The sequence below is a fragment of the Rhododendron vialii genome, chromosome 7a, assembly GCF_030253575.1.
Source record: "Rhododendron vialii isolate Sample 1 chromosome 7a, ASM3025357v1".
Taxonomy (NCBI): Eukaryota; Viridiplantae; Streptophyta; class Magnoliopsida; order Ericales; family Ericaceae; genus Rhododendron; species Rhododendron vialii.
Genome location: NC_080563.1, coordinates 41,355,631 through 41,427,164, shown reverse-complemented (window position 1 = coordinate 41,427,164; position 71,534 = coordinate 41,355,631). Strand labels below are relative to the sequence as shown.

The 71,534-nt window shown below is 38.6% G+C and overlaps 4 protein-coding genes and 2 non-coding genes across 6 annotated transcripts; 2 read left to right on the top strand and 4 right to left on the bottom strand.

The window, feature by feature from the left end:
* Positions 1-6,534: 6,534 nt before the first annotated feature.
* LOC131334511 (GDSL esterase/lipase At3g50400-like) lies at positions 6,535-7,777 on the top strand. The gene is made up of 5 exons (XM_058369552.1): positions 6,535-6,662; positions 6,776-6,892; positions 6,975-7,037; positions 7,128-7,362; positions 7,461-7,777. The coding sequence occupies exons 1-5, from the start codon at positions 6,630-6,632 to the stop codon at positions 7,655-7,657; spliced, it is 645 nt and encodes a 214-aa protein (XP_058225535.1). The 5' UTR covers positions 6,535-6,629; the 3' UTR covers positions 7,658-7,777.
* Positions 7,778-10,314: 2,537 nt separating this feature from the next.
* Positions 10,315-19,781, bottom strand: LOC131333022 (PI-PLC X domain-containing protein At5g67130-like). The gene is made up of 8 exons (XM_058367323.1): positions 19,662-19,781; positions 19,330-19,506; positions 19,080-19,148; positions 17,892-18,038; positions 16,447-16,647; positions 15,334-15,631; positions 14,564-14,763; positions 10,315-10,422 (listed from the first exon to the last, which is right to left on the bottom strand). The coding sequence occupies exons 2-8, from the start codon at positions 19,480-19,482 to the stop codon at positions 10,315-10,317; spliced, it is 1,176 nt and encodes a 391-aa protein (XP_058223306.1). The 5' UTR covers positions 19,483-19,506; positions 19,662-19,781.
* Positions 19,545-24,367, top strand: LOC131333021 (PI-PLC X domain-containing protein At5g67130-like). Its single transcript, XM_058367322.1, has 4 exons — positions 19,545-19,562; positions 20,972-21,043; positions 23,083-23,199; positions 24,035-24,367. Exons 1-4 carry the CDS (start codon positions 19,545-19,547, stop codon positions 24,365-24,367), a joined length of 540 nt encoding a protein of 179 aa, XP_058223305.1.
* Positions 24,368-30,905: 6,538 nt separating this feature from the next.
* LOC131333020 (GDSL esterase/lipase At2g23540-like) lies at positions 30,906-32,219 on the bottom strand. Its single transcript, XM_058367321.1, has 3 exons — positions 32,154-32,219; positions 31,947-32,000; positions 30,906-31,220 (listed from the first exon to the last, which is right to left on the bottom strand). The coding sequence occupies exons 1-3, from the start codon at positions 32,217-32,219 to the stop codon at positions 30,906-30,908; spliced, it is 435 nt and encodes a 144-aa protein (XP_058223304.1).
* Positions 32,220-45,428: 13,209 nt separating this feature from the next.
* On the bottom strand, positions 45,429-45,537 carry LOC131335000 (small nucleolar RNA R71). The gene has a single exon (XR_009202394.1). It is a non-coding gene; the product is annotated as a small nucleolar RNA R71 (small nucleolar RNA).
* A 13,532-nt stretch (positions 45,538-59,069) lies between these two features.
* LOC131335001 (small nucleolar RNA R71) lies at positions 59,070-59,178 on the bottom strand. Its single transcript, XR_009202395.1, has one exon. It is a non-coding gene; the product is annotated as a small nucleolar RNA R71 (small nucleolar RNA).
* Between the last annotated feature and the right edge of the window lie 12,356 nt (positions 59,179-71,534).

Here is a 71,534-nt window from a genome sequence, read left to right as displayed (position 1 = left end):
ACTTACCCCCAAAATAAAAAAACATAGGGCCATTAGAGGATTTGTCTTGTTGTTAATTTTAGAATCTAGAACTTGTTGAGATGTGCGCTAATTGACTCAGGCATCCAATTATTGGAAAAGAAACAGAGTATTGTGAAATGGATTATGCTGGTTAACACATGAAATACAAAGGGTTTTGATTTTAACTCTTCACTTTTGTACCCATGCTCTCCACTTTTACACAAAAAGTCTTGAAGGGTTTTTCACATTTAATGTGATATGTTTATTTAAAACGATTATGATTCTATGAGAATTTTTTAGTGCTGGGTGGGTATATCCCACGTGCTTCCCGCTCGGCACATCCGAGCCGTCCAATACACTTTTGGAGATTCGAATAGAAACCCTCGATCTCTCTCCTTTCACCCCAACAATTTCTTTTTTCTTTTTATCTCTCAAAATTTGAATAGTCAAAAAATACAATGGACGACTGAGATGCGCTGAGCGGACACTACATTGTACCCACTCCGCACTGAAAAATTTTCCTGATTAGATAAGGTTGACGGGAATGCATGCCTAGTTAAAACGTACACTTTTCCCACCTACATTGACATTTGCAAAAGAAACATTTAAAATTGGATTATTTGAGAGTAAACTTACTAGGCGTAGTAGTAATTAATTAAGAAAATTAATTTTAGCACTCTAATTTTAGTCACTTACATCTCACTTTGTGTCATGATTATATGAGATTATAAAATAATAAAAAAAAATAGAGTGCCACACTAAACATAGAGTTCCAAAATTACATTCCATTAATTAACTCTAATATCTATGTACTAATTTGGGCTATGGCTATGGCTCTTTTTTCGCATTTATGAGCGAGGCAGACAAGCAAAAGGAAAAAGCAGCTATATATAATGCGTGTTAGCACCCCCACAGGGTCCCCACACACTCTGTCTCGCGGCTAGGTCATAGCTGGGTAGTGCAAAGATATTTTTTCCCTCAAGCAATTCAAATTGCATTGGAATTCTCTCTCTCTCTACCCCTGCATTCTCACTCAAATTTCTTGTAGTGAAGGTGGCCGACTTACTTGGAGAATATTCTACCGTCGAGGGCGTTTTTGTGTTTGGGGATTTTTTTGTTTGGAGACTCCATGGTGTCTGCCGATGACTTTGCTGCTACCCTATATCTATACGGCTTGGATTGGAAGAATGGCCCTGGTAGTCGATTCTCTAATCGGTACACTGTCACTGACTATTTTGGTATCTCTCTCTCTCCATTTCTAGTTTTCTTTTGTAGTTTCGTTTTCTCTTCCGCTTTGATTTGTTTTTTTTCTTCATTTCCACTGGTTTATTGTTTGTAGTCTTTGTTGAGAACTTGAGATCTGCATGTCTCTAGTGTTTGTTGAGGATTTCGTTTTCCAACTGTGTGTTCTTGTGAGTCCTACGAACAAAGAGTGAGTTAGAGAGTAAATGTGAGGTAGGCGCTTCGTGAAAGCTCTTTAGAGGAGGTGGAGCACTGTTTGAGCTTGAGATCTGCTTTTCCGTTTGCTATTTTCAGCAAGGGCAGAACTAGAAATTGATTCTACCCCGGGCTAACCCAAAACCAGTGTTTGTTTTCAATTATATAGATCGTATCGGGATACGTATGACATATCTTAAGATACATTTGTCGGAAGAGTAGGAATTTCTATTGATCAGTTGAACAATATTTTTCGAAAAGAAAGAATACTAAAGACAAGAGTGGGAAATTAGACACTTGAACTCAACCTCTTTTTTTTTGGTTGATACAAAATAGCTAGAACTCATCACTATTTATACTACTCTATGGAAGACTCTAGTACAAAGATATTTTCATACAAGATACACTTTGAGATAATTCTAGAATTACACATGTGACTAATTCTCACAAAAAATTCCAGATATTTCACAAGGATATTCTAAAGTTTCTAAAGCTAGATATTTTAGAATTTCTAAAAACTGGATACTACTATTTAGATCTTCTTCAATAATATCTTCTATATTTGGATCTTGTTTTGATTGAACTTGTTTGGACTTAACTTTCTTGTATCAAATACTAAATTTAGTTTATGGTTCAACAATGTTAATTATAATTAATAAACAATTAAAAAGTAGATACGTCTAATACCACCAACAAATTATGCTTATATTTAAAAAAAAATTAAGATGCAAAATTTTAAGTCTCTCAATTGGGACCTATTACATTACCCTTTGTTAGGGAAAGAAAAGTCAAGCAAAATACAATCAAGGTATATTCTTTCTTTTATATACAAGCCATATATTGAGGTTGAATGTCTATCAAATGGTTTGAGAGATTCCATAATTAGATCAAAAGGCTTAGATTAATGCATTAGGGATTTCGCTTCTTGAAATAAGGTCCAACTTTTTTTCAACAAAAAAAATCAGACGATACTTACTGAATTAGGTACGTGAAAAGGTCGAATAATTTTAGCGGAATTCTGAGGTGGGTCCCAAACAGTCCAATGTACACTTTTAGTACACATATTGGTGTACATATAATCGGGGTGTTTTGTTATATCTAAATATTCATACAAATTATTTTTCGTCAACTTCTCAAATAACGAATTGTATTTATTTGTTTTGCGTTATTTTTTTGAAATATTGGTTTGTCTTGCAGAAAAAAAATCAAAAAAGCGAAAAATTATATTCACGACTAATTGTTTTTTTGAATAAAAAAAAATAATTTAAAAATCAGTCTATTTTGAATTATTTGACTATACTTGAAAAAAAATTAATCTTGAACATAACTTTTGCCTTTTAGATTCATTTTATCGAGACGAATTAATGATTCACAAAATATTAACTCGAAACTAGCAAATGCAAAAAAATAATAAAGACAAAAATGATTCCAGAAAATTATTTATCAAAAATAGACCGTTATCTGGTATTTAATCAATTGAAGGCTATGATTAGAAATTATAAAATACTCCATCCGTCCCAATTTGTTTGTCCAATTTTTGAAATACGTGTCTTTCAAAAATATACTTATATCTTACATTTTATAATGTTTTTTATTATTTTGAAGATTTTGTATAATAAAACTAATTGAGATCTATCAAACAAGATCCATATTGCATATTAAAAACTTTACGAATTAAAAATTATAGCCAATTCTTTGAGAGGTCAAACGCTCTTAAAAAGTCAAAAAGAGGACAAATAAACCGGAACGGAGGGAGTAATTGAAAAAAGAGAGCAAAACAAAGTTCCCGAATTCGATGTGGCAGTGAGTTCAGGAGTAAAAGAAAATCATTAACAAATGAAAATAAAAAAAGACAAACAAGTACGCATAAAAGAAGAGGGTACATTTCACATTTGGCAAATACATGCAGCTCTCAAATAGGAGTATGTCTGGTGCATCATTTACGAGATGGCAGAAAAGAGCCAAGGTTAATTAACACATGGCAAGATGATAGGGAATAAAGTACATAATGCTACACAACTTAGAGTGTTAAACGGTGCTATAGTGCACCCATTAACGGGACGGTTTAAAAAAATAGTACTAATTGATAGTGGAATTCCACTTTTTGATAATCTCATTTTAATATTTATCTTTTGTAGTTCTTAAATTAAACGATAAATATTGGGGTGTTGTTAAAAAAAAAGTGGAGTTTCAAAATTATTGTCCCTTAAAATGTACAAGAAATTTTAGGTTCATTTTTATGGATTTTTTCAAGATGACTTAAAATTATTTTGCTGTTTAAAAATTGTCAAGTTGTTTCTACTAATAAATAATTTGTTTAACAATGTTAAGTTGTTTTTACTATCCAATAAGTTCAAAATTTTAAGTTTGTTGAGGGAGAATTATTGAAAAGTGTCAAATTATTTTCCCTAACTAATAGTAAAATGTAGATGAGATGCAAAACTTCACAAATAAATGCCAAAAAGCCATAACTTGCTACCCAAATTTTTAGTGAAAACATGGCCTCAATCAAGGTTTAATTTAGGAAAATAAATTCTTTATACCGTCGGTGTAAACATTTGTTTCCTCTAAATCAATTGCATTACGACACGTGTCAAAATAGCGGTCATAATTAATAAAATATGACATTGTAACGCAATACAATTGATTTAAAAGAAACAAATGTTTACACCGGGTGTAAAGAATTTATTCCCTTAATTCAGTTGCTCATTTTTAATTGAATGGAATGAAATACTAATCCACTAGTAAGCTTGGTGAACAATATGTATGGATATATACCGACGTAAGAGCATGTGCACAAGAATAGGTAAAAAGGCATTTGAGCTATTATAGCTCACCAAAATGAGAGAAGTTGTCCTACGCCAGACTCTGCAAAACACTTCGGTAGAAAAGCTCAAGCCACTGTAGCTCTCTTCTTTTGCCGAGGTACTGTTCACGAGCAAACGAGTAATTTATTAATTTCTCTCTCTCTCCCTCTCCCTCTCTCTCTCTATCTTTGTGTGTGTGCAAATGAGAAAGTCGGCAAAGATCTGATCTACCGTTGTTTGGGTTTTCGTCGAGTACGATCTTCTATTGTCTTCATTGTTTCTCGCCAATCTCTCGTTTTTCTTCAACCTTCTTTGTCCTTTCCGATTGATTGACAATCTGGTTTTGGGCGTGTGGATTTTAAAGCATCGATCGACGTCGATCTCTAGTGGCGAGGTCCGGCGTTGTTCAACGATCGATGTGGGTTTTAAGAAACAGAAGAAGAAAACATATATATCTACAGGGGTGTGGGTGTATAGGTGTATATGAGTATATGCATATATTGGTGCCTATATATGTAATTATATATACTCTTTTTTGTATTATTTTATGACAGTTTATAGATATGGAGAAAATAGTAGAGACCGGTGGAGAGAGGGAGAAAAAGTGAATAGGTAAAATAGAAATTGTGCCTTTTTATTAGAGCATGTACATCAAGCATAGGTAAAATACCTACTAAAAAAGCTACAATTTCTACTTTACCTATCCATTTTTTCTTCCACACCACAACAGCCTCTTCATAATTTTCTCTCTATCCATTAAATTACATTAAATTATAGAAAAAAATAAAATTGCAGTATATATACATATATATACATATGTATGTGTGTGTGTATATATAAATACGTTCATATGTACTGTATAGAACATGTATATTACACACCTCCATGGTCGCCGGTTGAGATCGAGGTCGAGGTTGCCGTTAAGATCGAGGTCTCTTGGCGAGGTTGAGTTCGCCGTCAAGATCGAGGTCACCTAGTGAGGTCGAGAGAGGTTGAGATCGCCTTCAAGATCTTCGTCGCAGTCAAGATCGAGATCTTCGTCGTCGCCGGACGCTAGCTTTACTTCGTTGCAGACCTCCGCCGTCGCCGACCTCCTCCGTCGCCGCAGACCCAAATCTTCACCGTCAAGATCCTTTTGTGCAGAGGTGTTCTTCGTTGAAGAGAGAAAGAGAGAGAGAGAGGAGAAAAAGGAATAAAAAATTGGGTACCGATGAACAGTGCCTCGGTGGATTTGGAGAGGTTTTCCGAAAAATGTAAAATACATATGGGTTTACCTAGTCTGGTGCAAGCCCACTTTTGTGTCTTTCGTAGCCAAAATTGCTAAAGGAGCGTGTATACCTAGGCTAGTGTACATGCTTTTAGGTATTTTTGCTAACATTGGTGTACAAGCTTTAAGTGGAGTCTACTGGTACGACTAATGTTTTGTAGCCGTTCGATGGGATCGCATCCCCATGACGCTGAATAAAGCTGCCCTACTGAGTGGAGACCTGAAAACACTTAAGTGGTTTTTCCGCATCAATACATATTTTCTCTCTCTCTCAAGTGGTTTTTCCCCTTCAATACGTGTATTCTCTCTCTCTCTATCTCTCTATCTCTCTCTCTCTCCATCCCATCCATACTCATCAGATGTCCCACACATACTCTCTCTCTCTCTCTCTCTCTCTCTCTCTATATATATATATATATATATCTCCATTCCATCCATACTCATCAGACGTCCCACACATACTCTCTCTCTCTCTCTTTGCCATGTCCGGGCGGTCTAAGAGAAACAAAGGCGGGGCGTCCAGGAAAATCGACCCTGTCGGAGCTTCCAAGAAGGATGATGATGCGCTGGCGCATCAAACGACCACGCCTTCGAGAGGCCAGGAGGTTGCCCGGCATCTCATCATCTCTTTGGTGCTTCTCGGAGTCCTCGCTGGATTCTTTGCCGGCTGCTTGTTTGGTCTGTATGTGGTCCGGCCGGCTTGGACGGAGATGGTGCCCAAGTGGCGTTTGGACTTCAAATGCAGCGTTATCCACATTCTCGGGGACTCAACGGTTGCTGCGGGCAACTTCGAGATGACTTCGTTGCCCTACGGAGTAGACTTCAATGGCTCAAAACCCACCGGTAGATTTTCCAATGGTTATACCATTGGAGACTACAGTGGTGTGTAATCTCTCTCTTGAATACTAGATCTGTTTTTTGTTTTGTTTTTTGATCCGCTAGATCTGTTTTTTCATTTAAAAAAAAAATAGCTGTTCAAATGAATTTTCGAAAAATTTTAATCTATATTTTTTACAGCCATTGAAAACCACTCTCCTATCCCCCAAGCATACAGAAGCTTGGGGGAAGAGAGGAAGAGTGATTTTGGAATAAACTTTGCATCCGCTGGGTGTGGGATAATGGATGCTACTCGGCCTCCTCGCTCCTTCACGGTAAGAACACAATACGAACATTTACGTTCCGTTCTTATTTTGCTCTAGTCCGGAAAAATATTTGAGATATTTGCTGCTACGTAGTATTTTATCTGTGTAACTTCTCTATCCAGTGTGCGAGTATGTCTGAACAAATGAAACAGTTGTTGTCTCTTGATTTGGATTTGTCTGAGTCTGTTGTCTTCATATCTCTGGGAGGCAACGACTACTTGTTCTCTTTCAATGGAAAGGTAACGTGGATGGTTTTTCTCTATAGTAGTATTTACTACTACTATTTAATCAGATTTATGATATTCAATTTTCTTTTTCCAGGCTGCTGAAGATCCTAAAGGGTTTGCAAAGGAGCTTGTTAGACAACTCATGCGCAATCTAATGGTATTAAACTTCTTTTTGGACTTCGTAGTTTGCATTGGGTTGTGGTTGTAGTGGTTAAGTCTTATGTCTTTATACTTTCTATCATTGTAGTCTCTCTACACAAGGGGAGTCAGAAAATTCTTGATCAACAACATAGGTCCAGTTGGGTGCATCCCCAACAAAAGAAACCGCACGAGTACATGTGACGAAGATTTGAACAAGGCAATTACAGTGTATAATGCTCTCCTCCATATAGAACTTAAGGAACTTCCCAAGGAGGCATCTATTGTGATGGCTAATAGCCATGAGCTGATCACTGGAATTTTTAAAGACCCTGCCAAATATGGTTTGAAACTAATCCCTATCCATTTCTTTAATCTAATCAAACCCAATTTAGTTTAGATTTAAATTTATTTCGTGTGGTTTCTCTCTATGTCTTTATAGGTTTCAATGTCACTGAAGATCACTGTTGCGGAACTTGGGATGCTGATAATAACATGTACAGCTGTAATGAGAAGTCTGGCTATTGTGACGACCGGGAACATATTCTATTCTTTGACGGGGCACATACCACGGACAAGGCGAACAAGGTTTTTGCCCACAAGTGCTTTGCTGGAAGCATTTGCCACCAAATCTTGTAGGGAGGTCTTAATTGCTTGAAACCTTGCTCATTTCTGTTTTAAGTACTAGTACTATGTTTTGTTATGCTACATATTAAACTGTTGTGATGAGGTTTTTCAGATTCTAACTAGGATGCTTAATTACTCGTTTTGGTAATGTTGGTTTTGGTTTGATGCTGTTTTCAACTTATATGCTGCAATTAATGACTCGATTTTGCTGCAATTTTTGCTACCGGAATAAACTGTATGATGTGTTTCGGGTCAGGTGTTGGTGTGTGGTGGTTGAGGCAGTTGCTTTTCTGTAGATGCTGCAGGGGTTTATGGGACCTAGATTTTGACACCTGCTATGGAAGTTTGAAATGATACAGTGCTTGCTGAATAACTAGCTGTAGTATAGCAGTAGCTAGTAGTAGTAGTAGGGTTAGTGAATTTTTTTTGGCTTTATTCAGTTAACCGTTTAGTTTTAATTTTGATTTCAATTAGTATTTTATTTTTTTCTTTAATTAGTGCTTTATTTTTTCAATTATTACTTTCTCATCTCTTTCCAATCATTACCTATATCTTCGATCATTATTCTATTTCTCTCTCCATCTACTACCAAAATTAAACTAAATTAAATTTTCAACCAAATACAACCTTTGTGTCCTTAGCTCTGAAAAGATTGCGTCTGCAGTTATAGATATATATCACACTTGTACGACGAACTAACACTTTGTTTGGTTCAATTCTTATCTCATCTCATTTTTCTCCCTATACATTTTTCAATACATTTTTTTTTCTATCTCTCTCCACTCATTACCATTCATTACATCAAAAATAACTTTCAAAATGTTGAACTAAACAAAAGGATTGTCTCTCTATATAGAAAGTGTTCATTCAGTTTTCGGGTAATTCATAGTTTGGGTATTTAGTTTGGTGTCTCTTTTTCCTTGGGTTGAAATTGGCCGTCTACAAAATAAACCTGACTATAGGGCACATCATCCATGGTGTAGACTTGCTCCTGGTATGGGTGGGCTTGTTTTTTTCTTTTGTGCCCGTAGAAGATTTGGATACAGCTATTTGCGCCTTTACATTTGTTGTTTGTCGTGGTGATGGTCGAATTTTTCATTAACCCTTATGAGTTTGAAATCCCGGACTCTTCATTCTTGCCATTATAACTTTTAAATCGCATAAACTTTTTAACAATTGCCACAACAAATCTGTGTAATCAACACTGTACTACCTTTTCTAATCTGCCGAAGAATCCAGATTACTATGGGTCCAGATTATTGAGACTTCGTAAAGAATTTAGAATCTACAGAATGTCTTGATAATGCATTCGACACAGTGATAGCTACCGGTTGAGAAAACGAGTTACAATTTTACATCCATCCATAAACATATATGCCCACGTGGATTTTTATTAACGATTAGCAAATATAGAATGTGAATGATGAGGAAATAGGGGTAATCGGATTATTCTGCTAAATTTTAAAGTCATCGTTTAGTATGGCTGTATCTATTTGAACATTGTTATTCCTGATTGATTGATTTGAGTAAACGATGGAAACGAAGAACTCTTGTGCAAATTACATCCTAGAATTTTGGCCATTATCTGTTAGGGTTTGTTCGTTTGGGGTACTCAATTTTCTCCACTCATTAAAAACTTAATAAAAAAAAACCTTCTTCAAAACCCAAATCGTATTTTAAAACCTTCCTCAAAATCCAAATCGAATAGGGTCTCAGTATTTGACTTTTTTCTTAGTTTGGCAATAGAAAACTGGCCAGTAATTTTTTCTTAGTATCTGCTACAAAAAGTATGCTCACATGGTTTATTCGCTAATCCCTGTCTCAATATATAGGCAGTAATTTTCCTTTACCTTTACTACCTATATTCAACATTACCACATGCTTTTGTAGTCATATTCACTTGGTTTCCTACTGCATGTGCGTCTTGTATTCTGTGTTTTCTACATCATATATGTCGATTTATTTCCGCAATGCTATGGATTGTCGTATTCTAAAAGGTGATTAATTGATTATGAGGAGTTTTTTCTAATCTAAATGTACTTTACGGCAAACCACAAGGGCACGTAGTTGAAATCTGGAAATGTCAATTTTAATGATGTTGCATTTTTCACTCATTAGTGCACTAGAAAACCTTGAAAACATCTACTACACATTTTCCCTCATTCAGATCTTATGATTTTGATCAATCGAAAGTGTATACATTTTTGACGTAGATCGATAAAAAAAAGAAACACATTTTTTAGTAGAGACAAATACAATAGAATATTACTCCGATGTAGTTCAAATCCATTTTTCATTCTTCTACGGCTATGAAGATATATGCATGCAATAAGGGAAATCCTCCTCAAGAATGATTCAGTAACGGCAGTTTCCACAAGAAAATCTCTATTAAACCTCTGGTCAATCCTCCGACTTGGGTTCATAGTCTCGATCGATGAGATGTCCATGGTCTTGATCGATGAGATTTAAAATGTGAAGGATTTAGATCAATCGTGTTTTGTTCTAGAAAAGACCCAAAAATTGCCCCAAACCAGAGAGTGCAGTCCCAACTGCTAACAATCTTGCTCCATGCATGTTCTTTTTTTCTACTAAAAATTCATCAAATTTTTTTGATGGGCAGATACATCTTCTTCGTTGTAGAAATCAAATGCTTTTGAAGTGTACTACCATTAATTACAGTGTGCAAGACTCGTGACTAGTTGAATGCGTATCGGATAGGGAGGTGTGACACCTTGTCTCAAACTCATAGTAGTGACGATTTCCATCCCATTTTTCCACTAGCAAAGAGATACAAATTTGGATTAGTACTATACTAATATTTTTGATAACTGCGTACTGCAGTGGGTATATCATCTATTGCTCCCTGGACGAAAATAAAATTGGGAAAATTTCACGGGGCAAAAACAGTATGTACAATGGTATCTTAGTTGGGTTTGCCAGGTTTGGTGTTTCCTAGTTGGGTTTTGCTTTGGATTTTAGGTGTTAAGTGTCTCTTTTGGAGTAGTACCTTTGTTGGTTTCTTGCCAATCTTGGATTGTTATTCTCTCCCCTTGGGTCCGTATTGGTTTATGATTGCTGGAGTTGTTTCCCATTGTAGGTTTTTTCGTCTCTAGTTTGAAGTTGTCTTGGATCTTTTTAATCTTTGTAATTTGTTTCTAAAGATTAATAAATTTTTTTCCTTTCAAAAAAAAATTATGTACAATCCTAGGTCTTGAATAAAATGTCCAGAGATTTTTTTTGCCCCTCCGGTCTAAATTCCGACTCTGTTAAGCCTGGGCTTGTAGTTCTTATTTGAGTGTGCAACACAATCCCCAATTCATGTTCAGTCCTAGGTCTTGAATAAAAAGTTAGTGTTACGGGTGTAGACAACCTTCGGCAGTGGTTTAGCCCGATGTAATTAGGGTAATCAGTTTTTAGAGAAAAACAGAGAGAGGCAAGAGAAAACGCAGGTCTCAAAAAGATTGCGAGAAGACTTATACTCTTGATTCGATTTCATAGTGGACTGGTATGGCTCCTGTAGTTTTTCCTCGCATTAAGGTTTTCTACGTATATTTTGTGTTCTTTTTTTTTTTGTTCGTTATGCACTATTTTTCTGTTTGCTTGCGATTTTTGTGATTCTAGTTTTCAAGATCCGTAGGGCGTTGTGAGTTGAACAAGTAGTTCGATGAGATCGAGTGGGTGAGCCGGTGTGGCTCACCGTAGCAGTGGAGAGCCAGTTGTAGCTCTCCCGGAGAGATTTTTTCATCTTGTATTACTTTGTAAATAATATTAATGGGATTTTTCCTCGTATCTTTGTGTTAAGTGACACCAAATCCTAACAGTTGGATCCTCAGGCTTTTTATTTTGCCCCTCCAGTCTAAATTCTGACTCTTGATTTTTGCCGGGCTTGTAGTTAAGGTCAATGTACCTAGGGACCAAAAAGTGCAATGCCCTTTTTGAGTTTTTGACTCATTTGTTTCCAGGACAGGGCGCTTGACAATACGGATGCTGAAGGTGAATTGAAAAGAATTAGGGTCCTTTTTGTATTTCCCGGGCAAAAAGATACTCCCTCCGTCCCAAAAAGAATGACAATTTTTAAAATTCGTGTCATTTTTCATCGCTTATATCTTTCAATCTATAATGTTTTTCATGAATTTGAAAACTTTGTATAATAGAATTAATCGAAAACTATCGAATAAGATTCATATTGCATATTTTTTGAGATCCATATTGAAAGATATAAGGAGTTGAAATTGGCACGGATATCAAAAATTGACATCCAATTTGGGACGGAGGGAATACTAAAATGAAAAGTCTATATCCAAAAGAATGAAGGTCCACCAATATCATTCCGAGCTCCATCGTGCATTTATCAGTGATCTCAATTGTTCATCTTTTAGGATCTGTAGAATAGTATATTAAAATATTTAGCGTGATCGAACTGATAGATGTGCCAAAATTTAATTTTGATTTATAAAATGGATTCATGTAAGCAACCCCAAGTGATTGGAACTTGAGACTTAATTTGGTTTGGTTTATAAAATAGATAGTCATGGTAGCTTAACTATAAAATTATTGACAGAATTAGACCATCCATCTACTTTGTAAACTCTAATTCAACTTTTGATACATCTATCAACCTTAGATTAAGCTTGCATGGATATATTACATTATAGACCTTACAGGATGAATGATTCAAATTATAACAATAAATGCACATTGAGACCCGTACCGACGGTGGTGAAAAACCCATTACTTTCACTGCCCATGGAAATAATTTAATTAGTATTCATCGAGATAAAAACCAAAATAATGCATGATTACAGAAATATTGAAGCGATCACACTATTGATTACATTTTTCTTGTAGGATTATATATTAAGCAGCAAGAGCATTAATCTTATCGACCCATAATTTTATGGAAGTACTACACAACATTTTTTGGGGCCCTCATTTTATCAAATTTTCCGAGGCACGCGCGAAAGTCTTGCTTACACATTTGTTCAGGGCCGATAATGTTTTTTGTGTGTGTGTGGGGTAATGTAGGGTGTCTCGGGTCAACTTGCGCGCACCTCGGATTAATTTTTACAACATCTTCTACAACTGTTTTACACACTTACACGTGAGGATGAGAAGGCCTCCAAGAGTTGTTAGTAAAAAAAATCGAACTTGAGACCTTAGAAAGAAACAAACACGTAAGTCTCAGCCCAAGATCATTCGGCCAACACCTTAGGATTAGGGCCGGTAATGTTGGTTTCCTTCTTTTTACGTTACGCAAATATCATCAATGAGACTTAATGTTTGCATTTTATTAGCTTCTATTCAGACATACATATATATATACACACACGCACACACACCATTGACATTGAGACTTAATGACTAGGCTGAAGGGTGTTTTAGCTAGGCATAGTTTTGAATGAGTTATCCCTAAAGTGATTCAAGCAATATTCATCGCCTCATGCAAAAGTAGCGTACAAAAAGCCAAATAAAAATAGAAATGTTTAGCGCACGGAAAACTTGTACTATGAGACTTGCTTTTCGACCCCAACATAAATTGTCGAGCCCTGCCTTTAAAGGACACAACATGCTAACCTGCAATATACAGTAGCATATATCAAATGATCAGTGCTCCCTCCGTTCCAAAAAAGATGACAATTTTTAAAATTCGTGTCATTTTTTATCGTTTATATCTTTTAATTCATACTCCCTCCATCCCTAAATAAGTGTCCGACGCGCAAACCTAGGCCTTCAAAAAGATGCATTTATTTTGTTAAAAAAATCAATTTTTTTTTTTACAAATCAATAGATAGCAATGGGTTCTATTAGATTGTGAAAAAAAATTAAAATTTTTAATGAAAAACATGCATATTTTGTAAGGTCTAGTTTTGCGCGCTGAACACTTATTTAGGGACGAAGGGAGTAATATTTTTCATGAGTTTGAAAACTTTGTATAATAGAACTAATCGAGAACTATCAAATAAGATCCATATTGCAGATTTTTTGAAATCCATATTGAAAGATATAAGGAATTTAAATGAGAATGGATATAAAAATTGACATTCAATTTAGGACGGAGGAAGTATTTCATCCGCATTACTAGCCTAGAGCATCTCATGTGTCTTGCTTCTTCCCACTTGAAGCTGATGTAACGAGCCAAAGGAGAAAAAAATTGCCTCACATCAGCCTCGTTAGTGGTGGGGATCACTTGCCAAAAAAATTTGGTTTGGCTATAGTTCATCGTTCGATTTTTCAAGCAATTGTTCACTTGTTACTTGTTATTTTAATATTTTCATTCGCCTGTTCAGGCTACAGTGACTCTTCTTAATATTTTTTTTTATACTTTCTTTGGTTTTATGACTCTCTTAAGATTCTTATATGAAAGCCGTAAGGACAAGTATTAATTATGACTATTTAAGATAAAATAATCAGAAAAATAAAATCTCCATACCGGTTCAAACAGATTGAAAATTGGAGCACTTAATTTTTTTAGACTTTTTATATATTAAAAAATACTCCCTCTGTCCTATAATGTTTGTCCGGTCTGCAAAACGAGAACGTAAAAATAATATAATTTTTTGCACGAAAGAATTAAATTTTTTTCAACAATTCATTAGATATCAATGAGTTATTTTAATTTATGAAAAAAGTTTGATATTTTTTCTTGAAAGAAATGCATTATTTTTTAGTCCTCGTTCTATGAAAAAAATAAATGAAGGAACCTACTTGGCAAGAATTTACATCATCACATCCGCACAACAGCTTCCCATTCAGAAAATCTAGAAAATAGTTTGCTTGTCTCGCCCCAAGGTCCTGCAATAACGATCGATCGAGATCCGTTGTTTTCTTGATCTACTCGTAATTAAGATGGTTTGCATATACTTAGTAGTAATAGCTAGACTCTGCAGGCTGTGTTTAAAGTAATCCATACATATATACCTCGTCGTTATCAACAGCAATGAAATTTGGCCAGCGGTTCGAAGCTGCAACGTAACACCTGTTTATTGCGTTCATAAGATCTTTACCGTACCTTGGAGATGAATAGAAGCTGAGTAGCACTAGAGATTTTTTTGTATCATCTGTTGCTGATGGTAACTTGTTTTTGGTACAAGGCGTCTCAATCCTTTTCTGACTTCCATCTACAAGAGGGGAGTCAATGACACAAGTACCAAAAAGTAAAAATAATTATTAAAAAAAGAAGAAGCAAAAACAACAAAGTGCTAATTGTATATTCAACTGTGCTACCGACGGGCACGTGAGGCTCACTCTGAGTCTTGCATGGATGATTCGAGCCGTTTAATATAATTTTTAATAAAATCTGAGTAGGCCCTTAAAAAATCAGCTCAACCTATTATGTGTATGTGCTCAATCCAAATTTTTAATTTTTCATTAAGAATATTCCAGGATCTTGAAATCTAAATGAAAATTGAATCGAGCACCTACACATATCGAATTGAATTGATTTTTCACGAAACCCACTCGATTTTGTTCAAAATTATTGAACAGCTCGAATCATCCATGAAATATCCGAAACGGGCCCCACGTGCCCGTCAATCAATACCCCATTGGTAGGGGCTGTTTGTTTGGTCCGCTTGGCATTAAGGTTTTATATTGGTTTGTATGTAGGTGTGCCTTCATCTACATATATACCAATAGGTCTTAGACAAAGGGACTTTAAGGGCATTTGTTATTATTTCTCTTACATTTACATTCAACCATGAAATTCCAGGTGTAAGCCATTCCTTCAGTTTCCTCCTTGGACATATTTGAAGTGAAGACAATGAGCCTTTGATTGGCAGCAATCATGTCCTTGACTAATGGCCAATCTCCACCATTTCGAGGCATTTTCTTTAATGGCAACAAAAATTTCGATAAACTTGCATCTTCTAAAACCTTCGCTAGGCCATTAGAAGCATTTACACAATCTTGGAAGATTAGAGTTAGTATCTCTAATGGATTTGAAGATAAGAATTCTTCAATCTCCTTCAAAATTCCTAGAGCTGGAGTCTACGAAAAAAACACTCAACATAAGCATTTTTAACAAGACTAGAACAAAGTTTATTACGTGGTATCTATGAAGCCATACAAATAAGCAGAAAATGTTAGTTGGTATTAGTTGTAATCTGTTTTAGTTAGTTGTAAGTGTGTTTAGCTTAAGCAAAACACACGCTGAGCTGTACTCAGTTAGTTGAGGTCTTTTGTTTTTTTTGCTAGGCAAAAATTTTATTAAAGAAACCCGAGAGATGTCGAACCCCACAAGAGGCCGTCGAGAAACTGCCAAATCAGCAGCCCTCACAAACCGCTGACTATAATGTTAATCGCTATTAGGGGTGGCAAATTAAACTCTACCCAAATACAAACCTTGACCCATCCACTAATAAAGTGAACCAATCGAACTCATTTATTGATGGGGTCTGAATGAGTCAAAACCCATGTAACACATTTGTGACTCTTAATGGGGTCATAGTAATGACCCAACAAGGTATAGAATTTACACATAGTACCCACTACGTACGTACAAAGGAGGGAAAAAACATCGAGTAATTATTCAGTGGTCTTGGCACCGTTAGTACCGCCAAGTGATGCCCTAACATCCCTCAACACCACACTTATCGGTGGATTCCATAAAAATAAGTGTTGTTTAGGGGTTTTTGAGCACCACGTGGCACAGTGCCCAAGACTCCCAAAGAAATTTTCATTTAGAGCACAACCTTATGCATGTTTATGCAAGAATACAGGATCCTCGATCTATACAAAAACTATTATGTTTTTGTGTCGAGAAAATTTTCGACCGTTGAATTTAAAACATAAAACCAAAACACACAGCCAAAAAACCCCACGACGTAGAGGTACAAGAATTTTTGAGACATCAAAGAGATCAGAGCCCTTCTGCAAAATGTACTTACACAGTGGTCATACCAAAGGTTCCCACTGTCAATAAATGTTTCGCCCTTTATGCCAACAAATACACCATCATTATTAGGGCCGTCAATTATCTTCAATATGAAGGCTCGAACACCGCTCTGCAAACAGACAATTTCAAATTCAACAGTTAAACTCCTCCACATGATTAAAAAGGAAATTCAACAGTTTTATAATGGCTTTTTGACCTTTTTGGTCTCCAAAGTATTTTTGATGTGCCACTTTGGTCCTCAATATTTCAATTGCTAACATTGCATCCCCAAAGTATCAATTTTGTATTTAAATGGTCCCTACGGCTCACGCCGTTCATTCCCTCCGTTAAAACCAAGAGCAAAGTTGGTATTTCACCTCAAAATTGTGTCGTTTGGTTGGAAACGACTTTTTAGTCCCCAAAGTATTTCCGCCATGCCAATTTGGTCCCCAAAGTATTTCCGTCATGCCAATTTGGTCCCCAATATTTCAATTGCCAACATTGCATCTCTAAAGTATCAATTTTGTATTTAAATGCTCCCTGTGCCTCATGCCGTTCTTTCCCTCCGTCAAAACCAAGGGCAAGGTTGGTATTTTACCTCAAAACGGTGTTGTTTTGTTGGAAACATAGATTTTTCTTATTCATAATTCTCTTAGGGTTCTCATTGAAAACTTTAAAGTCAAAAAAATAATTATGACTCTTTAGGATAAAATGATCAAAAAATTAAGATCTTCGCACAAGTTCAAACAGATTGAAAATTTTAACACTTAATTTTTTTTACCATATTTTTTAATATATAAACAACCTCAAAAAATCAAGTGTTTCAATTTTCAACCCATTTGAACTGGTGCGAAATTTTAATTTTCTGATCATTTTATTCTAGAGGGTCATAAAAAGTTTAAAAACCAAAACCTCGGAACCCAGAGGACTAAATTGACGGAGGGAAAGAACGGCGTGAGCCGCCGGGAGCATTTAAACAAAAAATTGATACTTTGGAGATGAAATGTTGGCAATTTGAATATTGGGGACCAAATTGGCATGACGAAAATATTTTGGGGACCAAATTGGCATAGCGGAAATACTTTGGGGACCAAAAAAGTCAAAAAGCCGTTTCCAACCAAACGACACCGTTTTGAGGTGAAATACCAACTTTGCCCTTGGTTTTGACGGAGGGAATGAACGGCGTGAGCCGTAGGGACCATTTAAATACAAAATTAATACTTTGAGGATGCAATGTTAGCAATTGAAATATTGGGGACTAAAGTGGCACAGCGAAAATACTTTGGGGACCAAAAAAGTCAAAAAGCCGTTTTATAATTAACGCAAAGAAAAAGGGTAACTAGCTAGCTAATAGTGTTGGTACATCTTACGTACATTTAGCTGTTCTGTCACACTGCTGCTTGTTTTACCGACCATATTCCTTCCTCCTTTCCAGGTAGCAGTATCATAGATATATTCATGTGTTGGGAGCGATTCACGAGCCGTCAAAAAAGCATAGTTGTTCAACGACAATGAATTACTCTGCATATGTGCGTATGTCACACACAGAGAGAGAGAGAGAGAGAGAGAGAGAGAGAGAGAGAGAGAGAGGAATTTCAAAAAGTAACAACAAATAAGAGATAGCTAGACACTTCCACCTGAATTTTGGAGGATTCTTAAATCCAGGAAATATCTTTAATGGGGCACATCACATAATTTTATCTATAAACTTGAAAAATTTCACCGTCACCTACAAAATACGTACCATGCATTGTGAAAAGTGATTTATACTTCCAAAAGTTTTTTTAAACATATTGACACATATTTAGCATTTACCACTGATTTTTTTTCATAAGGTACATCAAAAGTCCTAATTTAACTAACAAAGAAAATAATTTAACTAACAAAGAAAAATAAAAATAAAAACTTATTTTTATTTAAGACAGAAGGTTCAAAGAAATTGGCGATCTAATTAAACACGTCTTTTGTAAAATTAGTTTTACTGTTGTGTTCTTCTTGGGGCACTCTGTTTTTTCTTGATTTCTAACTTAGTAAAGGAATTTGATTCCCATGCAAGTGCTATTTGTCCACACCCATATAATAGGACTTATTAAATAAAATGTCTGGCAAAAATCTATGTTGATCAGATGCTCTGACCTACTCCTCATTGAAATACTTTTATTTAGAAAAAAATACACAGTCTGACTATAATATGTTTTTTGCTCAGCAAAAGAAATTTTATTAATTTCTGAAAAAGGAACAAAGATTAAAGGAAATAAGGGCAAACAAAAGCTACCTGAGACCCAAAAGAGACGTTGGCGCGCAATACTTTTATTCGTACCAAACGTTGATTTAACTTACTGATTTTGCTTTTAGGACTCTCTAGATAGCATTAGGATGTCTTGAATTGGAAAATTTGATTAAGATGTGCAAGTACAACTCTATCGATCTGTAAGTAGGATCGAGATTTGAGAAGTCCATCTCAATTCTCTTTCTCCCATCTGGACCCAAAGTCAAATTTTCTCTTTATAGCTAGCTAATATATGTATGCAAGGACTAAAGGAGTGAGGGAGAGAGATATACCACAATCTTGAATGGGTTCGAGAATGTGGATCTTATATATTGATGATTATAAATGCTTTTATATTTGACCTGCAAAATACAAGTTGAAGAAATAGTTAAAAGTGAGAGCTGTGTTGTTAGGAAACTAATAACAACAAAATATACAAACAATTCCTCATCCATATTCAAACGAGATATCTAATATATATATATATTCTTAGAACAATCACTCATGCATGCATGCATGCATCTAGAGAGGAGGTCAGGGTACCAAGTGTTCTTCATGGCACAAGAAGCTGACGAGTATATTGAAACAAAGACAGAAAACAGATGCTAGGATCAAAATCCTGTTCGTTAAACGACTCATTGCTGGAGCAACTGGAAGTATTTGAGAATAAGGCACGACGCGCACATCAGAGCACATGCGGCACGAGAATTTTATTGAAGGCTGCAGGTTTCAAAAATGGAGACAATTAAATTTATCAAATGACCGATAAGCGCAAGGTACTATTCATCCAATCCATTAAAACTCTCTCTCTCTCTCTCTCTCTCTCTCTCTCTCTCTCTCTCTCTCTCTCTGTGCGTGTGTGGGCTTCGTATCACCTGTCCAGTTCTTTTCGTTCAGTCCTCATATCCGCCAATTAACGTAACATCTCAGCGTAATTGCATAAATGCAATAAAACTCCAAAATATGTCGACGGTGGACCCTATGCAGACATTTATATATACTTGTTGGCCAATGGATATTTTGAAGCCATTAGAAGAACATTAATCCCAAAACCTTAAATCCGCACTTGACTTTTAAAGAAACGCCATCCGTTATGGTACAATAATGAACTACGTACCTATAGTAAAGCATGGTAGAATTATAGTTATCTGAATTGCATATATTTAGGATACTGGTTGTTTAACTGTTTTGCGAATTGCGTGTATTTTGGTAGGAGTATTAGTAATATTTATGACTGACCACATGCTCCCAAACTCCTAAAGTCGCCCCTAGGTCCTAGGATTTCGTTACACCACGCGGAAAATGAGCTATAGATTTAAAAGCAAGAAGGCGTGCATGTTTTCAAGAATGTAATCTACATAGAAATTAGATTTTTTATCAACAAAAATATACTCGAAAAGGGTATATCGAGAGAACAAGATCAAGCACCAGTTACATGATATTGACACATGCAGCAAAGAGAGAGTTTTTGACCGTTTAGATTACTCCTGATCAATTAGGTTATCTCTAAAAATGTTAATCAAGATTCCTTGGGAGTAAATAATTTATTACTTTATTTGTGATTGAGCCCACAACAATGGTGACAGAGGGCTTTGAAGCACCATGCACGTGTGTCCCGGAGCATTTTTTAATTTTTCCAATTTTTGGGTCTCTCTCTCTATCTCTCTCTCACACACACACACGGGGACACAAACATACATACACCCACAGTGTTAATGCCTTGAATTTAGGTCTCACCTTTAATCAGGGGAAAAATTAACAACGTGCTGCATTGATTACTTAATTAATAAACTGAAGTACCGTCTTTATTTCCCTCAACCAGCTTTGAATAATACTCTTAAATGTTGAAGTTTTTTTATTTATTTAAAGTGAGAAAACTTATTCCTGCGTTCGCGCTAGCTCTTTGACGTATGTTAATCTTGAAAGTCTTGTACTTCCTCTAGCTTCCAATGAGGCATCGTCGAAGGAACATAATAATTTTGGTCCTATCATCAATTGTACTCTGTTTTTGTTTCCATGTACTCCACTACTTACGAGTTCCTTCTGTTAATATATATAGTGAACACTTCGTACCCCCTTCTCTCTTTCTAAATGCATGTCTAAATGATTTTTAGAGTATTGCCCGGCGTTTTACACACTTATGTTTGCATCGATATTAACAGATTCTTCAACTTGTATTATGTAGGTGAAAAAGAAAAGCTTTCATGATGATGAGCTAAATGCCGGATCAACCTTCTCAAATCCCTTCAAAATTGTGGTATATCGGTCTCCCTCACTCACTCACTCACTCCCTCCCTCCATACATAAATATAAAATCATTATTTAAAAGCGATGCTATTTGTTGCTATTCCTGCTTCTGTAATACCATCCTGTATCTATTCCTTTTAATTTCTGTAATCTTCTTTGAAATTAATAAATTATCTCTTTTCATTGGTTGAAAAAAACATTTTTTTAGGAATCGAAACACACATATTTTAAAAAGTACAAAGAGACTGACCGGTCCTGGAAACAAAGAACAAAGTACGAATGTGGGTGGTGCACAACACTTATCCGAGCCATCCGTTCGGCGATCCAATGGTCCAAATTTATTTTCGATAATGAATGGCTCGGATACTACACTATGCAAGATGAGATCAAAATCGTTAGATCGTCAAATGAATGGTTCAGATGGCGCACAGAGCCACCGCGCAGCTCCCCCGGTCACAACCCCTAAATTAAGTTTGATCGAACCCCAATAGCGAATCCAATTAGTGACCATCTCAGAACCCAACGAACGCTATAATTTTGCCAAAGTGTTCCACATGCCTGCTGTCAATTTTCCATGCATTTATGGTCCCAGCTCCCAAGAAATGTGATAACCTGTTCTTTTTATTTTAAATGTGATAACCCGTTCTAACTAGGGCTGTAAACGAACCGAATCGAGCCGAACCCTGTTAAGTTCGGCTCGCGTTCGTTAAGGTATGAGTTCGGCTCGGGTTCAGCTCGAGTTCGATTCGAGCCTGAACAACTTGGCTCAAGTTCGGCTCGTTAAAATTTTTCAAGGCTCAGGTTCGGCTCGATTGGGTTCGTTAAGATACTAGTCTGGCTCGTGTTCGGCTTGGATTCGGCTCGGGTTCGATTCGAACTTAAACATCTTGGCTCAAGTTTGGCTCGTTAAACTCAAATGAATCGAGCCGAACAGAATCTAAGCTCCAATTGAGCTCGTCAAGACTCAGGTTTGATTCGATTTAGCTCATTAAACTAAAGCGAACCCAAACTCTCTCATTGATCGTATAGAATTTGGGAGAAAAATAAGTATTGAATTATATATACAATCTTAAAATTTTTTACATTTACAAATAGATCCCTATTGAATTATTAATTAAATTTAAGTATAGGTTCGCGAATCAATCGAGCCGAATACCGTTAGGCTCAGGTTCGGCTCATTTACGGAACGAGCCTAGAATTGAGGTTCAGGTTCAGTTCGTTTAGCAAACGAATCGAACTCGAACGAGCTCTTACCGAACCGAGCCTCGAACAGTTCACGAATAACTCAGTTCATTTACAGCCCTAGTTCTAACCATCTGGGTTGGGTGATAACACTAAGGCTCCGTTCCGGAACAAAAAATAAGTCATTATTTTTTAAGAAGGTAATTTTAAGCTAAAAAATTATGGTCTTATTGAAATCTAAAAATATGCAATATGGATCTTGTTTAGAAGATCTCGATGAAATCTTTTATACAATGAAAAAAAAATTGAAAAATTATTTTTCATTTATTTTATTTTGAATTTGAAAATGTAAAATAAGCTGCTTATTTTTTAAGAAGATTTTTGAAACGGGGCCTAAATAGTTTCGAACAATTTTTTTTAATCTGGTGAAAAAGAGGATAAGGAGATTTTAAAAATTATAAGTACAAGTCATTAAAAAAAGAAAACATGATACAAAATTAAGCTAGCGGTATGCAAATCAGACTCAACCTACACTTTTATTATGTCTATGATTGTAACAAGCAAACAAAAACATTCACGTGGACGTGTCAGAATTAACTAACAAATCTCTCTGTCTCTCTCTCTCTTTCTCTCTCACACTCTTACAGAGTAATTCATCACCCTACAACAAATATGCTTATTTGACGGTTCGCGATTTGTACGCAAAGCATCGATATATTCATCGGGGAGTGGACAGTATTAGAAGGGATATAGGCGATAAAAGCAGAGTGACAGAGCAACTTAACGTAAGACCAACACGTACAACACAACTAGCTAACCTTTTTCTTCTCATGTATATCAAATTTTGAATTAATTATTGATTCGTAGAGCGGAGTTCGAGCTCTAATATTAAAAATACAATCTGTTGGGAATGGCGCCCGCGATGTATGGATTTGCCAACAATCCACTGATTGGGATAATAATAGAAGTTGGTGGGACAGCTATGTAAGTACCTTTTAATTATAACTTGCTGCAGCATAAGCTTTTGCTTGAAATGCCATTTCGAATAAGTAGTATTCACAAGCATTTCATTTTACGAAAATTTGTGGCTCGCTTTATAACTTTTATGGCTCGTTTTATGTTTGGGTATATGATACACATTTCACAAACATTTTGGCTCATTTTATGAATATGGTGGTGTTATTTTAGAATTTTGTGGTGTTATTCTTGAATTTTGTAGTAAAAAGAGATGCGCAATTTCAAAGAAGATGGCTCAAAATTATGAATATTCGTGACATTGTTACGATTTTTGTAGTGTTATTTGTGAACTTTGTGGTGTTATTTAAGAATTTTTGTAGTCAAATAAACAAATTTTCTTCTGTTCAAATATTGTGAAGATTTATGAATTTTGGTGGCTCAAAATATAAAAGTATATACAGTAATATGAAAGTATAGTTTTTGCTGCTCATAACATACGGTTTTTTTTTTTTTTTTGGAAAAGTAAGAATATTCACCTCTCAGAAATATTCTCTCTAAAAATTTGGACTGTTTTGTCATTTGTTTTTTTTATTAAAAAATTTAATTTATATAACGTACCTCTATTCAAAAAGTAAAAGAGTTTGTTAAAATATTTAAAATAATGACCAAAGAGCCTATAAACCTTTTTTGTCTCAATTTTTTGGTCAAATTTGACAACCAAACAAAGTAGTTTGTGTTGCATTTTCGACTAGCTGCATGGCTTCACGTCTATTTGATGTTTTGACTACCATCTTTATAGGGTACTGGGTAATTAGTGAACTTCTGTTATGGTGCTAATTACATCGATCGTTTGTTTTTGTAGACTCCTGCCCTTGAACTTTTGGAAGAAATTGAAAGATTCTTATCTTCAAATCCATTTGAGATCTTAACACTAATCTTAGAAGATTGTGTTGGTGCTTCTAATGGCCTAGTAAAGGTTTTTGAAGCTGCAAGGTTAACAAAATATTTATTTCCATTGAAAAAAATGCCTCGAAATGGTGGAGATTGGCCATCAGTCAAGGACATGGCTGCTGCTAATCAAAGGCTAATTGTCTTCACTTCAAACATATCTAAGGAGGAAAGTGAAGGAATTGCTTACACCTGGAATTTTATGGTTGAATGCAAATGTGAGAAGATTGACAAACAATACATTTAATGCTTTGGTGACTATGTCTGAGTATCGCATTTTAGATATTATATGATGTGTCCCCACTGTATTGATAGATTGTACCCCATTTGTGATGTAGTGGAGCACATTTTGCTAATGCAACAATGACATCTCATGTGGTACCCAAAATTTGATACTTAGACATAGTCACTGTAACGTTGCTCCAAACAATATTGCCCTTCTATACTCTTGACTACAACTGTTGATACATATGTTTTATTCCGTCTTTGTTTGTTTGTTTTTTTTGATAAGTTTGATATACTTGTGCAATGAATTCTTGTAGATAGTAATGGAAATTATAAAAGGGCTCAACCCAGATGTATCAGGAGGGAGTATAAACCAGCAACAGATGACACAAGTAAATCTTTAGTGCTACTAAACTACTATTCATCTCCAAGGTTGAATGAAGACCTAATGAACGCAATACACGCGTGTTATGGTGCTGCTTCTAACCGATGGGCGAATTTCATAGCTATTCATTACGACAAGGTATGGATTAATTACTTTTGACAACGCGAGCTGGCCGGTTAATTACCATGTCTATCATTATTAATTGTACAACTATACAGTATAACAACGGAGCACAACATTACAGGACTTTGGGACGAGACAAGCAATCGATCATGTGAACTATTTAAATGGGAAGTTATTGTGTGGAAGCGATGATGTGAAATCTTGCAAAGTAAGTTTTTATTTGTATTTTTCATCTAGCTTGATCGAATTCAAGCCCTCGTATATTTCGGTTCCTTTCTTAAAAAAAAAAAAAATCCACACCTTTTCTAAGATTAATCATCCTTGACAATTAATCGATCGAAAAAGTAGTTCAAGCATCGGTTAACTTAAAAAACAAAGTTTTGATGAAATAAATGAAGTTGTAATAAAGTTGTTTGATATCCAGTGTAATTTGCATGCAGGGTGGTATGTTAGGGTCGTCTATGAAGGCGGTATTCACATTTTTATGTTGGGTTTGGATTTTTGTACTCCTAATTTGCTGCATTTGCCGGTGGAGAATGCGCGCTGCAATCACATCAATCTAATATTCGACCACTTCATCTTGTGGGGATTATTAAACCTGATTGAATTTGAAGGTTTGACACGTGGGCAGGGACAAGATAGGGTTTGAGAGTTGGATTATCATTGTTTTTTTTTTTTTGGTAAGCCTATTTGTCTGATCTTGGGCCGTGTGAGTAAGATCGAGGTGCATGCGTGTGCACACGTACGTGTTGATTCACGTTCGGAGAAATGAGGTTGTTGTCTGATTATTCCGTGCTTCTGAAGCAATGCTCCTAACTCATTCGTGAGTGGCTCAGTGTTTGGCTCATTTTGGACTCGTTCGAACTCTATTTTGTCAAGTTTTTCCTGAGCTCAAGCTTTTTGCTCAACTCGATAAGGCTCCTTTTTTTAACGGAAGGAGATTACATTATCTCTTATTAGCTCAAAAGTAATACTTATGTTGATATACAATACTAATATACTAGTAATAAATTGTATCACTATTTCGAAATAGATTTTTTTTTTTTTTTTAGCTTATACAGATATTCGACACATGCACATCATGCCCGATCCAATTACTTCCTTTAATGTAGAGGTATAGATATATATATATATATATGTATCTTGTAAAAACGGAAGGAGGAAAATCTCTTAAAGACAGTCAACTTTTCTCTTTAACTTACCTGCGTTTTTTTAAAAGTCAATGTCTTATTTGACAAATTCAATCCAAAAAGCAGAACCAGTTAAAAAGCCAGCTTTGTCCAGACCCATTATGGTGAAAACTCCTGCAATGGTTTCTAATAAGCATTCTAATTTTCTTGCTATTTTGACGAAATCTATCAGACCCCATTTCAAAAAAAGGAAGCTTTTGGCCACCATTATAACAATTTTCTCCTTCCTCCTCAACTCTCTTGTTTTATTTACCACCATCTGGGAACACTCTTCGTCCTGCCATTTCAGAGAACTCAGTGTCCCTCTGTTGCTTTATTGCCAAAGAAATTGACTGTAGTAAAATAGGAGCCAAATCTTTCCTCTCGCTCGCTTCTTTTGCTATCTTGCTCCTGTTAGAAAAATATGTAAACCCAATTTGGGTATTTTCCTTGTCTTACTTTTTGGGGGCTCTTTTGTATTTATGTATCTTTTGTGTCTTCGTTTGTAATATGTTAAAAGTTGGTTCTAGAAGTACTAGAAATATCTAGTGTTGTGTCTGTCTTTGTAAGGAAAAAGAAAGAAAAAAAACGTGAGAGACAGAGAGTGAGAAACAGAGAAGAGAAAAGGAAAAAGTGGGTTTTATGTGCTCGTCTGGGCTGTGTTTGAAAGTGAAGGAAGAAGGCTTTGTAAAGCTTGAATCAAGTGAAGGAAAATCAGAATTTTTTGGTGCCCAGATAAGTTATTCACTGCTGTATTTTCTGCTCTGTTTTGTGGCTGAAAACTGCATGTTTGTAGCTTGATAGAGTGCTGAAAATCTGATCTGTTACTGCTGTGTTTCTGCTGCGTTTCTGCTCAGTTTGCGACTGTTTTTTTGGTGATATTTGTGTGTGCATTTGGGTCCTTATTTCCCCCAACAGCTCCTTGAAATGGTTTTGAAAACGACTAACAATCTCAGAAAGAATATTTTTCTGTCTTCCCTCTGGACGACTTTTGCATTGTTGGCTGTTATCTACCTTGATTTGGCTCTTCTTTGGGGCATTGTACTTGATCTAATAACAAGGGCTGATGATCGATCCTAATTTCGTCTTAAAACCCATACCATCATACTAGTAGGTATTTCAGGACCATTAGTGTTTTCTTCAATACACTTCTATATACGTAGGGCAAGGACGGATCCAGAAATTCTCTGTTGTGGGAGCATCAATATCTATTGACCATAAACAAAAAATGACAATCAAGGAAAATAATACAAAACTAGACTTCATCATATGCAATAAGTTTTCTAATTTGCATCAACAGGTCCGGTCTTGAGATTTTCGAAGCCCTAAGAGTGATTTGAAATGGGCCTCTCACTTTTTGTACTCCCTCCGTCCCAATTCTTTAGTCTCTTTTGGGAGTCCATGTTACTTTTCAATTAATTATATCTTGTAATCTATAATCTTTTAGGTGAGTTTGAAAACATTGTTTAAAAGAGCTCATTGAGATCTATCAAACAAGATTTATATTGCATAGAAAAAGTATTACAAATTAAAATTTAAATCCGGTTGGAATAGGAGGAGTGACAAAAGAATGGGGACATAATGAGTGTATAATTTTGATGTTCGATAAAATTTACTTAACATTATCATGGTTGAGTGGCCGATTGATTCTGTCTCAGTACTCGGGGTCACGAGTTCAATACACTGCGCCTTTTTTTTAAGGCTCAACAAATTCCCGTTAAAAAGAAACAGGCCAGAAATCAAACACGAGACCTCTTGCATAGAATATTTAACACAATCACATGTAATTTTCTATTTTCTTCACACAAAAATCCTGGAATTGAGTGGGGGCACGTGCCCCTGCATGCCCCCACCTAAATCCATCTCTGCTTGTATGTTAATGTTTGGGTTTTGGCCATCGTGATTTGGGTGAATGAAGAAGGATGCGGTTGCGAAATTGAGACGGTGCAAAAGGCTGTAAGATTTATGGAGGGAAAGAGGCTAACAATGCCAGGGTGAATTTCCCCTGGCACTGTCGCGTTTGATTGTTCATTGCCTGACGGCCCTGAACAATTCAAAAGAGTTAAACAAACCAAGCTAGATCTTTTTGGGGGTTGTTTTGACAGTTACCAGTTGTGGGAGCATATCGTTTGATCACTTTAGCTGCATTTTGGTATATTACTACGTAATATACGCACCACTTCTCAGTCAAGATTTTCCATAAGAAGAGCAACATCTCTCTATCTGTCTCTCTAGCTGATCGAAAAAAATATCTCGGCCGATCTCTGTATGTGAGTGTGTGTTTTTACATATGGACCCCCTCTTTTTACATATTTTTGAGAGCCGAAGGCGCTCGCCGTTGCTTAGAACCAGCACTGAGGATTATGCTAATCTTGAGTTCAACTAGACGCCCCAGTACCGAGAAGTGGTGAAAATAAAAACATGAACAATGAGTTTTGAAAAAGATGGGAGTTAATTGTTAACCGTATTCCAGTTGCATGTTTAGATTAGTTTATAGGATTATTCTAACATTCGCCCAAATGATTTAGGATAATAGGTAAAAAGTGCATTAATATTTGAGAAAGGTATATTAATGAGTACTGCTATGGGTACCGACGGTACCCATAGGGAAAATGCACCGACGGCCACCGGACGGCCGTCTCCGGTCACCGGACGGCCGATCCGAGCCGTCCAAAAATTTTAAAAAATAAAACCGAGTGGCCTTACGCGAGAATCAATGGCATCCGAGGTGTGTAGGGTACTTGATCCGAGCACCCATTTTTCGTGTATATTTGTATATACGTGTATATACACGAAAAAGGGGTACTCGGATCAAGTACCCTACACACCTCGGATGCCATTGATTCTCGCGTAAGGCCACTCGGTTTTATTTTTTAAAATTTTTGGACGGCTCGGATCGGCCGTCCGGTGACCGGAGACGGCCGTCCGGTGGCCGTCGGTGCATTTTCCCTATGGGTACCGTCGGTACCAATAGGATTTCTGTATATTAATATTTGTGAAAGTGTATTGATATCCTTAAAATATACATTGATATCCAAACTTATTTGAAATTATTGGCATATTATCTCCCATCTAGCGGGCGGAAATTAGCAAGACCGTAATTCCTATTATCCTCTGTCTAGTGGGCTGTCTGATTAGCTTGCCAGTAAATATGTGAAAAGGTGGAATTGGTCCAAATCGCTAGCCTTCTTGCTTCCTCCAAAATGTGTCTTTGGGGGTGATCAGGTGGAGGTCCGTCTTTGAGATACTGAACTACAACATGACACTTGAATCATATTCAATCTTAACATTTGTATTGAAGCTGAAATATGGGTGATTTACAGAGGAGTTACCATTATCCTCAAAAAACATGACTTTCCAAAAAACAAATGAAGGATGTGTTGGGATTTTTAGTCCCACCACAAAATTAGACATATCCAAAAAAATAAATAGAGAACACAGAATTTAAAATGGTTGAGTATCGATCAATACGCTATGATATTGTTACGACTTGATAACTCAAAGTGTTGGGCTAGTCATCCGCACATAAATCCCCCCAAAGACCAGTTCTACCGTTAGTAACATCGACGACCAATGAGATAATGCATTTCGACATTGATACAATGACCAATGACACGTGGGTAGCCTAATCTTTTGGGATAACAAAAGTTTAAAATAAAAGAAGAACGTCGAAATTGCAGGACACTAAATTTAGTGGAAAGCATGGGTTTCCTCACCTTACCCTTTGTTTCGTCATCTCTTATAGCGGAAAGGGATCGAATTGGGGTACAGCTTGAAGTATAAGGTTCAGTTGTACAAATTAGAATTTTAGGTTCACTTTTGAAAAGCCATCTGTCGCAAAACATGATTTTTTTTGCAGATGACAAATTATTTAGCTGAGTACTAAAATGAATTAGGTACTTAAAGGTACTCCCTCTCCGTAAATTTTAGGTACATTAGGTGCTTCGATAAAAAAATTAATTTTTCTTCACAAACAAATAGATAGCAATGAGTTCTATTAGATTGAGGAAAAACATGCATATTTTGTAAGACCTATGTTTACGCGACGGACACTTATTTAGGGACGGAGAGAGTACAAAACATGAATTTAGGTACTAAAATGTACCTAAAAGGTGTACAAATTATTTTAGGGCCTTCATCTTGAAACTTCCTCTGATCAGTTGGAGTATTTCTTATCTTATAGCTACAACAGAAAGAATTTGCAAATATGCGGGTCATCAAGGCACTAAAAGATGACTAAAATGTACAGTAGTACCTAATATATGCATTTACCAGCTGTAAGAAAACATAGATAAACACGGCGGCCCAAAAACCTCTTCATCAAATCTATTCGCAAAACAGTACTACTGGTCCAATTAGCAAGAACATAGATCGATATTACTAAATAGCAAAATTAGCCACCAAGGCTGATCGATCAGTGCTCCAAAAACAAGTAGTACTCCACTACTAGTATGTCCTTCAAATAAACACCAATAAAGTCGTTGTACCAAGTACTTAATTTTTACCTTTACTCCTATACATATATAAGCCAGTACTACTAATTTAATTAAAACCCCAACTCCCAAGATAAAATGGCTGCATCGTCAGTGGTATATATGGGCGCCATGCTTCAAGATTCAAATGCTCCCAGTGAAGCATCTCTCGACAAAGATCCTGTTTACCTCGTCCGTGGTGTTCGTGCCTTCGAGAAAGAGTGTGTGTTTCTTATCCTTGCAAAAGCCATCTTTCCCAAAACATAGGAACATCTGCCTTTTAGGGTTGTTCTACTCAACTTGTGCCTGGCTTATTGCAATGATGAGAAGAACCATGGCGCTGAAGTGTATAATGGAAAGCTTGAGCTAGCACTGAGGGAGCTAGCCAAGGAGTTTGAGGCAACATTTGTTCTAGCCAATAGCCAGGAGATATTCTAAGAGTTTCTTAAAAACCCTTCCAAATTTTGATGAGTATTTCAGACGAAATTTGAAAGGGTTTTTAAGAAACTCTTTGAATATCTCCTGGCTATTGGCTAGAACAAATGTTGCCTCAAACTCCTTGGCCAGCTCCCTCAGTGCTAGCTCAAGCTTTCCATTATACACTTCAGCGCCATGGCTCTTCTCTTCGTTGCAATCATTGGTAACACGGTTTCTTTTGTTTGGAATGCAACCAATTGGGCCGACATTGTTTATCAAGAACTTTCTTGCACCCCTTGCATAGAGAGACTACAAGTATAGAGAAAGAAACAAACCAAAAAGAACAGAAAATGAAGAACAAAAAGATAGAAACACAAAATCAGACAAGGGTACGTGTAAGTAGGAGTATTGTCTAAACCCCCACTGACGTCAATTGGATTAATAGACAGAGACAAACATGCATCTCCAAATAGTTTCTTCAAGTACCTAAACTTGGATGTGACTTCAAGGCTAGAACGTATAATGTATCAAAATAATTCAGCACAATAGAACTCTAGAAACTATTAGAAACTCTAGAAACAATTTAGAAATCCATGCAATACAGATATACGAATTCACCGAACTTCATTAGCAAATTGTACTTTAATAAATGATTGAAGTCCCCTTCTCATGTCAGAGAGGCTTCAATAGAGCAAAATACACTTAATGAATTAATCTATTCCAAATGCGATAGATCTAATTCTGATATCTACATATGACACGTCTTCATGTCATCAAACAAGATGAAGACCAAATGAGATGTTCATTGCTTTTATCTTCAAATCAAAGACCGAATGCATACCAATCATATTTCACTGTGGAGGATTAGAAGTGTGCAAAATCAAATTTAACTCATGTTCCATAAATCATGGTACGCCAGATTACTACTTCATAAATTATAAATGCAAACTAATTAACTAGTTTTAAATCTAATAATAATAAATAATAAATCGAAATGAACATTCAAAGAGCATACAACCACTCCATATTACTTACCTTTAGAGTGCTCTTGAAATGGGTAACAAGCTCATGTGCAAATCCTTCAGGATCCTGCAAAAAAAGATTTTGGAGAGTATAAAGCTTTTTTCTTTTTTCTGTTGATCGTCAAAAGAGAATATTTATCAAGAAGGCAAATAGAGTACAAATGGAAAGCAAGGAATGGTGAGGAATCAAACCCAAGCTTGAGCCCCAGCCCCAAGGAACCAAGTAGTAAGTAGTAACATATGACCACAAGTAACCAGCACCAGAAAAGTAAAACTCCCCTAACATGTGGACTTACAGACTAAAGACAAGAACCATCACAGTACGTAGGAGCCATTGCGTACTAAAATCTACCCAAAACAGAACCATTATCGCAAGTGGAGCTAGCTTCAAAAAGAAGAAAACCAGGAAAGTTAAATTTCAATATCGCAAGCAACAAATAATCTTTGACATCATAGAGGAATACTGCACAAGGCAGTACCAGCATCCGAGGCAAGTTAGAGCATCTCCAGCAGTCACACCAAAACAAAATTTTCGTTTAACTGGCTAGAAAAAGGGGAATTAACCAGACCCAGCAGTCTCTCTTCACATGTCGCTAGTTTAACCCTCGCTCCTGTCCCTCGCTGGCTGTGGCGAGGTTTTGGAGGCTCGCTTGCCTCTCTCTCTCTCTCTCTCTCTCTCTCTCTCTCTCTCTCTCTCCCCGCTGCAACCTCATCGTTGGAAGACAGATCGGGGTGCTGGGTTGCGGGATTTTCAGTTCTGGGTTTTCCGATCGCCGACAGTGCAGATCAATCGCCGGAGTGGCGGAGTCTAAAGGAATGAAATCTGGAAAAGGGAGAGAAGGGATGTGTGTGTGTGAGAGAGGGAGAGGTTTCAGTGGGTTTGAGTGTGTGTGTGTGGGAGAGAGAGTACGCATTGGCAGTGGAGGAGAAATTTTTTGCAACGGACTAACGGAGGCTGGGGGGGTGAAGAGAGAGGAAAGTGGTTTTTGTTTGAGGTTAGAGGAGGGACCCACTAAGGTGATTTATTATTTCTTTTTCAAATGGCTAGGCTGTTAAGAAGGCTGCTGGGTAGTTCACCAATTTAATAGCTAGCTAACACATTTTTTCTCACCAAAATGGCTAAAAAAATGGTTAGTCTGGTGGAGATGCTCTTACAGAGCCTCAAAGTGAGAAAATGTGCTTTATATGAGCACATCACAGTTGGATGTGTTGAATCCCGCCGGTTGGTATTGCTTAGGCCGACTAGTTTTGTGCTTAACAACCAGGGATTCTCGCGATGCCGACGATCACGATCTGCTGTCCGCGTGCTCCAGTTCTCTGTGGTCCGCCCTCTACCTTAGTATGTTCGGTTGGTTAGGAGTGCGTGTGCGTTACCAGCCGGCGACGGTGGCGGCATTTTGGGGGCGGTTTGTTTTGTTAGATCTATGGTGGCGTTTGGGTGGGGCAGCTGTGGTTTGTTGGCTGACGCGGCAGCGGCGGGAGGTGATTCTGTCCTCCAGGGTTAGGGTTTGGATCGGGTTGATTTAGGTTTTGGGCTATGCCCTTTTGGTTATGGACTGTTTTGGTTTGGGTTGGTTTCTTACCAACCTTTGGAGCTGTATTGGGGTTTTTTCCTTCTAGTTTGAGCTCAGTCTGTTGGGCTTATGTCAATTTTCTCCTTGTGGTTAGGAGATGAGAGGCTTGGATGGTCATACCGATGTATCCAAATTCCTATTAGCTATGTACTTCGTGTTATGAGTTAATACTTAATATATTTTGCTGATAAAAAAAACTACACAATGGTTCTATAGTGCTTGATTTATTTTCGAGATTTTTTATCCATCTGTAATTTTTCGCGTATATCCTGAGCTTATCATATTGTTTCAATTTCTTACTTTTTCTTGTTGATTGATTGGGCTAGCAAAACAGAAATTTCAATTTGTACGGATACACTTGGGCACATTCATGGAGGTAATCTTTTTTTCCCCGGAACATGCATTATTCATGGTACTAATATTGTGAAATTGTCACTTTAAAACTTGTGTAGCCAATGGCATGATTTAACGAAAAGCGTATGATGTCACGGCGCCCACAAGATTAAGAACCCGTTCCGCTTTCTTCCAAATCTTTTGCCTTGTTTTTTATCCTTTTCAAAAAGAATTTTTCAAAAAATTTCTTCTAGATTTCTCTTACTTTCAACATTTCTCTATTTATCTTTCTCTACTGATTACCCCTACTATTTTTCAAAAAAAATTTCAAAACACAAACTAAACAAAGCATTTGTTTTTCATAAAAAATGTAATTTCAAACTCAAATATAACCCCATTTCTCTCTTTACTCCTGTGCCAAGCTACTTTGCGTCTGTTTATGGGGAGAAAATTCTAAGATAGGAATATTATCCAGAGCTCCCACTCGCATTTGCGTGATATTGATTGATCTATATATGATATGTGATCGATCATTCGTAGCTGGGGGTGGGGGTGTGAAGAGTCGTGGGACACGAAAAAGAATTGGAGTAGTACTACCTAATGTGCCTAGTAGGCTTGATATCTGAAAAAGCACTTAAGTGCTTTCGCTTTCCAGGCAGAAAATGTTTACCCACGACCCACGTTCACGAGAACTTACACCAACAAATACCACTAGAGTACTACCCACGCATCCCGTATCTCTCTCTCTCTCTCTCTCTCTCTCTCTCATAGGAGTACTACAGGATAGGTGTGCAAACAAAAGTGCACTCGAGTGCTTTCTTCCCCTCGACAATTGCCGTTGTTCAGCAGCTCCTGTCCAATGTCCCGTACGCGGATTAGGATTAAAACTCTGCAAACGGCATTAAACTCTCCTTAACTGAACAAACAAAACAATAGTAGTAAATTAGAGCTCGTTCCAGAACCGAAATAAGAACTTATTTTTTGTCTAATAATAAGGTGTGTTTCACAAAATGGTGAATAAGTATTTATTTTTTAAAAAGATAATTTCAAGCTCAAAAATCATGTGCTTACGCAAATAATTTTCCTATCACTATGAATCTTGTTTGATAGATCTCATTGAGATCTTTAATACAGTGGAAAAAAAATTGAAAAATTATTTTTTATTTACATTATTTTTAAGTTTGAAAATGTAAAAAATAAGCTGCTTATTTGAATTTTGTGAAATAAAACATCAAAATAAATATTTATAAAATAAGAAGGTTTCTGGAACGGGCTCTTACAACCACAAACAAAATTACCGTAAAACTGACCTTTTGTAACTAGAAAATTAATATGTAGTACTCTAGTTGCCTTTAGTAGGAGTAAATTAAAATACTCTGTCCCTATATAATAATTCATTGTTCTATTTCAATTTGATGAAAAATTAGTTATATTTTTAAATTTTTAATGAACTTAATATCTAATATAAATTTTATTATTTGATATATTTCGATTAGTTCTAAAAGATAATATTTTTAAAATCAAATAAAACATTATAAATTATAAGACATAATCAATTCGCAAGTGATAAGAATTCTATTAAACGGGAATGGAGGGAGTACTCCGTAAACCAATCGTAGAAGAATAAAATATGTCCTTCTTAACTACTCCTTCTGTTCCTAAATAGAAGTCTACCTTATTTTTACAAGCAATTTTTAACATACTTGTGTAAAAAAAAAATTAAAAATTATGCACGAAAGTACCTTAGATTTTGTTAAACAATTTCACATGAAAACATGGTCTGCTACTATTTTGAAATGGAGGGAGTAGTATGTTACAAAATAAGGTGGCACACATAATGATAGAAAACTTAAGGGAAAATTTCACTCAGACCCCCTGAGGTATCTGACAATGACAGAAAGTACCCCTCAGTTTTCAAAAATGACAGAAACCTCCCTTATTTCACAGTTTGGGTTTCATTCCGTTAGTAAAGTGGACGAAAAATATACGAAAATGTACAGAAAATAAAATCTTCAATTTTATTTAGTTCTACAGCTATCTTAGGGCTCTCATTGAAAGTCCTAGAGCCAAAAATTAATTATGACCATTTAGGATAAAATAATTTAAAAAATAAAATCTTCATACCGATTCAAACGAATTAAAATTTGGAGCATTTAAAATTTTGCTCTTTATTTGATTTTAGGGCTTTCAATGAAGAGCAAATACTTAAAGTGCTCCAATTTTCAATCCATTTGAATCGGTGCGAAAATATTATTTTTCTGATTATTTTATCCTAAAGTGCAATAATTAATTTTTAGTTCTAAGATTTTCAATGAGAGCCTTAAGATAGCCATAGAACTAAACGAAGAGGAGATACTTAAGTGCTCCAATTTTTAATTCGTTTGAATCGGTGCGAAGATTTTTATTTTTTTATTATTTTATCCTAAATGGTCATAGTTAATTTTTGGCCCAAGGCTTTCAATGAGAGCCCTGAGAAAGCCATAGAACCAAATGAAGAGAAGATACTTAAGTACTCCAATTTTTAATCTGTTTGAATCGGTGCGAAGATCTTATTTTTCTGATCATTTTATCCAAAAGGGTCATAATTAATTTTTTGCTCTAGGACGTTCAATAGGAGCCCTAAAATAGCTGTAGAACTAAATAAAATTGAAATTTTCATTTTCCGTACGTTTTCCGTCCATTTCACTTACGGAACTAACGGAATGAAACCCAAACTGTGAAATAGGGGAGGTTTCTGTCATTTTTGAAAATTGAGGGGTACTTTCTGTCATTGTCAGATACCTCAGGGAGTCTGAGTGAAATTTGCCCAAAACTTAAAACCTATTCCTTTTTTTTTTTATCCGCTTAAAACCTATTCGTTCCTCAGTGATATATTGATCCGCGTTTATTATCTTCGAGTGACCTTTTTTTTTTTGGGAATTTCAACTTCACTTTTTTAATGGATCCAGTGGAGGTGGCGAAGACAAATTAATACGATGTGAGATTAAAACATGATTCGAATAATATCACCATAATGTCACCACAGTTAACTCCGCAAGAACATTATTACTATTATTTTTTTCTCGGCAAAACGAAACTTTTATAAAAATCTCGAAAAAGGTTACATTGAGGGGCTCGAACACGGAGAACACACATGCTTGAGCAAAACAAGAATAAAAAGGACCAAAAACAAAAAGCCCTCCAACAAAAAATTGGATGGCAAAGCATCTTACCACCCAAACCAACTTACAGTTTCTAGTAACTATGTGTGAAATGAACTGGTTTGACCAAATTATTATGAGAAAATAGTAAAAGTATGCCTCCCTAAATTCAATTTTGTTACGATAAAAAACACATACAATCACATTACACTGACACACTCACAATAAAAATGTAGAGCCCACGTGCACTGCACACCTCTAGAATTTTTGTTTCATATGTATGGCAAGTAATCAGTAGTATGATTGATTTAAGAAGTAGGCTCCGTTCTGGAACCAAAAATAAGTTTTTATTTTTTAATAAGGTAATTTCAAGCTTAAAAATTATGGGTTTATTGAAATTTAAAAATATACAATATGGATCTTGTTTGAAAGATCTCGATGAGATCTTTTATACGATGCAAAAAAAATTAAAAACTTATTTTTCATTTATATTATTTTTGAGTTTGAAAATGTAAAATAAACTACTTATTTTTTAAGAAGGTTTCTGGAACGGGGTCGTAGACTACTAATTGTAGTAATCACTAGTTTGACTTTCTCGTGGAAGCCACGCCACAACCTTGCGAGGAGGAGAGTGAGGCTCCGTTCCAGAAACCTTCTTAAAAAATAAGTACTTATTTTGGAACTTCTAAAAAAAAATAAGAAGGGTTGTTCCAAAAAACTCAAATAAGCAGCTTATTTCATATTTTCAAACTAAAAAATAACGTAAATGAAAAATAATTTTTCAATTTTTTTTGCACCGTATTAAAAATCTCAATGAGATCTATTAAATAAGATTCATATTGATAGAAAAATTATTTGCGTAAACGCATGATTTTTGAGCTTAAAGTTGCCTTAACCAAAAAATAAGTACTTATTTCTTATTTTGTGAAACAAGCCTTATTATTGAACAAAAAATAAAAATTTATTCAAGTTCTGGAACTTGGCCTGAGATACACCATTTCCTCTTTCCTTTTGAAATTATCACCATCATGCATGATTCATGAATAATAATAGTAGTACCCTATGGTCCCTAGTCCCTACGCTTAGCAGGCCCCTTTGCTGTACGTAGCTATCCATTTTTTGTTTCTTGTATGTATAGTACGTACTCCTGTTTTGAATGAAAACCATACAAACGTTGGGAAAAAGTATTCCTTTTACTGCACCTTTTTTCCCCCCCTGAGTTTTATCAATGTCAAATTGTGAATTTATTTTCTTTTTCAGTTCTGTAAGTATTTTCCTTTTGGACAATCACTAGGAAAATTTGTTTGATCTTTTAATTTAGTAGAAATAATTTAATTAATTTAGTGGAAATAATTTAACTTTTGACATAAGATTTTAGTTTAGTTTGAACAACTTAATTAAAGCAAAAAACAATTGGAGCAATAAAATTTAGTTGAAATGTGGCTTAGACTAATGCAAATATTAAGGTGAAAATCAAAAGAGCTGTGCTACGTGCACAGACTGCTGTGCACAGCAGTTTTTTTCTCCCGCCTCGGGTCGCACAAAGATGATCGGAGCCGCTCATTTTGTTCAAAATATATCGTTTAAGATCTCTGTAAAAAATGAGCTTCGTTCGATATCGTTTGAGGACTGAAGTGATTTTGGGTGTTTTGTTAACGCCTCAAACGATATCGAACGAAGCTCATTTTTTACAGAGATCTTAAACGATATATTTTGAACAAAATGAGCGGCTCCGATCATCTTTGTGCGACCCGAGGCGGGAGAAAAAGACTGCTGTGCACAGCTGCTATGCACGAATCATTTCTGAAATCAAGACTTGTATTCCTCCGTAAAATACTAACCCGGAATTAATCAGTTAAAATCCTTCCAAACGTCATCGAAAAATGGATACCACAATAAAAAATAAGCCTTCGTTCTACTAGACTTATGGTATTTATTTTTTGCTATTTTTGTGTAACTTTTCATCGTAATTTTTGAAGTTAATCGTTCATTTCGACGAAACGATTCGGAGAAATATAAAAATGTGGATCAATATTGAAAAAGTTCAAATAAGATGATGCTTTAGAAAAGTAAGATAGCATTTTGATTTTTTTATTTATCTTGGATTATTCTAACATCCGCCCAAAGGATATAGGATAATAGGTTTAAAAAAAACATTGATATTCGAGAAAAGTGTAGGATTGTGATTTTGGCACTCCAAAATTGATGGAGGGGCTCTAGAACTGAACTATATTGATACACAAAACGATGTCGTTTTGGAGCCCCTCTATCAATTTTTAAAGTGCTAAAATCTGTAGAGACCCGTAATTTATTTAATTACTGAAAATGATTAATAAATGTCGTAATGAGAAAAGGTGGTTTATTAGGTGATTATTTGATTTGGATTGAAGTGAATGAATTGAAGTTTGAAGGAGTTTTGGTGTAATAAAAAGATATATGGGTATATAAGTAGTGTGTTTGTGGTAGAAGATGATATTTCATCCCCAAGCTCTCTCACTCTCATCCGTTTCTCTCCCTCTCTCCTCTTCTCTCACTCAAAACTCCATCTCATCTCCCAAAATCTTCAAGAAACAACCTCCCTCCGGCCTTGCAATCACATTCTCGCGCTTGAAATACCTTGGGTCGAGCTTGAATCGAAGCTTCGGAGTTCGAGAGGTTAGGGCTCATTCAAAAACGTTTAAATCTCGGCCATTGTTGCGAGGTAGGGACTTCTTTACCTCTTTTATATGTTTATATGTTAATTTGGTGTAGATTTGTGCCTTGGATTTTGGTTGTTGTTCATGCCTTGAAAATCTGCTGAAATCGCTACCCGAAGCCCCGTGGTATCGATACGGATTTTGTGGCGTATCGATACAGTAAGCTTATCTTTTTGGACAGAGAATATTGTATCGATACGGATTTTGCACGTATCGATACCAGGAGCTTAACTCCAGTTTTGCTCCTGCTGCTCTCCCGTCGATTGTTTTGACCCCCAATCACTTCTAAATCCTTTTAGACACCTCTTAACCTATCTTAAGGTTGTCTAATTGACTTCCTTTGACTATTCGATGCTATCCTCGTTCCGTTGGTCTTCCGTTAGCGAGAACCGAATAAGAAATGACTTGGTTAAGACATTGTTAAAGTGCATTCTCTATATATTCTTGGTATTTGTGATCGTTCATGGTGCATTTGTGATGACGTAGGCATAATGTATGATGTTTTACCTAAGAATGGATCATGGGAGAGTCTTAGCTTGCATATTATATGAGAAAATAGTTGATTGGGTCGGAAATTGGTTTAGAGAGTCCCGTAACGCAAGGGGTGGTAATAAAAAGACTTAAAGGGGTTTCGTAACGCGACGGGTGGTAATACGGTAACCCAAGTCGCTAGGGATCACCGTGACGCAAGGGGTGGTAACACGGTAATCATTGTGGAGTGATACGGTAACGCAAGGGGTGGAAATACCGATGGTGGAAGTTAGGGTTAGCGAGTTGAGTTGGGATTGTCGGAGTCATTGTGTCATGTGACTTACGCACTTAATTTAGATAGAGGTTCATTGACAAATTGATTGATTACTATCTATCGAACTGCATTTCCTTATCCTCTTTCGTTTGCACTTATCAACATATTTGCATATAGAGTTGGTAAAGATTTTCCTACATGGCTAGTGTAACTCAACAAAATCCTTCTTTTCAGGTTCTAATGCTGGGCAATAGACTACATGCGATAGTGTGCTTGGACATGAAAATTTTTGGAAGCTAACCTCTTTTAGTTACTTATTCATCTTTGTAAAAAGACTTACTTTTGGTTAAAAATGACTTTGTAATTAATTTGCTCTTGAATTATCTTTTGACATAAGTTTGTAATATTCTAAACATGTTGTACTTGTATCTAAGTTAATTTGGGCCGTGGTGCCAAAATTGTATTTCACTAAACTTGGGGACTTATTTGTAAATGAAACAGGTGGGGAAACACTTTTGGATAATGTGACACGTTAGATTCTTTTATTAAAAATGTATTATTTACTTATGTTGAAAATCAGGAACGTGACAAAATCAATTTTCAAAGTGTATTGATAAATGTAAAAGTGTATTGATATTCGTGAGATAGATATCCGAGTGTTTGGAATTATTAGCACATTATCCTTTTTCTAGTAGGCGGAGGTCAGCAAGACCGTTTTATCTTTAGAGAATTTTTTTTGCTTTCGGTTATTATTTTCGTAATTTAAGACTCTCTAGATATATGATTAAATCAAAAAATATAACACGAATCTAACAAAAATATACAAAAAAAATTTAGACTTCTTTAATCCAAACAAATTATTAATTCAAAAAATATCATGCAAATTTAATAAAAGCACACAAAACCAACAAGAAAAATAATTTTACACCTTGCGTTTCGATTATTGTGTGGCAAAATCAAAACGTGAGACGTCTAACCATGTGGTCCCACTCCCTCTCACACACACACTAGTGGGGTTGGACTCCAATTTTGAGGCACCTGAAAAAGGGCTGAAATATGCGTGTCTTCTTTCCCCTCCTACACGCATAATCTTCTCTCTCTCTTCCAAGACCCCTATATACTCTCACTCAATCACTTCTTTACTCTCTCTCTCTCTCTCTCTCCCTCTCTCTCATCCACATTTGCTCTGTGGAACCAAGGACGTTGAGATTCCTACCAGAGCAACTGCTCGCTCATCCAGATTTGCTCTGTGGAACCGCAACCGGATTTTGTCTGTCTTGCCTGTTCTTATTGCACTACCCTTTATCGTCCTTGGCATTTTGAGTTATCGTCAAGCAACCGAGATCTCAGTGGAGACTACCACCCTGCACGGTGGTGTGGTTGAAAGATGGCCGGAAAACTTCAAGGGACGGACTATCTACGTCTTAGGTGACTCGACGGTTGCCTCAGGCAACTTCGAGTTTACCGTCTTCCCTTATGGTGTGGACCTTCCACTGGGTTCAGCTACAACCGAATAAAGCACAACTGGGAGTGGGAAATTTTCAAACGGTTACACTATCACATATTATGCTGGTATATAGTTCGCATTATTTTTTCTTTGATTTCTTCAATTTTTTTTTTTACCTCAAAATCTACGTGTGTGTTATAATTCGTTAAATAATTTCATGCTTATGGTTATTTTCCTTGCAGCAATGGATAATGGATATCCCATCCCCGTACCTTACCGTAGCTTGGGGAAAGAGAAGAGCAGTGACGATTCTGGCGTAAATTTTGCCTCGGGTGGGTGTGGGATTCTTGACTGGACTCATCCTCCCGATTAGCCATCGGTAATAACACGATTTTATTTTTTCGTTTGATGTCTCGTTTAGAAGAAAAAAAGAAAGAGATGTTTGTTGCAATGTTTTTTGAACTCAACTCGTAATTTTTTGGTCCAGTGTACGAGTTTGCCTGGGCAAATTCAACAGTTGTTCGATCTTGATTTGGATTCCTCTAGCTTCAGGAAGGCTGTCTTCTTCATTTCTGTGGGAGGCAACGATTACCAGTTCTCTTTTCGTGGAATGGCAAGTTTGATAGTTTTTTCCTGATATTTCTTAATTAATCAGCATATTTTTCCTTGATATTGTGACAGTTTAGCTTTGTGAGTTGGTCCTGTCGTCGTTTGGTCTGGTCTTGTAACGCCCCGAATTTCGGACACGTTAAAATAAATATTAAAAGACAATTTTCTCAAAGGATTAATCCGATTTACTGCGTCAGTCATTCCAAAAGCATACGTCAAAATATTACAACCATATCGAATTAAGTTCAAAGTTTCGAACAAGTCAAGAAATTACATTTTCCAAATTTAAACGTTTAAGCTTTCCAAAATCAAGACCAATTTTCTGTCGAGCATCTAAGCGTACGGCAACCAAGGTTCCTCGCCTTCGTCCGTAGCAGAGTTAAAGTTAGGATGCTCGAACGGCACCTCCGTTCCATCTTCAGTACCTGGCGTTCGAGTTACCAGGGCAACATAGTACCGTGAGCGATGACACTCAGTAGCCAAAACCCACCCGAACCCATAATTTACAGGCAATAGGAATATAATTGTCATGCATTAAAAATAACATAAAAAGAGAACAATCAACTTTTCTTTCATTACTATCTTTTAACCTATGTGAAATCTCGGATCTTATCCACAGATCCGTTCCTACCCATAACCTCCGGCACGAAACACTAGTGTGGTCCGACTCCCCTTTTCCAGATCCGGATGAAAGATACCTAAGTTATGTACTCGGGTATCCCATCCGTGACCATAAGTTCGGATAAAACTTCCCGGGTGCGCACGCGAGCACACTCTGTCCCGGTTTGTGACACAAGCACAATACCTCCCTGATAGGCGCGTGGAATTCATGAATTTAAGCGCCTAAGTAGGGAAATTAGCGCGTTAGACGTGCATTTAATTCTCATTTTTCCATTTAATGCGTGCACGAGGTTGGATTTTGTGTTTGTGCCTAATTTGCAGGAAATTGAGATGTTTTGGCGCTAATGAGAAGTACCCGGTAGGCCGTGATAGAGCTTGTGAGCGTGAAAGGCTGTGGAGACTAAGTGTTGGAGTGAAATTGACGAGGAAATCACCGAAGTCATTCGCGAGCGCTACAAGAAAGTGGTATAGCGCTCAGAAGTGGATAGCAAAGTCCACAAAGTGATCAGAGAGTTGGCTAGCGCTACACCCTTTTTGGTGTAGCGCTACCTAAAGGTTAAGAGAGAACATTGGCCAAAGCTAGGTCAACGGACGTCAGCATTTTAAGGGGTTCGGTAGCGCTACAAGGAAAGTGATGTAGCGCTACCGAGGGGCTTAAAAAGGGCCTCGAACGTTGACGTTTTGGGTTAAGCCGGTTCCAATTCCGATTAATTTTAGGATTTTTATTGTTTTTAACGGGGATTAATATAAATACCTCGTTTTAAGTTAGTTTTAGGGTAGATTTTTCATTCCAGACTTTTACGTAGCAGCTTTTTCACTAACGTTGTTTTGTTTTCTCTCAGTTCTTAAGTTTTCTGCACTATTTCTTTCAATCGCTTGGATTCTGGTAACGTTTGTCGAATTTCTTCGTTAATTAAAGTTGTTCGTTATTATCTATTCTACGTGGATCTTTCTTTTATTTTTTTTTCCGTCTCTTCTGCAACAGATGATCATGTTTCGATCTAGGGTTTTATTTTCTGTTATTTCAAGCATGCGTGAGTAGTTCCCCAGGGTGCAGCCACGGGACGAAGGCGTCCTGTGACTAGTTTAATCAATGTTTTACCTCGGGTACGAATTAATTCGTTTTTCCAACAGTTTTGGGATATGAAAGAAAATCCCTTTCTAATAAACAAAACCCAGGCATCATCAGATTTTAAATGCGCATGAGAGCTGGTGACAAGTGGTGGGCATTTATTAGGAACCCCTTTTTTCCTTATTCTGAGATCAGTGAATTGAATAATTGTGTCCCGAGTAAATATTGGTTAGGCTAGTTGCAGACGCTGGGTTCCCACGGCTGTACTCTCCTTTAAATTTATAGTTAATTAAATCAATTCAGTGATTTAGGTAGTAAATCAATCAATCAAACAAAGGGTGGCTACCTAAGAGCCAGATTAAACTAAAGTTCATCACAATTGAGTCAACACCGTCCGTCCGTCTCTGTGGTTCGACTCCGGTACTTCCGGAATTATTGTGCTACATTGGTCGAGAGTCCTACGCTTGGGACGCGTTTTTAGTCTTTATTTATTAACACCCGGTCGGTCAAGCATTTTTGGCGCCGTTGCCGGGGACGGCGACGTGTGTTCTAGAGTGTGAGTTTTCGTAATTTTTGTCTTTTAGTTGAGTCACCATAGGTAGAGAGAGGAAGGTGTCCTCTAAACAGGACCCTCTTTATTATTGCGACCCGACTCATCGTTTAGCTCGGAAAGAACTGGAGTCGAGTCAGCCTGTGCTTTCTAGTTTTTCCTCTTCTAGTTTAGAGTCAGACTCAGCTGAGCACCAGTCAGAGTCTATTCCCATTAGTGATTTTTATATAGATTTGCCTTTTGAGTCAGTTAGTGTCAGCAATCCACTTTTCCAGTCAGTTCCAGAGTCAGTTTCGGAGTCAGAATCAGAATTAGTAGAGATGGGGGATCGGCAGGTAGTTGTTCAGCCGTCTCTGAGGCAGCACCTACATCCTGAGAGGACTACTCCTCCCGGACCCATTGTGTTTCCACAAGAGACACAGGAGGCACGTAATGCCTTCACCGTCAAACCCGGTGTCCTTAATAGCCTCCCTAATTTCCACGGGAGGGAGTGCGATGATCCGTACGAGCATGTGCGGACATTTGAGGGATTGGTGCGTAACCTAGCGTCTAATACCCAATATGAGAACGCATGCCTCAAGCTGTTTGAGGCAACATTGAGAGATGGCGCGCTATTGTGGTTTCGAATGCAAAAGTCTCAGTCCTTCACCACTTGGACGCAAGTGCGTGATGCGTTTTATAGGAAGTACTTTTCTGAGGCTAAGACTAAAACTTTTAGGCGTCAAATCCAAAGTTTTAGGCAGGAGAGAGATGAGTCATTTCTCAAGGCATGGGAGCGTTTCAAGGAATTGCTCCTAAGGCTGCCACACCATGGCTTTGAGAGAATTCAGTTAATCGGTTTCTTTCATCTGGGTCTCAACGCTGAGTCAGTCCAGCACATAGAATATTCTTGCAAAGGGGACGATTTCTTGTCCAAAACAGCGGACCAGGCTTGGGATTTCTTAGATGACCTAGCTGATAGGCAGAGGGCTTTAGAACCATCCGATTTTGAGCGATCCGGACCTTCTGGGTCCAGCGTTGTCCCGGTTACCATTCGTGACCAGCGACTTCAGGCTCAGGTTGAGAAAATGGCTCAGAGATTAGAGGAGCTAGAGGTGAGGCAGGTTCGTCCAGTTCATGAGGTATCAATTGAGGAAGTATGCGTGTGGTGTGAATGTAAAGGGCACACCGCGACGGTTTGTCCTGGGTTTATTGCCGCCAAGGGGGCGAGTCAGTTTAATCAGGAAGAAGTCAATGCAGTTAGGACCTGGGATCCTTATTCTACCACGTATAATGCGGGATGGAGGGATCACCCCAATTTTGGGTGGTCGGACTCCAGACCCGTAGGTGGAGGCCAAGTTCAACCCCTTGCGCTACCTCCGCCACAACAGTTTCAACATCCCAATCGTCCAGGCCTCTTCAGGGTCAAGTCATTCCATTCCATTTCCAACAACAGCCTGGTAGGGGGCAGGTCCATCAACTCGTGGTCCTCCTCCAGGTTATTCGCAAATAACCGCGCGTGATCATAAGTTAGAGGATACTATCAATTCCCTGATGCAGTCACAGATGACATTTCAGACGGAATCAAGACAGCAAATTGGGGCCCTTACAACCCAAATGTCACAACTCACTGCGGTTGTCAGTCAACTGCAGCAGGAGAAGGGTAAGTTTTCAGCCCAGGGTAGTGCAGCGGGTGCCCATTATTTGAGAAATTCTTCAGGTCCTAATGTTCAAAACCAGAATCAGGAGGAGGCTAAGTCAGTCACCATTCTCAGGAGCGGGAAGGAGATCGATATGTCCATCCCGCTAAAGCAAAAACCAGCTCCACCCCCGGAGCCGGTTGATGCACCAAGAGCAACTCCTGATATTGTTGATGTCCCTAGGAAGGAGGTAAAGGATGATGAGGAGTCACCTCAGGTGGTAGTGCCTGCAACTGCGGCCCCCATGACTCCAACGCCACCCGTTGCTCCATACCCAAATCGCTTGGTGGCGAAACCTAAGGTCAATGTGAACTTTCAAATGCTTGAATTATTCAAGAAAGTTCAATTTCCTATCTCTTTGATGGAAGCCATTGACGCAATTCCCCAGTTTGCTAAGGTCTTGAAGGATCTGTGCACGTCAAAGCGGAGAACCAAGAGTCAGGATAAAGTGCTTCTGACGGAGCAAGTGAGCTCCATTCTCCAGGCTGAGATCCCTACTAAGTGCAAGGACCCTGGTTGTCCCACCATCCCTATAGCTATCGCGGACCAAAAATTCGATAAGGCTTTGTTGGATTTAGGAGCAAGTGTCAACTTGCTCCCTTATTCGGTATACTTAAAGCTTGGCCTAGGCGATTTGAGAGCCACACCGGTCACGCTACAATTGGCCGACCGGAGTGTGAGAGTTCCAAAGGGGGTGGTGGAAGATGTTTTAATTCAAGTGGGCGAGTTTCTTTTTCCTGTCGACTTTATTGTCCTAGATACTTGCCCAATACCGGAGGTCTTTGAGAAGACTCCTATCATCCTTGGCTGTCCTTTTCTAGCCACTTCCAGTGCTGTCATGAATTGTAAAACTGGACAAATCCAATTGTCGTTTGGGGACTTGAAAATGGAGGTGAAAGTGTTTAATGCAGAGAGCCGAGTCAAGATTGATGAGGTGAGTTTGATCGACACGCTGGTGCAGGAGCATGTCGATAATATTTTATATAAGGATCTTCTAGAGATAGCCAAGGAGGCGTCATTCTTAAATTCTCCAGAATTAGGGAGTTTGATGGAGGTGTTGGTCGATCCTGGGTGAAGTAGGTGAACTGGTTGAGGCGTTGGTCAATCCTGTTTATTCGGATGACCCTATAGTGTAGCCGTTGTGGCTACGTTCCGACGGGTAGCTTTTGCGTACCACTCTCTTCATTGAGAAGTGGACCCGGCCCCTAGTAATAGGGGTACCCATCATTGACTTGGGTCTTATAGCTTTCGCACGCCGCTATTAAAATAAGGATCGTGTGCCCAGCTCCGGTTAGTAAGGGCAATTTTGTGTTGGTAACATTGGATTCTACTAATTAAGTTCTGTTGTTTTTGGGCAATCTATTTATTTTTGTCTTTTATTTAGTTGTTTTTCTTCTCTCATATCAAAAAGGAAAAAAAATTGAAAATTGAAAAGCGAAAAAAAATTGCATCATGGTCTTGTATAGCCACCCGTTTCTTGCCCACCGGCGAGGGATGGGGAGAAAAGTATGACACGTTGATCGCGTGAAGATTTGGTGGAGTATTTCTCTTTTTATTTTTGTTTTGGAAGCTCGGATACCACGAACCGGGCGGAACTAATGTTTTTTTTGCAGAGTACGGTGATTGGCCCGGAGGCTGGGTGACAGGAAATTCCTCGAACATCGGCCGAGGTCATGGTGGTTGGCTGCCACCCGTAGGTCTATTTCTTCTCCCTTGTGCTTTCTTTTGATGTGTCTCCATGCTCTGGGGACATAGCATGTTTCTAGTTGGGGGGAGGGTGTACCTTGTACATGTTTTGTTGCGTTGCTAGGGTAATTTTAGGGTAAATTTTTATTTTATTATTATTATTATTATTTTTTTTTCCAGGGGATACATTTGTTATGCTTGATTGTATTGTTAGGCGAGCATGTTAGAATTAGCCGAATTATTGTGCCTGTTTTAATTCAAGTTCATGCATATATTTGGCGCCTTTGTGAACATGTTAGTGCTGTCGTTACGTTGAGTAAGTGTCCCCACGTAGTTAATAGTGCATCCTGATAAACATTCCCATATTCTTTGTTTTCTTTTTCTCGCATTTGCGGAAAATAATAGGCTTTTGTTTCACAATTGAGTAGCTAAATGTTTTGCATGCATTTGTGAGAGTTGGTAACGTGCATAGGGGATGAGACAAGGCATTTTTGCATGATTAGACCACATATGTGTCCCTTTGTCCAATCTTAAACCAGTTCGAGTCAGTTCTTGAGTCTAACCTAGGAAACCGGTGTGTGGGTTGGACTATAGTTTGGGGGGTCTAGCATTGTGCATCATGGGTGTCTTATTGCATTGGATTTGGAGCATCGTTGTCGTCGGAAGTGAAAGTGAAGAAATCTTGATGGGTGTCATGTTTTGTAACCAAACCCAACCTTCAGGCCATAAAGCTAAGTCGAAAAAAAAAAAAAAAAAAAAAAGAAAAGAAAAGAAAATGTGGAGTTAAGGCAAGTTGGGAGAAATCAGCACCTACTGGCACATCAGAATAAGTGATTGTTTGATCATGTTATAGGGCAGTCCTCGACTCTGTATCAACCGCCTCAGTTTTCAGATTTAGAGGTCAGCGACAACTTTGCCGAGAGCAGTTTGGATTGATTTTGGATTTTCATGATGCATGAAGCTAGGGTGGTGGTGTCATTTTATGTGTTTATTTCATGTTTTTCAGTGTCGGTGGATTATATTTGTTTTTCTAGTATTTGGGTCCGTAAAAATTTGGTTACAGATGTTTAAATCTCTTGTTGGACTTTGTTTGGTTGGCACCAATGGAAGCATGTTGGTAGCTAAGGGTAAGGTGGCGGCTAGTCTGGGTAGATGACCTTGCGCTACTATAGGCCGCCGCCTAATTTGTAGTTTCCCTTTCGTTCGGAACCATGGTCATTATAAGCCTAATTAAGTCCTTAGTGGACCTTGTGCACGTTGTTAAACTCTCGTTCATGCATGTTTTATGTTAATGTTGCTAATTTTGTGGAATCGTGACTGTATATATATTGTGCTTTTATTCTTTGTCAGCGTTGTCTTTGATTGGCGCGTGGTGGCTTTTGTTTCGGTCTCACGTAGTTCGCCAAGCGCTTTTTGCATGGAATGTTTGAGTGTTCTGGTGAGCAAGTGTAGCATCGTTGCCTTCGTGGGGGCATTTATCTCTGCATGTGTTTCGGCACTAATTTTGTTCATTTTTTTGCCAAGGCATGCATGCTTTTGAGTTGTAGGTGAGTGAGGAGGCGAAAATTTTTCGACCCGCCTATTTCTTGTACAGCATACATAACCTTTGTATTCCCCTTCGTGTCTTGTTAGTCTTTGTTTTGTTATTTTTCTTTTCGTTCGTTACTAGGGACTAGCAACGCTCAAGTTGGGGGATATGATAGGCGCGTGGAATTCATGAATTTAAGCGCCTACGTAGGGAAATTAGCGCGTTAGACGTGCATTTAATTCTCATTTTTCCATTTAATGCGTGCACGAGGTTGGATTTTGTGTTTGTGCCTAATTTGCAGGAAATTGAGATGTTTTGGCGCTAATGAGAAGTACCCGGTAGGCCGTGATAGAGCTTGTGAGCGTGAAAGGCTGTGGAGACTAAGTGTTGGAGTGAAATTCACGAGGAAATCACCGTAGTCATTCGCGAGCGCTACAAGAAAGTGGTATAGCGCTCAGAAGTGGATAGCAAAGTCCACAAAGTGATCAGAGAGTTGGCTAGCGCTACACCCTTTTTGGTGTAGCGCTACCTAAAGGTTAAGAGAGAACATTGGCCAAAGCTAGGTCAACGGACGTCAGCATTTTAAGGGGTTCGGTAGCGCTACAAGGAAAGTGATGTAGCGCTACCGAGGGGCTTAAAAAGGGCCTCGAACGTTGACGTTTTGGGTTAAGCCGGTTCCAATTCCGATTAATTTTAGGATTTTTATTGTTTTTAACGGGGATTAATATAAATACCTCGTTTTAAGTTAGTTTTAGGGTAGATTTTTCATTCCAGACTTTTACGTAGCAGCTTTTTTCACTAACGTTGTTTTGTTTTCTCTCAGTTCTTAAGTTTTCTGCACTATTTCTTTCAATCGCTTGGATTCTGGTAACGTTTGTCGAATTTCTTCGTTAATTAAAGTTGTTCGTTATTATCTATTCTACGTGGATCTTTCTTTTATTTTTTTTCCGTCTCTTCTGCAATAGATGATCATGTTTCGATCTAGGGTTTTATTTTCTGTTATTTCAAGCATGCGTGAGTAGTTCCCCAGGGTGCAGCCACGGGACGAAGGCGTCCTGTGACTAGTTTAATCAATGTTTTACCTCGGGTACGAATTAATTCGTTTTTCCAACAGTTTTGGGATATGAAAGAAAATCCCTTTCTAATAAACAAAACCCAGGCATCATCAGATTTTAAATGCGCATGAGAGCTGGTGACAAGTGGTGGGCATTTATTAGGAACCCCTTTTTTCTTATTCTGAGATCAGTGAATTGAATAATTGTGTCCCGAGTAAATATTGGTTAGGCTAGTTGCAGACGCTGGGTTCTCACGGCTGTACTCTCCTTTAAATTTATAGTTAATTAAATCAATTCAGTGATTTAGGTAGTAAATCAATCAATCAAACAAAGGGTGGCTACCTAAGAGCCAGATTAAACTAAAGTTCATCACAATTGAGTCAACACCGTCCGTCCGTCTCTGTGGTTCGACTCCGGTACTTCCGGAATTATTGTGCTACATTGGTCGAGAGTCCTACGCTTGGGACGCGTTTTTAGTCTTTATTTATTAACACCCGGTCGGTCAAGCACTCCCTTATGACCCGTCCCAATATCCGAGAGTCGACCACCACCATGCCGTACCCAGGGTTTCGTAAACCAACAATTCACAAACTCACCACCAATCAATCTCCAATCAATACGTCACCACGGGTTCCAAGCCCGGAATCCAAATCTCAGCTTCTCACTTTATTATTTTTCCATTAATCCTATTCTCACGTCTAATAAGTTAAATCCACACCTCGCAACCAACCCCGGGAACCTATTTGTCCCATCTATCAATCCAACAACATTTTGCATAAATTAATACTTCTACAAAACATGTATACATGCTACAATAATTAATTCTACGATAACAACCAATCATGCAATAAATCTACTCATGCAATAAAATTTATCATACCATAGAATTTATCATTTGAATATATTAATCATGCGATTAACTAACATCAAACCGAAAATATTTAACTTAGGGACTTATATTATTATTTCATATTCTCTAGGGTGGTTTTAGAAGCTATTCAAACCCAGTGGTGGAATTTGCAAACTAATCTAACTCAAGGGGTTAGACAATAATTATTCTATAATCTTTTTAATTTCTCCCGGGCTGTCTTTCTTTTCCTTCCTTTTCTTTTATAAAGAAAACAAAAACAGAGGCAGCGGTGTGCTGGAAAGGAAAGAAAACAAAAACAGAGGCAGCGGTTCCACGCAGTGGCTCCGGCCCGGACTCGACCCGTGACGTCGGGTCCGAATACAATAACACCGAACACAAAAAAAATCAATGTAGAGCATGATATATACGTAGGGAGGTGAGTTTCGGACTACCTCTCGTCTAGTGGAACGGGGATCGGAGAGAGTTCGGAGTGGGTCGGAGCTCGGTGGTGAGAGGATGAGCGGCGGTTGGAGGTGACGATGGAGCTACGGCAGCTGGGGTTTCGGTAATGGTGGAGTGAGCTCGGTGGTGTTGGTGAGAGGAGGTGGTGGTTATGGTGGTATATGGCTGGTGATGGTGAAGAAGAGAAGGAAATGGAGTTGGTGATGGAGGTACACGGCTGAGAATAGGAAATGGAGGCCCGGCTGATTTCTCTTCCTCTCTCTTTTTCTCTGGACAGGAATACCAAGGTGGGTGTTTGTGTTGGAGGTTGTAAAAATAAAAGGAAGAGTGAATAAGTGGAGTGCTGAAGTGGTGGGATGGGATAGGAGGTATGGTGAGGGAGTGGGTTTCTGATTTTTGCAGAGGAGAAGGTGGGATTTTCGGCTGAAAAAGAAGAAAGGAGCGGGAGATGTGAGGTGAGGGTAGAGTATTGGTTTGGTAATAGTTTGTTTAGGATCCTAGTTTAGGATTTAGTTAGGTTAAGGTTTGGGTGAAATGATCCAGTGTACACACACGCACGCAATAAAGAATTAATTCGTCGGACACGCGCGCGCACAATCGATTATAGAAATAAAATTGGTGTGACGACATAAATAATTTTTCGCATTAAATAACTAACGAGCAAAATAATATATATATATTGGTAATTATTATTATTTATTAAAAATACAAGATCTTTACAGGTCTAGCTGGTGAGGTTTTGAGATCAGGTTTTGTTCTAGTTTTGTTGTGCGCGTACGTACGGTCTGGTGTTTGGGGTTGGTTTTTATGCCTTGGTGTATGGAAGGATCTGAGTTTTTTGGGGGGTTTGCATCATCTTTGTGTGGTTTCGAGTCTTTTTTGAGTTTTGGTTTTAGTTCAAGTAATTTGTTGTATATAAGTACGTACTATTAGAAAAGGCTTGTCTAATCTAGGGTTTGTGTATTTTCGGCTGTGTGTTTTTTGTTTTTGTTTTTTTCTTTCTTTCTTGGTTCGGTTCTCTTGAATCTGGTCTGACGAGAGGGGTACTATTTCTTACAGGGTTTGGTGTGGGTCTTGGTTTGCGTCATTGGTCAGTGTGCGTGGGCGGCTGTCAATCATCCAAACAACAGCTTACAGCACGCTGATCACCACCACAATGTTAGGCCCTACCGGATCCACCCAACAGTGGATCCGATGTGTGAAACGTTGAAGCAGAAGATAATGGAACATGGACGGGCACACGTGGCAAAGGAAAGGATTGAGGAGGAACCAGATACAGCAAAAAGAGAAGAGGGTAAGGTGGATGGGGAGAAGAGAGCCCGGGGGAGGAGGGGAGAGGGGCGCCTCCCCCCCTCCCCCTCCCCCACCAAGGCGGCAACGACGGCGGCAGAGAAGAGAACTAAGGTTAGAGAGGCTTTAGAGAAACTTGATAGAAGCGGTAGAAAAAATGAATCATTATGTAGTTACTAATAATCTTATCATACAATTTGAATCCTCACAATCGCTCAAAGACTTATTTGTTGATTTTTCGTTCACCACACCAAGTGCTTAATTGCCGCCGCCTTGAATCCTGATAAGTCTTCCAAAACTCCATCCAGAAATCCATTGGAAGCAACTCGAAGTTGTTGGTAAACTGATGTAGAAACCTCTTGAACCTATGATTGAAAAATCAAAGATTCATAAATCTCGTTATGCAATCTCATTATGTTTATTTGCGGCTTAGATAACCCTAGAATGAAGTGGAACAGGTTTTTTTAGTAGTCGTAAACGAGCCATCATTTTTATTTCGATCGGCCGTTTTCAATGCAGTAGTACCCGATTGACTCTCTGATTGATCGGTTTCTGCAAATTGATCGATCCTTTCATGCTTGACTGACTTTAACCCTGTGAACATCTTGCCTTCGGTCATTCTAATTGCACACTCTCAATCACAAAATAAAGACTTCTTCCATTCTAATTCTATATATACTCACTAGCTTAAATAAAATTTTTAAAATTACGACTTGATAAAAAAAAGAATATGTGTTTGTCAATTACATTGTCAACCAAAAAAGGAACGCCCCATTTTGTTAATTAGTTTGTGTAAATCAATTAATTTATAACAACACACACAAACTCTCTACATTGAGGTATGATGTCCACACACACACTGTGTCTCTCATATTGAGATGTGGGGCCCACACAGCAAATTGAGATGTTGGGCCTACGCATACTGTGTGTATGTGAACTCCATATCTCAATGTAAGAAAATTTATGTGTTTGTACGTATAAATGTATATAGTTATAGAATAGTAGTCGTGTAAATATTTGTGATTATAACATAATTGTGTATGTGATTAAAAATGTCCAAATCTATGCTTGCTTGAAATTTGTATCCTGTCGGACCTCGCTCGGTCTAGCTCTCGGTCTCTTTGATTTACTGTTCCATCCCAAGGAGTCTTCTTCTGACCATTATGATATGATAGGGAAAGGAAAGATTTTCTGCCGACAAAAGGTCAGAAAACCATACGTACAATAAAGCCTTTTAATAGGAGTAAGGCCCCGTTTCAGAACTTGAATAAATTTTTATTTTTTGTTCAATAATAAAACTTGTTCCACAAAATAAGAAGTAAGTACATATTTTTTGGTTAAGGCAACTTTAAGTTCAAAAATCATGTGTTTACGCAAATAATTTTTCTATCAATATGGATCTTATTTGATAGATCTCATTGAGATTTTTAATACGGTGCAAAAAAAATTGAAAATTTATTTTTCATTTACGTTATTTTTTAGTTTGAAAATGTGAAATAAACTGTTTATTTGAGTTTTTTGGAACAACCCTTCTTATTTTTCTTTGAGAAGTTTCAAAATAAGTACTTATTTTTTAAGAAGGTTTCTGGAACGGATCCTAAGTATTTCGCAGTAGAGGGAGAGAGAGAGAGGAAAATAGGGAACCATAAAAAAATTGTTTTGTCTTGTCTTGTAGTCCATGCATATTTCTCCCACTTATAAATGTCTCCATTTTCCTGACACGTATCACCGAATTGAACATGCATGGAACGTGGACACTTTTACATACGGAGTAGGAGTATTATACAGTATATATATTTCTCAGAAACAAAACAGTAAATTACCACTCCCTCCGTCCAACCCCAATTGTTGTGCCCAATTCGAGAGTTGTGTTTAGGGAAACAAATGAGCCCAATAAATTCAAGCTTTTGAATATTTAGGTTCATTTGCTAATTCTTTAAACAAACTCAAACTTATTTGGGTTTGAATCGAACTCAAATTTGTTCACGAACTTTAATGAATAAAAAATAGTAGTATATAGTTATGCTCTTGTACAAGTCTAGAACTACAAATGAAAAAATAGTAGTATATAGTTATGCTCTTGTACAAGTCTAGAACTACAAATGAAATTTATATTTTGTACATAAATAAGCTCATACATATATTGAACTTATAATGCTTTTAAGAGTTTATATATGTACAAGTTATAAGATTTTAATTATGGACATGTAAAATGTTCATCATTTCAAAATTATGCGTGAAATTCTTATGAGATATAAATATATACACACTAGGTTCGCTGGTCTAATCGAGCCGATTACTGTCTGGTTCAAGTTTTGGCCAATTTATTAAACAAGTCTAAAATTGAGACTCAGGTTTAGTTCGTTTCATATCTGAACTCAAACTCGAACGAGCTTTTATTGAGTCGAGCCCCGAACAATTCACGAACATCTCGGTTTAGCCCTAAGTCTCGTGCCACTAGAACAATTGTATAGGTTTTACAATCTATAGTGTTTTCTAAGACTTTGAAAATGTTGTTTAATAAAATCAATTGAGATCTATCATATATACAAGATTCATATTGAATATATCAAATATTATAAATTAAAAGATAACATATGCACAATAAATTAGGACAGAGAGAGTAAAATTTACTAGCTACCAACTCCTTGGTACGTATATGTCATCACCATCATAACTTTTGGATTTCTACTCGGGCTCAGGCTGAAATTGGCCGACTTTAAATTTTTTCTCGGAATACTAGGTATAATTCACCTTTCCTACTCATGTTTTTACAATTACTTATAATTGCTTTTTCGGCAATGAGAATAAGTACATCAGTGCAAATAGGGAACGAAGTAAAAATAAATAAAAAACCAGAGTAGAAAAAGAAATTTTCGTTTATATGATCTTTTATCTTCCATAACTTTTTTTTTCCTTGCAATTGATTCTAGTTTTTAGTTTCTAGATTTAGCAAGTATAGTTGAATTATTAGTAAAAATTCATTGCGAAGCAGATACAAATTAGAAAACAGAACGAAAAAGCACAAAGCGAAAGCATGTATTTTCCATTGGGTGGTTCCAAGGACCCCTAAAAAAATTCTTCAAATCTTAATCTCATAGTATATAATCAAATTTTGATGATCCAAGCCGCTTAATGTGTTCAGAACGTAATTTTAAGAGTGCTCGTGAGAAATTGGCAAAAAAAATAACCGGGAAGGGCTTGATTTGAGCGTTTTTTTATTGAACCGTTCAATAAAGTTCAATAAAAAACTATTCCGATGAAGCCCTTTCCGGTTATTTTTTTTGCTGATTTCTCGCAGGTACATTTTGATTACATTGAGCGGCTCGGATTATCAAAGTTCGATCGAAAACTTTGGGGGTTTTTTTAGGGGTCTCTGGAACCGCCCCGGAAAATACCCACCACCCCAACATAAATTCACGTGTCCATATCATTTTGAATCTTTTTTTTTTTTTTTTGACAAGTCAATTAGTTTCATTTCAATAAAAGTGCCCATCGGGCAAATACAGGAATCCACCGAAAATACAGATATACAGGCTAAACAAGCACAACAGGCAGGAACCTAAACTCTACCACCGAGAAATAAGCACATAGTGCAAAGCAGAATTGACACACGAAGTTTGACCAATAGAGCCGTTCACCGTAATAGAGAATAAGTGATAGGCGCGTGGAATTCATGAATTTAAGCGCCTAAGTAGGGAAATTAGCGCGTTAGACGTGCATTTAATTCTCATTTTTCCATTTAATGCGTGCACGAGGTTGGATTTTGTGTTTGTGCCTAATTTGCAGGAAATTGAGATGTTTTGGCGCTAATGAGAAGTACCCGGTAGGCCGTGATAGAGCTTGTGAGCGTGAAAGGCTGTGGAGACTAAGTGTTGGAGTGAAATTGACGAGGAAATCACCGAAGTCATTCGCGAGCGCTACAAGAAAGTGGTATAGCGCTCAGAAGTGGATAGCAAAGTCCACAAAGTGATCAGAGAGTTGGCTAGCGCTACACCCTTTTTGGTGTAGCGCTACCTAAAGGTTAAGAGAGAACATTGGCCAAAGCTAGGTCAACGGACGTCAGCATTTTAAGGGGTTCGGTAGCGCTACAAGGAAAGTGATGTAGCGCTACCGAGGGGCTTAAAAAGGGCCTCGAACGTTGACGTTTTGGGTTAAGCCGGTTCCAATTCCGATTAATTTTAGGATTTTTATTGTTTTTAACGGGGATTAATATAAATACCTCGTTTTAAGTTAGTTTTAGGGTAGATTTTTCATTCCAGACTTTTACGTAGCAGCTTTTTCACTAACGTTGTTTTGTTTTCTCTCAGTTCTTAAGTTTTCTGCACTATTTCTTTCAATCGCTTGGATTCTGGTAACGTTTGTCGAATTTCTTCGTTAATTAAAGTTGTTCGTTATTATCTATTCTACGTGGATCTTTCTTTTATTTTTTTTTCCGTCTCTTCTGCAACAGATGATCATGTTTCGATCTAGGGTTTTATTTTCTGTTATTTCAAGCATGCGTGAGTAGTTCCCCAGGGTGCAGCCACGGGACGAAGGCGTCCTGTGACTAGTTTAATCAATGTTTTACCTCGGGTACGAATTAATTCGTTTTTCCAACAGTTTTGGGATATGAAAGAAAATCCCTTTCTAATAAACAAAACCCAGGCATCATCAGATTTTAAATGCGCATGAGAGCTGGTGACAAGTGGTGGGCATTTATTAGGAACCCCTTTTTTCCTTATTCTGAGATCAGTGAATTGAATAATTGTGTCCCGAGTAAATATTGGTTAGGCTAGTTGCAGACGCTGGGTTCCCACGGCTGTACTCTCCTTTAAATTTATAGTTAATTAAATCAATTCAGTGATTTAGGTAGTAAATCAATCAATCAAACAAAGGGTGGCTACCTAAGAGCCAGATTAAACTAAAGTTCATCACAATTGAGTCAACACCGTCCGTCCGTCTCTGTGGTTCGACTCCGGTACTTCCGGAATTATTGTGCTACATTGGTCGAGAGTCCTACGCTTGGGACGCGTTTTTAGTCTTTATTTATTAACACCCGGTCGGTCAAGCATTTTTGGCGCCGTTGCCGGGGACGGCGACGTGTGTTCTAGAATGTGAGTTTTCGTAATTTTTGTCTTTTAGTTGAGTCACCATAGGTAGAGAGAGGAAGGTGTCCTCTAAACAGGACCCTTTTTTTTTATCGCGACCCGACACATCGTTTAGTTCGAAAAGAACTGGAGTCGAGTCAGCCTGTGTTGTCTAGTTCTTCATCTTCTAGTTTAGAGTCAGACTCAGCTGAGCACCAGTCAGAGTCTATTCCCATTAGTGATTTTTATATAGATTTGCCTTTTGAGTCAGTTAGTGTCAGCAATCCACTTTTCCAGTCAGTTCCAGAGTCAGTTTCGGAGTCAGAATTAGAGTCAGTCGAGATGGGAGATAGGCAATTAGTCAATCCGCCGTCCTTGAGACAGCACATGCATCCCGAGAGGACTACTCCTCCCGGACCCATTGTGTTTCCACAAGAGACACAGGAGGCATGCAATGCCTTTACAGTCAAACCTGGTGTCCTTAATAGTCTCCCTAGTTTCCACGGGAGGGAGTGCGATGATCCGTACGAGCATGTGCGGACATTTGAGGGATTGGTGCGCAACCTAGCGTCTAATACCCAATATGAGAACGCATGCCTCAAGCTGTTTGAGGCAACATTGAAAGATGGTGCGCTTCTGTGGTTCCGAATGCAAAAGTCTCAATCCTTCACCACATGGGCACAAGTGCGTGACGCGTTTTATAGGAAGTACTTTTCTGAGGCTAAGACTAAAACTTTTAGGCGTCAAATCCAAGGTTTTAGGCAGGAGAGGGATGAGTCATTTCTCAAGGCATGGGAGCGTTTCAAGGAATTGCTCCTAAGGCTGCCACACCATGGCTTTGAGAGAATTCAGTTAGTCGGTTTCTTTCATCTGGGTCTAAACGCTGAGTCAGTCCAGCACATAGAATATTCTTGCAAAGGGGACGATTTCTTGTCCAAAACAGCGGACCAGGCTTGGGATTTCTTAGATGACCTAGCTGATAGGCAGAGGGCTTTAGAACCATCCGATTTTGAGCGATCCGGACCTTCTGGGTCCAACGTTGTCCCGGTTACCATTCGTGACCAGCGACTTCAGGCTCAGGTTGAGAAAATGGCTCAGAGATTAGAGGAGCTAGAGGTGAGGCAGGTTCGTCCAGTTCATGAGGTATCAATTGAGGAAGTATGCGTGTGGTGTGAATGTAAAGGGCACACCGCGACGGTTTGTCCTGGGTTTATTGCCGCCAAGGGGGCGAGTCAGTTTAATTAGGAAGAAGTCAATGCAGTTAGGACCTGGGATCCTTATTCTACCACGTATAATGCGGGATGGAGGGATCACCCCAATTTTGGGTGGTCAGATTCCAGACCCGTAGGTGAAGGCCAAGCTCAACCCCTTGCGCTACCTCCGCCACAACAGTTTCAACAGGCCCAATCGTCCAGGCCTCTTCAGGGTCAAATCATTCCATTCCATTTCCAGCAACAGCCTGGTAGGGGGGCAGGTCCATCAACTCGTGGTCCTCCTCCAGGTTATTCGCAAATAACCGCGCATGATCATAAGTTAGAGGATACTGTCAATTCCCTGATGCAGTCACAAATGACATTTCAGACGGAATCAAGACAGCAAATTGGGGCCCTTACAACCCAAATGTCGCAACTCACTGCGGTTGTCAGTCAACTGCAGCAGGAGAAGGGTAAGTTTCCAGCCCAGGGTAGTGCAGCGGGTGCCCATTATTTGGGAAATTCTTCAGGTCCTAATGTTCAAAACCAGAATCAGGAGGAGGCTAAGTCAGTCACCATTCTCAGGAGCGGGAAGGAGATCGATAAGTCCATCCCCCTAAAGCAAAAACCAGCTCCACCCCCGGAGCCGGTTGATGCACCAAGAGCAACTCCTGATATTGTTGATGTCCTTAGGAAGGAGGTAAAGGATGATGAGGAGTCACCTGAGGTGGTAGTGCCTGCAACTGCGGCCCCCATGACTCCAACGCCACCCGTTGCTCCATACCCAAATCGCTTGGTGGCGAAACCTAAGGTCAATGTGAACTTTCAAATGCTTGAATTATTCAAGAAAGTTCAATTTCCTATCTCTTTGATGGAAGCCATTGACGCAATTCCCCAGTTTGCTAAGGTCTTGAAGGATTTGTGCACGTCAAAGCGGAGAACCAAGAGTCAGGATAAAGTGCTTCTGACGGAGCAAGTGAGCTCCATTCTCCAGGCTGAGATCCCTACTAAGTGCAAGGACCCTGGTTGTCCCACCATCCCTATAGCTATCGCGGGCCAAAAATTCGATAAGGCTTTGTTGGATTTAGGAGCAAGTGTCAACTTGCTCCCTTATTCGGTATACTTAAAGCTTGGCCTAGGCGATTTGAGAGCCACACCGGTCACGTTACAATTGGCCGACCGGAGTGTGAGAGTTCCAAAGGGGGTGGTGGAAGATGTTTTAATTCAAGTGGGCGAGTTTCTTTTTCCTGTCGACTTTATTGTCCTAGATACTTGCCCAATACCGGAGGTCTTTGAGAAGACTCCTATCATCCTTGGCCGTCCTTTTCTAGCCACTTCCAGTGCTGTCATGAATTGTAAAACTGGACAAGTCCAATTGTCGTTTGGGGACTTGAAAATGGAGGTGAAAGTGTTTAATGCAGAGAGCCGAGTCAAGATTGATGAGGTGAGTTTGATCGACACGCTGATGCAGGAGCATGTCGATAATATTTTATATAAGGATCTTCTAGAGATAGCCAAGGAGGCGTCATTCTTAAATTCTCCAGAATTAGGGAGTTTGATGGAGGTGTTGGTCGATCCTGGGTGAAGTAGGTGAACTGGTTGAGGCGTTGGTCAATCCTGTTTATTCGGATGACCCTATAGTGTAGCCGTTGTGGCTACGTTCCGACGGGTAGCTTTTGCGTACCACTCTCTTCATTGAGAAGTGGACCCGACCCCTAGTAATAGGGGTACCCATCATTGACTTGGGTCTTATAGCTTTCGCACGCCGCTATTAAAATAAGGATCGTGTGCCCAGCTCCGGTTAGTAAGGGCAATTTTGTGTTGGTAACATTGGATTCTACTAATTAAGTTATGTTGTTTTTGGGCAATCTATTTATTTTTGTCTTTTATTTAGTTGTTTTTCTTCTCTCATATCAAAAAGAAAAAAATTTGAAAAGCGAAAAAAAATTGCATCATGGTCTTGTATAGCCACCCGTTTCTTGCCCACCGGCGAGGGATGGGGAGAAAAGTATGACACGTTGATCGCGTGAAGATTTGGTGGAGTATTTCTCTTTTTATTTTTGTTTTGGGAGCTCGGATACCACGAACCGGGCGGAACTAATGTCTTTTGCAGGGTACGGTGATGGCCCTGAGGCCGGGTGACAGGAAATTCCTCGAACATCGGCCGAGGTCATGGTGGTTGGCTGCCACCCGTAGGTCTATTTCTTCTCCCTTGTGCTTTCTTTTGATGTGTCTCCATGCTCTGGGGACATAGCATGTTTCTAGTTGGGGGGAGGGTGTACCTTGTACATGTTTTGTTGCGTTGCTAGGGTAATTTTAGGGTAAATTTTTATTTTATTATTATTATTATTTTTTTTCCAGGGGATACATTTGTTATGCTTGATTGTATTGTTAGGCGAGCATGTTAGAATTAGCCGAATTATTGTGCCTGTTTTAATTCAAGTTCATGCATATATTTGGCGCCTTTGTGAACATGTTAGTGCTGTCGTTACGTTGAGTAAGTGTCCCTACGTAGTTAATAGTGCATCCTGATAAACATTCCCATATTCTTTGTTTTCTTTTTCTCGTATTTGCGGAAAATAGTAGGCTTTTGTTTCACAATTGAGTAGCTAGATGTTTTGCATGCATTTGTGAGAGTTGGTAACGTGCATAGGGGATGAGACAAGGCATTTTTGCATGATTAGACCACATATGTGTCCCTTTGTCCAATCTTAAACCAGTCCGAGTCAGTTCTTGAGTCTAACCTAGGAAACCGGTGTGTGGGTTGGACTATAGTTTGGGGGGTCTAGCATTGTGCATCATGGGTGTCTTATTGCATTGGATTTGGAGCATCGTTGTCGTCGGAAGTGAAAGTGAAGAAATCTTGATGGGTGTCATGTTTTGTAACCAAACCCAACCTTCAGGCCATAAAGCTAAGTCGAAAAAAAAAAAAAGAAAAAGAAAAGAAAAGAAAATGTGGAGTTGAGGCAAGTTGGGAGAAATCAGCACCTACTAGCACATCAGAATAAGTGATTGTTTGATCATGTTATAGGGCAGTCCTCGACTCTGTATCAACCGCCTCAGTTTCCAGATTTAGAGGTCAGCGACAACTTTGCCGAGAGCAGTTTGGATTGATTTTGGATTTCCATGATGCATGAAGCTAGGGTGGTGGTGTCATTTTATGTGTTTATTTCACGTTTTTCAGTGTCGGTGGATTATATTTGTTTTTCTAGTATTTGGGTCCGTAAAAATTTGGTTACAGATGTTTAAATCTCTTGTTGGACTTTGTTTGGTTGGCACCAATGGAAGCATGTTGGTAGCTAAGGGTAAGGTGGCGGCTAGTCTGGGTAGATGACCTTGCGCTACTATAGGCCGCCACCTAATTTGTAGTTTCCCTTTCGTTCGGAACCATGGTCATTATAAGCCTAATTAAGTCCTTAGTGGACCTTGTGCACGTTGTTAAACTCTCGTTCATGCATGTTTTATGTTAATGTTGCTAATTTTGTGGAATCGTGACTGTATATATATTGTGCTTTTATTCTTTGTCAGCGTTGTCTTTGATTGGCGCGTGGTGGCCTTTGTTTCGGTCCCACGTAGTTCGCCAAGCGCTTTTTGCATGGAATGTTTGAGTGTTCTGGTGAGCGAGTGTAGCATCGTTGCCTTCGTGGGGGCATTTATCTCTGCATGTGTTTCGGCACTAATTTTGTTCATCTTTTTGCCAAGGCATGCATGCTTTTGAGTTGCAGGTGAGTGAGGAGGCGAAAATTTTTCGACCCGCCTATTTCTTGTACAGCATACATAACCTTTGTATTCCCCTTCGTGTCTTGTTAGTCTTTGTTTTGTTATTTTTCTTTTCATTCGTTACTAGGGACTAGCAACGCTCAAGTTGGGGGATGTGATAGGCGCGTGGAATTCATGAATTTAAGCGTCTAAGTAGGGAAATTAGCGCGTTAGACGTGCATTTAATTCTCATTTTTCCATTTAATGCGTGCACGAGGTTGGATTTTGTGTTTGTGCCTAATTTGCAGGAAATTGAGATGTTTTGGCGCTAATGAGAAGTACCCGGTAGGCCGTGATAGAGCTTGTGAGCGTGAAAGGCTGTGGAGACTAAGTGTTGGAGTGAAATTGACGAGGAAATCACCGAAGTCATTCGCGAGCGCTACAAGAAAGTGATATAGCGCTCAGAAGTGGATAGCAAAGTCCACAAAGTGATCAGAGAGTTGGCTAGCGCTACACCCTTTTTGGTGTAGCGCTACCTAAAGGTTAAGAGAGAACATTGGCCAAAGCTAGGTCAACGGACGTCAGCATTTTAAGGGGTTCGGTAGCGCTACAAGGAAAGTGATGTAGCGCTACCGAGGGGCTTAAAAAGGGCCTCGAACGTTGACGTTTTGGGTTAAGCCGGTTCCAATTCCGATTAATTTTAGGATTTTTATTGTTTTTAACGGGGATTAATATAAATACCTCGTTTTAAGTTAGTTTTAGGGTAGATTTTTCATTCCAGACTTTTACGTAGCAGCTTTTTCACTAACGTTGTTTTGTTTTCTCTCAGTTCTTAAGTTTTCTGCACTATTTCTTTCAATCGCTTGGATTCTGGTAACGTTTGTCGAATTTCTTCGTTAATTAAAGTTGTTCGTTATTATCTATTCTACGTGGATCTTTCTTTTATTTTTTTTTCCGTCTCTTCTGCAACAGATGATCATGTTTCGATCTAGGGTTTTATTTTCTGTTATTTCAAGCATGCGTGAGTAGTTCCCCAGGGTGCAGCCACGGGACGAAGGCGTCCTGTGACTAGTTTAATCAATGTTTTACCTCGGGTACGAATTAATTCGTTTTTCCAACAGTTTTGGGATATGAAAGAAAATCCCTTTCTAATAAACAAAACCCAGGCATCATCAGATTTTAAATGCGCATGAGAGCTGGTGACAAGTGGTGGGCATTTATTAGGAACCCCTTTTTTCCTTATTCTGAGATCAGTGAATTGAATAATTGTGTCCCGAGTAAATATTGGTTAGGCTAGTTGCAGACGCTGGGTTCCCACGGCTGTACTCTCCTTTAAATTTATAGTTAATTAAATCAATTCAGTGATTTAGGTAGTAAATCAATCAATCAAACAAAGGGTGGCTACCTAAGAGCCAGATTAAACTAAAGTTCATCACAATTGAGTCAACACCGTCCGTCCGTCTCTGTGGTTCGACTCCGGTACTTCCGGAATTATTGTGCTACATTGGTCGAGAGTCCTACGCTTGGGACGCGTTTTTAGTCTTTATTTATTAACACCCGGTCGGTCAAGCAATAAGCACCTACGGGAACGGAGCCTGATCACTGAATAAGCAAAAAAACAGGGATCCCTTTACATCAAATCAATCTTAACCCCGAAAAACAGCCAACGGAGCAAGACCAAAAAAACCATCATCGGACGATCCTCAAAAGGCACCGGATTATTCACCCACCAACCCTTCCACACCGGATCTGAAAATCAGACTGGTACCTACTCCGGATTGGGGAGACCGGCCAGAAAAAACAAGAGAAAAAAAAACCCTAACTCCATCACACCTTTATTACCTCGCCGCCGGCCACCAACCACTGGATCTGAGAAGACAAGGCAGGGCCCGAACGAGTCAAGCCCACGGAACACCGGCCGAAGGTCCGATCATCCGAAGCTTTGACGCCTTAAACACACTAACGCTCGCCATACCAGATCGGAGAGAGAGATACACCGGAGGGACGAGGGAGAGTGGAGGAGGAGAGAGGGAGAGGGGGCGGCGGCGGCCCCGCCCCCAGATCTGGAACCAGAGGGTGTGATTTTTAGAGAGAGAAAGTAAAGAGAAGGAGGAGCGTTTTGTGCTTTCGGGTATCATTTTGAATCTCAGTTTCCATTTTTTTCCCCTAATAATTGGGTAGAGAGGGAGGGGGGGCGGCGGCGGCCCCGCCCCCAGATATGGAACCAGAGGGTGTGGTTTTTAGAGAGAGAAAGTAGAGAGAAGGAGGAGCGTTTTGTGCTTTCGGGTATCATTTTGAATCTCAGTTTCCATTTTTTTCCCCTCATAACTGGGTGTCTAGTAGTCCTAGGATTTGAGGCATTACGCTTTCGTAAGATTCGATCTTGGTGGTTGTCTTACGCCACTAGACCAATTTTCTTGAGGTTTGTTGTGCCGAACACGAAATTGAGAATATAATAAATCAACAAGCGATAAACAAGAACACAAGGATATACGTGGTTCCGTTCAAGCACAAAGCAAGAACGTACTCCACGGGGAAAAGAGCAAGAGGATTCACTATAAACGGGGAGAGAAACAAAGAGCCGGCTATACCCGTAACTCTACTTGAAGCACCAAACAGATATCTAGGGACAAATCTCTGGTGGAACCCAAAAGGGAGACACAAACCCTTGGTGGAACCCTAAGAGCATAAACAAAACCCTAATATCTAAGCCCTTGAACAAAAGACCATAACCCTAGGAACCCCCAAGGTCCCTATTTATAGGAAAACACTAAATAAACCTAAACCAAATAGGAAAAGGAATCCTAGTCAATTTAGGAATTCTAGTCAATTTCCAACAAATCTCCACCTTGACTTGAATTCCATCGAATTCAACACTATAGGCAATCCTCTCCTTTAATCGCTCATCTCCCCCAAAAGCCCCCCCACGGGGCCATCACCAACGGCACAAACGAGTAAGGCTCAAGCACACCTGCTTGACCTTGTAAACGCGACTCAGGAAACCCAGCCGCACATGCCTCCAAATTGAGCCTCTATCTTCCAACGGGCACCTCCCACCCAACGCATCCCTCCCGAATGCACTCGAAGATCTGCTCAAACTCCACACGGAGTTAATTACCGACTCTACCACAGAGTTAAAAACCCAACACTGAGTCAACCTCGAATTCACCGATGAAGAACCCAAAGATGTAGCACCCACAATCGTACTACCATCAAGCACATAGAGGTTATTCGATTTCCGACCCTTCATCAAAACACGAGCACCCTTCAAAACCCTCAAGACTCCACCTTCAGCGGTATGCTTCCAACCCAAAGAGTCAAGAGTACCCAAAGAGATAAGGTTCCTCTTCAAATCTGGTATATGTCGAACACCAAACAACGTCCTCACAAACCCATCATGCATTCTGACTTTAATTGTTCCAATCCCAACAATTCTACAGGACATGTTATTCCCCATAAGAACTGTACCACAGCTGACCGATTCATAAGTATCGAACCAATCTTTATTCGGACACATGTGGTAAGAACATCCGGAGTCCAGAATCCATTCGTTATTCGAACAGACATCACCGACACTCACAGAAAGAACCATAAGTGAATCGTCGGAATCTTCTTCAACAATACCAGCAACAACCTTCTCTTCAAAATTATCCTTATTTTTCAACCTAGGACAATTTCTCACCATGTGCCCATATTTCCTACAGTAAAAACACTTTACTTCCTGATTTGTGGAACGAGAGCCAGAAACCCCTCTACTGCCATAATCCCTCTCAGAAGTTCTTCCTTGCACCATCAAACCCTGAGCATCAAAATCACCACCCTCACCGGATACTTTTTTCCTCAATTCTTTCGAATACAAACTAGACTTAACGTCCTCCATGGAAATCGTATCCCTCCCGTAAAGTAGGGTAGTAACAAAATGCTCATAAGATGCAGGCAAAGAACATAACACAATAAGGGCTTGATCTTCATCATCAATCACAACATCAATATTTTTTAAATCCATAATAATTCGATTTAACTCATCTAGATGGTCTTTTACGGGCGTACCTTCCCTCATACGAAACGTATAAAGGCGCTGCTTCAAATACAACCGGTTGGTAAGAGACTTCGTCATATAGATGCTTTCCAACTTCAACCAAATACCGGCAGTAGTATCCTCCTCCCCGACCTCGCGAAGCACATCATCGGCTAAACACAACTGAATCGAACTGAGCGCCTTCGCATCGAGATCCTCAAACACACTATCCTGCATATCAGCAGGCTTCTTCAATTTTCCTAACAAAGTCTTGTGTAATCCTTGTTGAACAAGCAAAGCCTTCATCTTAATACGCCATAAACTGAAGCTAGTGCTCTGCCCATCGAACTTCGCAATTTCGAAACGAGTCGCCATTGAAACGATCACCAATTGCACAATACGCAACAGAAAACAAAAGCCTCGGATTGAAACCCGGAGCTCTGATACCAATTTGTTGTGCCGAACACGAAATTGAGAATATAATAAATCAACAAGCGATAAACAAGAACACAAGGATATACGTGGTTCCGTTCAAGCACAAAGCAAGAACGTACTCCACGGGGAAAAGAGCAAGAGGATTCACTATAAACGGGGAGAGAAACAAAGAGCCGGCTATACCCGTAACTCTACTTGAAGCACCAAACAGATATCTAGGGACAAATCTCTGGTGGAACCCAAAAGGGAGACACAAACCCTTGGTGGAACCCTAAGAGCATAAACAAAACCCTAATATCTAAGCCCTTGAACAAAAGACCATAACCCTAGGAACCCCCAAGGTCCCTATTTATAGGAAAACACTAAATAAACCTAAACCAAATAGGAAAAGGAATCCTAGTCAATTTAGGAATTCTAGTCAATTTCCAACAAGGTTTTCCATTCCAGAGTTCCTACTTTTAGTCGAACCAAGAGTGGGGGTGCCCCTCTTCCTAGGTCGTACCACGCTCGGGTTTAGCTCATTTGCCCGTGCAGCTGAGACCATTGTCCACTTCTCTCATACTTTGTCGTATCAGAAGTTAGAATTTTGTTCGGTGAGCCCAGTTAAGATGGATTTTGTAAAATTCACTCACTCCTATAATGATACGGAATAATAGTATCATTGGGTAGATACACAAATCACTTTAAGTACAAGAAGCTGAGTGGGCGGGCTTTCCCGAGTGGAAAGAAAAAAACTGGCCAAGATGGATTTTGTAAAGGGCATTCAAAGGGGAAGAGGCCATCATTTCGTTTGGGTTGTCCATATAGAAGATGGATTTGAAAGCCCTTGAAATTGGGCCCGAAGTTTTGGGGGTTTGTTTTGTTAGACCCAGTAACCGTTTTCTTCGTTGGGATTTGACTAGGTGAAGTGGCGTGGCCGAACAATTTAACATTTAGGAAAATGACAGCTAAGCATGTGTTTTAATAATTAATATCCGTTAAGGACATTTTTAATATTAACAAATGTTCTCAGCCCATGTCCTTAACAGATATTAATTATCAAAACATGTTCTGAGCCGTCATTTTCACTTTACATTTGCGTGTAAAATGTTAGTCGGCCTCCCTGATGACCATTTCTTTCTCATCTTTGATATATAAAGATGCCGTGAGTAACCAAAAAATTTGTGGAACCCACACAAATATGCATCGAAAAAAGGGTTGGGCACCATACGTACGGACATGAGACACATGGCAGCATCACGAATGAGTATAGGGCACATTTCTAGGCCTTTGGCAGTTGCACCTTTTTCTTTAATACAAGAATCAAAAGGTGGGAAAAAAAAAAAAGGGTTCCCGCACTTCCTTTATCATCAATCTTCGTAGAAATACATACCTTTTCATTTCCAGATACATTTTCCATTTCCATTTCAGTCAACCTTTTGAGTTTCATTTCATTGTGTGAAACTTCGATTAGCCTAGCCAAGAAGTATTTTCCACCTGATACAGCGACCCACTGGCCTTGGTCATCTTGGATAAGAGTCTAGGGGTGCAATCGAGCCGAGCCGAGCCGAGTTTCGGCATGTTCGGGCTCGGCTCGCCTCAAAAACAATGAGCTCGAGCTCGGCTCGAGCTCGTGACGAGCTGCAGAACTCGAGCTCGAGCTCGGCTCGATAGGTATTTTCGGAGCTCGAGCTCGGCTCGTTCGGCTCGTTTATGAAACAAATATATATAAATAAATATAAATATGTAAAAATATATATATATATAAATATATATATAAATATATTATATAATCGAGCTCGCGAGCCAATTCGAGCCGAGTTTCGACTAGCTCGAGCTCGGCTCGTTTATGAAACGAGCTCAGGACTCGAGCTCGAGCTCGGCTCGTTTTTGTCTTGAACCGAGCCGAGCCGAGCCGTTATCGAGCCGAGCTCCGAGCCGCTCGCGAGCGGCTCGGATCGTTTGCAGCCCTAGATAAGACCACCCGTCATACCTGTCTGATTATCAAAATTGAAGCTACTGTCGGTGTTGAGCTTGAATTTACAAGTTGGTGGCAGCATCCAACCCACCAAAGAGCAACTCTTCACACGAGTGTGTCCCTCTTTGCCCATGAACAAGTCCCATTCTAAGGCTAGGTAAGTGGCTTTTCTAATCCTAGAGTCTACAGGCGTGGCAGTCTCAGCGTCGAAAATGTATTTGTTTCGGAGTAACCAAATAGACCAACAAAGGGCCTGGAAAAGGCTGTGCCAAAAAGCACCATGGATTGGGAGATCTGACTCAGGACAGTGAGGAGTTTTGTGGTGGATACTTGCTGATATTAAATTCGTGAAAAAAAACGAAATGATGTATTATTAATTGCGTACAAACCATAACTCTAACATGCCTTTATATAGGCTACAAGACTTGATAACTAAGAAACGAGTAACACTACAGGTACAGAAAAGGGGTGCTCCGATCAAGCACCCTACACACCTCGGATGACGTTGATTCCCGCGTGGGGCCCCTCGGTTTTTTTTTTTAGAATTTTTGGACGGCTCGGATCGGCCGTCCGGTGGCCGGAGATGGCTCGCCGGCGGCCGTCGGTCCGGATTCGGTCCCAAAATTTCTGTACCTCTATCATTTTTGCTAAGAAACTAACCAACAAAGAAACATAAATATTTAAACTAGCCTAAATTGAACAGGAAATATAAAATATTAAAACCTAGAAAATATGATAACATAATATTTTCTATATTATGTTAACAAAATTATTTAAACCGGCAGAGTAACCATTTGTTTTCTTCAAACAAATTATATTGCGACACATCGCCATGTTCTATTAATTGAAACCACTGTTTTGACGACGTGGCACAATATAATTAATTTGGAGGAAACAAATATTTATACTGCCAATATATATAATTTATTGTCTTAATGATATTCCAAGCCCCCTTCCAATTTAGCATAATGATGATCACCGCCATACATCTCCTTGCTGTGAGGATATACCAAAATGTAATACAAGTGTTCTAACAATGTCTCCGCACAACTATAAACAGTCCAAAGAAACCCCAAGTACAAATTGCTTGGTTTGTTTGATTCTTTAGAACTGACCAAGAAGTAAACAAAAATCACACGCGACACTGTCATGGAAAAACTCGGAGCAAAGACATATAGCCTCTTTTCCTTCACCATTATTACAGCTTTCTGCAGTGCTTCGATTTCGGAACCCCATCCTCTTTCATTCATCCAAATCACCATGGCAAAAAGCCAAACAACACTTAAGGGCTGAAAAAACCACACTGACGCTACTAAAATGCTTAACCAGACGGTACTGATGGATAATACAGTGAAAAGATCATGAGCCCTAAACAATGCATCAAGTACAATGCCCAAAACATGATTCCCAAAAAGGTAGAGAACAACCAAGCATGTTAAAGATATCCAGGTTGAAGACAAAGATGTCCCCCCGCTGTGAATTTTAGTCGTTTCTAAAACCATTTCAAGGAGAAGGATAGCAAGAGAAGTGAGCGAGAGGTAAGATTTGGCTCCCATAAGAACTAGGATTTCCTCATTGATATGTTTGAATTTTGGGAGTATCGTATTGTAGACATTTTCTTCCGCAATATCGAGATTGATTAAATGAATTTGCATCAAATAACGGAAAACGGATTCCGTTGAGGAGATGGTGGTAAATAAGAGAAGAGAGTTGAGGAGGAGGGAGAAAATTGTAATAATGGTGACCTGAACCTTCCTATTTTTGAATTGGAGTGTGATGGATGTTCCCAAAATATCTACCAAAACAGAATACTTATTAGAAATTACCATTGCAGTCGTAGCTTCCACCACAATGGCCCTCTAGAAAATCCTTTTTATAACTGGTTTTAGTTTT

Bases quoted from the DNA above. Each gene is read 5' to 3' on its own strand.
- LOC131334511 (XM_058369552.1), top strand. From the start codon at position 6,630: ATGGATGCTACTCGGCCTCCTCGCTCCTTCACG. The intron at 6,893-6,974 runs GTAACGTGGATG...TTCTTTTTCCAG, and splicing joins TGTTCTCTTTCAATGGAAAG to GCTGCTGAAGATCCTAAAGG. The intron at 7,038-7,127 runs GTATTAAACTTC...CTATCATTGTAG, and splicing joins AACTCATGCGCAATCTAATG to TCTCTCTACACAAGGGGAGT.
- LOC131333022 (XM_058367323.1), bottom strand. From the start codon at position 19,482: ATGTGCTCTGATGTGCGCGTCGTGCCTTATTCTCAAATACTTCCAGTT. The intron at 18,039-19,079 runs GTATATCTCTCT...GCACATATGCAG, and splicing joins CGAACCCATTCAAGATTGTG to AGTAATTCATTGTCGTTGAA. The intron at 15,632-16,446 runs GTGTTTTGGTTT...TTTTTTTCGTAG, and splicing joins TCGTGGGGTTTTTTGGCTGT to ACTCCAGCTCTAGGAATTTT.
- LOC131333021 (XM_058367322.1), top strand. The intron at 21,044-23,082 runs GTATATCGGTCT...ATTGATTCGTAG, and splicing joins CAAATCCCTTCAAAATTGTG to AGCGGAGTTCGAGCTCTAAT. The intron at 23,200-24,034 runs GTAAGTACCTTT...TTGTTTTTGTAG, and splicing joins GAAGTTGGTGGGACAGCTAT to ACTCCTGCCCTTGAACTTTT.
- LOC131333020 (XM_058367321.1), bottom strand. From the start codon at position 32,219: ATGTTAGGGGAGTTTTACTTTTCTGGTGCTGGTTACTTGTGGTCATAT. The intron at 32,001-32,153 runs GTTCCTTGGGGC...CTTTTTTTGCAG, and splicing joins ATGTTACTACTTACTACTTG to GATCCTGAAGGATTTGCACA. The intron at 31,221-31,946 runs GTAAGTAATATG...CTATACTTGTAG, and splicing joins ATTTCAAGAGCACTCTAAAG to TCTCTCTATGCAAGGGGTGC.